This window comes from Acomys minous, assembly GCF_964271855.1.
Source record: "Acomys minous genome assembly, chromosome: 3".
Taxonomy (NCBI): domain Eukaryota; kingdom Metazoa; phylum Chordata; class Mammalia; order Rodentia; family Muridae; genus Acomys; species Acomys minous.
In genome coordinates this window covers 36813158-36885246 of record NC_140485.1, presented here as the reverse complement: position 1 = coordinate 36885246, position 72089 = coordinate 36813158, and the positions used below count along the sequence as shown (strand labels likewise).

The 72089-nt window shown below is 34.6% G+C and overlaps 7 protein-coding genes across 8 annotated transcripts; 4 read left to right on the top strand and 3 right to left on the bottom strand.

Moving 5' to 3' along the window:
• Positions 1-1557: 1557 nt before the first annotated feature.
• LOC311594692 (olfactory receptor 4F17-like) lies at positions 1558-2496 on the top strand (the record flags this gene model as incomplete). Its single annotated transcript, XM_084776592.1, has 1 exon — positions 1558-2496. One exon carries the CDS (start codon positions 1558-1560, stop codon positions 2494-2496), a length of 939 nt encoding a protein of 312 aa, XP_084632718.1.
• A 3637-nt stretch (positions 2497-6133) lies between these two features.
• LOC311593341 (olfactory receptor 4F4-like) lies at positions 6134-7139 on the top strand (the record flags this gene model as incomplete). Its single annotated transcript, XM_084774546.1, is given in 2 exon segments — positions 6134-6819; positions 6821-7139. Coding segments are annotated over 2 exon segments (1005 nt in total), but the record flags the coding sequence as incomplete, so codon positions are not given.
• Positions 7140-14021: 6882 nt separating this feature from the next.
• LOC311594696 (olfactory receptor 4K14-like) lies at positions 14022-25682 on the bottom strand. Of its 2 annotated transcripts, none has more exons than XM_084776597.1 (2): positions 25633-25682; positions 14022-15030 (listed from the first exon to the last, which is right to left on the bottom strand). In XM_084776597.1, exon 2 carries the CDS (start codon positions 15001-15003, stop codon positions 14065-14067), a length of 939 nt encoding a protein of 312 aa, XP_084632723.1. In that variant the 5' UTR covers positions 15004-15030; positions 25633-25682; the 3' UTR covers positions 14022-14064. The 2 variants fall into 2 exon arrangements, with proteins under 2 accessions (XP_084632723.1, XP_084632722.1); XM_084776596.1 differs by having other exon boundaries at positions 25627-25663.
• Positions 25683-29159: 3477 nt separating this feature from the next.
• LOC311594681 (olfactory receptor 4F4-like) lies at positions 29160-30227 on the top strand (the record flags this gene model as incomplete). Its single annotated transcript, XM_084776581.1, has 1 exon — positions 29160-30227. The coding sequence occupies exon 1, from the start codon at positions 29190-29192 to the stop codon at positions 30225-30227; it is 1038 nt and encodes a 345-aa protein (XP_084632707.1). The 5' UTR covers positions 29160-29189.
• A 10902-nt stretch (positions 30228-41129) lies between these two features.
• Positions 41130-42109, bottom strand: LOC311593339 (olfactory receptor 4K3-like; the record flags this gene model as incomplete). The annotated part of the gene is made up of 1 exon (XM_084774544.1): positions 41130-42109. Exon 1 carries the CDS (start codon positions 42066-42068, stop codon positions 41130-41132), a length of 939 nt encoding a protein of 312 aa, XP_084630670.1. The 5' UTR covers positions 42069-42109.
• A 13830-nt stretch (positions 42110-55939) lies between these two features.
• Positions 55940-56878, bottom strand: LOC311593338 (olfactory receptor 4K3-like; the record flags this gene model as incomplete). The annotated part of the gene is made up of 1 exon (XM_084774543.1): positions 55940-56878. One exon carries the CDS (start codon positions 56876-56878, stop codon positions 55940-55942), a length of 939 nt encoding a protein of 312 aa, XP_084630669.1.
• Positions 56879-68864: 11986 nt separating this feature from the next.
• LOC311594698 (olfactory receptor 4K13-like) lies at positions 68865-69803 on the top strand (the record flags this gene model as incomplete). The annotated part of the gene is made up of 1 exon (XM_084776599.1): positions 68865-69803. One exon carries the CDS (start codon positions 68865-68867, stop codon positions 69801-69803), a length of 939 nt encoding a protein of 312 aa, XP_084632725.1.
• Between the last annotated feature and the right edge of the window lie 2286 nt (positions 69804-72089).

Genomic DNA, 72089 nt, shown 5'->3' with positions numbered 1-72089 from the left:
AATCATGATCACTCTTTACTTCATCACTTATTAGCCAATCCAGGTTTTCAAACAGATTTCAGAAACCTGTCATTTTTTAAATACCTAGACTTGTTTGAGGGGGAAAAAGAGATATGAGTATATTATATGCACGGAAAGATACCTTAAGTTTAAAAATAGAAGCTCTGAAAAGTGAAAAGTATCATTATAATTGGAAATTATGGACTATACTAATCTTCCCCTGGATATTTTAAAGAGAAATCTTAGTGTTATAAATTCCATTATTATTTTATTATTTTTTATTATTACAGTCCAATATATATATATATATATATATATATATATATATATATATGAGATAAACTTATACCTGAGGGCTCTCATTTAAGTTTCCTTATAACTCTCAATAAAGTGTGATGAGTAATTGTGGCTGAAGGTATCATCTGTACAAGTACAATTCTGAAAGAAGCATTTCTCTAAAAGGTATGGAGATAAAATTCTTGACATATACTTCAGATATTTAACTTAAGGGTTAAAATATCTTCTCTTTTTTAATGTATAAATAAAATTGTTTCACTGAGCTTTGGCTCATTGCTTTGTGTGGACCAATGTATGCCACTCTGAATGATTTGGCAGTAATAATAAATGTTGCTAATTATAATTGAAAATTTTCTAATTTAACAAGAAAGTAAATATGTTATCATTTTTCTTTAATTTCTAGCACATACACACACAGAGATGTGCTGTTACATTTCTCGGTTCTGTGCCATTGTTCACTTTGCCTGCTGGCCTCTCAGTGTCAGTCCTGAATGGCTTAATCATTTCAATAATCTAAAGATTTCAGTTTTACCTTATCTAGACTTTGGAAATTCAAGTAGAAGATAAATCATGCGTTAGTGACAAGCACAATATTTGATTTCTTTCTTTTTGCTTTCTTCTTTTTTCTTTCTCTCCTTCTTTTGGTATAGAGAATCAAACCACACACTTACTAGGAAAACGCTGTATCATTTGATCATTTTTCAGCAGGCACAAGTAATAAATTAGTTGTTTAAGTGTCTTGGCTCACATTCCATTCCTATGCCTTATATTCACTTAATTTTATTATTTTAGATTACAGTTCTAAAATATTCTTTTTAACTTTTGAAAACCATGTTAATATTCTTGCAGTTTTTTTTAATTCTCTGGAATATTATTATCATTTATGTTTGATCTCAGTATTCTGTTTTATTTCACCTGAATATTTATTTTAATACATTTCATATAGCTCCACAAATTGTCTCATAATTTTATATTTTAATAATATATTTTGATGTAGTGCATCATACTGAGTGGAGCTCCTTTCAACCTACATAAATCTCTTGTATTCCATGTTCGTTATATATTGTAAATAATCTATACCAACCAAAAGATATTTATTACTAATAGAAACTGTTTGCTAAGCAACTGGACTACTGTTAACCTATATCTCTGGCAGAATGATAGATTTTAATTACTATTATTTAATCTTACTTTTGATGCCTTAAAATAATTCATCTTGTCTTTCAGGAATTTTCAGTACCTTCTCTACTTTCTGATCCAATGGACCAAGTGAATATTTCTATGGTACCTGATTTTGTTTTGCTGGACCTCGCACAGTCGTTTGGAATGAAGATTTTCTTTTGTTTCTTCTTCTCCTTATTTTATGTGGGGATCATTTTTGGAAATCTGTTCATTGTATTCATAGTGATATTTGATTCTCACTTACACTCCCCCATGTACATTCTACTGGCCAACCTTTCACTCATTGACTTGGGCCTTTCATCTACAACAGTTCCTAGGACAATATCTGACCTTTTTACTGGCTGTAAAGTCATTTCCTTCCAGAGCTGCATGATACAAATGTTCTTCATCCACATCATGGGTGGAGTTGAGATGGTGCTTCTCATAGCCATGGCATATGACAGGTATACAGCAATCTGCAAGCCTCTTCACTATCTGACAATTATGAATCCCAAAAAGTGTATAATTTTGGTAACAGCTGCTTGGGTCATAGGCATGATCCATGCCGTGTCTCAGTTTATTTTTGTCATAAATTTGCCTTTCTGCAGTCCCAACAATGTAGGAAGCTTTTATTGTGATTTTCCAAGGGTCATTAAACTTGCATGCACAGATACTTATAGACTGGAGTTTGTGGTCACAGCCAACAGCGGCTTTATATCCATGTGTACCTTCTTTTTCTTGATTGTATCTTACATTTTTATCCTGATCACTGTCCGGCAACATTCTTCAGCTGACTTATCCAAAGCATTCTTCACTTTATCAGCTCACATGACTGTAGTGGTTTTGTTTTTTACACCGTGCATGTTTCTCTATGTGTGGCCTTTCCCGACTAAGTCATTAGATAATTTCTTTGCTATTGTCGACTTTGTTGTCACTCCTGTCTTAAATCCTACTATCTATACTCTTAGGAATAAAGATATGAAGTTGGCCATCAGAAGGCTGAGTAGACAAGTTTTAAGTTCTAGGAAAATTACTTAGTGAAGTTTATTAATAAAAATTGCAGAATAATGTGATACACTATTAATATTAGCACTATAGAATAAAACAGTATGTTTTTGTTTTTGGAAACTTGGGGAGTGTCCTAACCAAAGAACTCCAATTGAGATGGAGTTACAAAACTATAGGCTGGTTACAAAATAAAAGTGTTATATATGTTTTTCCAATCAACATAATGAAATATTTTATTGTTTTATTGCATTGAAGTATTTGTATTATATTTAAGTTTTATAATCAGCAATTATTGCACAAAATTTCAAATAATTTTGTTTGTATGATAAATTCACATACAGGTATGCAATGTATCTTTATCAGCATCTTTATAAAGATAAAACAACACTTACTATTAATAGATATTTCTTATGGAAATCATGTGGATCCAATGGATAAAATATGCGTTTAAGTAAACCAACAATTCTGGTTAAAGAAAGATAAGTAGGATAATCAACAATATTAAAATGTATGTGGTTTTCCTGCTTTTCAATGATAATGTATAATATCATTTTAGATATAGAATTTAGTACTTTGAATCATATAATATCTATGTATATCCCACTTTTATAAGAGCATAACTTTGTTGCTCTGGTAGTCTTCCTCAAAGAAGTTCATGATTTACAGAAAAAGATATGTGCAATTTGAAGTATTTCAGAAGACTTATTTTTTTTAAGGCTGTCCCATCAAGATCTGAAAAGCTTATTTAATGTTCCAGCCCTCCAGCTGTAGTGCTTGGGAAGAAGAAAATGCCTGAACTTTTAGAAGAAACTAGAAACTCATGGTGGTCAAGAAGGACAACTTGAGACATAGCTTGAATGTATTTCTCAGATGCAATTTAAAAACTTAGCTGTTTATCTCAACTCTTTTATGTCTTCATGGTTTTTAAAGCTTAAAATAAAAGAACTCCTGAACTGAGATTTTTCACATTAGTCATGGAATTTTTGATATGTTCTTCCATACTAGCCATATATGTCTTAAATTATTCTCTCTTTAGGAAATTAAAATTTTATCATTCACTGCCCAATTAATCTGTATTCATTTTAATTTTGTAATTTGACTTTGTTTTACCATGGGATTTTTTTTTTTTTGCAATCATGCATAGATTGATATGGTAAAATTATCCAGCCATCCAAGGAACTGTAAGAATGGCCCTCATCTGTGGAATAGACCATGTCTTCTCCAAAGGCCAGGGGAAAACTGACAGTACGCATCAGTCTGCCAAGTAAGCCTCAGGCTGCTTCTGGATCCTCCATGGCCTCTGATTACTTCATGAATGCTTATCATTATTAGCCAATCGGTTTGCTCAGGAAGACAATTCACATAAAAGCCAATCTCCCTGAAGTGTTAATCCTTTGAAAGTATGTATAAGACAAATGCTGTAGGACTCTATCTCTTAAGATTACTGCTGTCTCTTCAAGTTATGAAAGAGGTAAGTAGAATAAAAAAGTTGACATGTGTCACTAGAAACAAATATGGGTTAGTATTCTACTGATAGGCCAGTGTTTCTAACAAAAGGTACTGAATCTGCAGAAATCAAGTATGTCTTTTTTTTTTTTCAGAAAAATAAATAGAAAATTCTGGAGGGATTATTTATTTAGCAGAGGTAACATGAGTAGTATTAAAAAAGATAAGCCTTGATATCAGTTTCCAGTGGCAATAATTATTGACTCATACACATAATTTTATTGATTTAACATATCTTATCCTCTCTGTGATGTGGTGATATACAGATCTTCTCCTTTAAAAAGAACTAGTATTTTCTTGTCCTATGTCTTTTTAAAAATTAATTCCTAATTGAGTTGTAATCTGAATAAATTAATTTAAAAAACAAAAATAAATAAATAAAATTAATTCCAGGGAAACCTGGCTTTGAACATTTCTACCATATGGAAGTTGCACACTATACTGTTACAAGTGTGGGAATTCTTAAGATTATATTATTTGAAAGCAAAAAACAAAGGTACAGGAATTTTCCTTAGTACATCCAGAATCAAGCAGTTCATCTGAGCTTAAACCCAAAGCCCTGATTTACAACCTGATGAGTACAAAAATGTTACCTAAAAAATTTTAAGGTAGAACATGATCATGAAAATTGATATTATAATGATTCAAATTAAAATTAATATGAATAAAATATTTTCTCTTTAATCATGCATGGCCCCATGGTTGTTATAATAAAGTCAATGCTCACACACTTAATATGAGGGGATGTGCCTAGTCTCGTTGCAACATGATATGCCATGTTTGGGAAACAGAGGAGGAATGGATTTGGTTGGAGAAGAGGGGCTGAGAGGAAGGAGGAATGGACTACATTCAGGATATAATATATGATAGAAGAATACATTTTTATAAGAATGTGGGAGAACTCCTAGAATTTAAATGAAAATTATGTAATAATAGAATCATTGCATTCCACAAAACCTTCCTAAGTCTTCTTTAGAGTCTCAAATGAACTTTGAACAGTTTGTGCTAGTAAAAGACCTTTAAAGAAGAACCCATCTTATGATCCTCTTTTAACAACATAGCTCTGAAGGTGTGACAAATACTGAATTACAGAATTCCTTTATATCTGAAAAATTAGATTTTTAAATTCTTATGTTCTAATATTTTCACCAGATGAGAACCCTTGGACAATCTTCATCCTTGACATATTTCTCATGGAGATATAACCTGGAATTTTTCCTTCACTATTCTCTTCTAAACTTTCAAAATGTTTTGATACTTTGAAACACTCAAAACAGTTTTAATTTCCATAAACTGATTCTAAAGAAAAGCTTTTATGCACTAGTCATACCATAATGTATCTTACAATAATAATCTTGCCCTTAGGTATTGTCCATGTTGGGGTGATTATGTTATTTTTCTGGGCTAAAAAGGGACAAACCAAAAGAAGCTTTGTGAATCATTTTACCATTAGTTCTGTCTTTATTTTGGAAAAAAAAATAGAATCAGGAAGTTTTTATAGGACTTTGCACACAGGAATTTGAAATTTAGCAGGGCAGGTATAAAGAAACAGATGTGGGATATGGAGGAGATAATTAAAATTCCTAAACACAATAAATAAATCACCAAATAACAAATATCAGCATTCCTCTAAGAAATTCATATCTATCTCGGTATTTTATGATATATATATATATATATATATATATATATATAGCATATATAGCATATATATATATGCTATGTGCTGAGGTTCTGGGAGCATCTCAAAGCGGAGCGATGGCTATATGACCTAGTCATTTTAAATCCTATATTTTCACTTGCTTTATGCATATTCATTATTCACTCTTTAATTTTGATAAATTTCTTTTTCTCCTAAGGACTTTACCATAAAATAATGTAGGGAATGCTATATATTTCATAGTTTTTTCTTTTACATTCACAGCTAAATAGAGTAAGTCTAGGATGAGAGTAATGGTAGAGTTAGGAGCAAAGACAGTAACATTGTGTTAGGATGCACTCTAGAACCATGGAGATGTAGAAGTCTTGGCTATTTGAAGAATAAGATGAGAAAGGAGGCAGGGTAGTGTAAAATGTGAGTTTTTATTTCTAGAAAGGGAGCTGTTATGCAATAGATCATAGCAAGTCCTTAATGAGTGAGCAGAGGTTAGAATTTGCATGAAACAATTCTGACTTCCTCTTCATTGTCCTCTCCAAGGCAAGTGCAGAGACTCTCTTCTGGAATGATTCAACAAGAGAAACAAATCACTCTGTGGTGACCGAATTTATTTTTATTGGATTCTCTGATTCTCGGGAACTTCAGATCTTTCTTTTTGCACTCTTTTTTGTTTTCTATGTAGGCATTGTGTTTGGGAACCTTCTTATTGTCATAACTGTGACTTCTGATTCCCACCTCCACTCCCCTATGTACTTCCTGCTGGCCAACCTTTCATTCATCGATTTGTGTCTGTCCTCTGTCACAGCTCCAAAGATGATTGCTGACTTTTTCTGCAAACACAAAGTCATCTCTGTCAAGGGCTGTTTTGCCCAGATCTTTCTCCTTCACTTCTTTGGGGGAAGTGAGATGGTGACCCTCATAGCCATGGCCTTTGACAGATATGTAGCCATTTGTAAGCCTCTACGATACATGACTATTATGTGTGGCAATGTATGCGTTGGCATTGTGGCTACTGCATGGGGAATTGGCTTCCTACATTCAGTGAGCCAATTGGCCTTTGCAGTCAACTCACCCTTTTGTGGTCCCAATAAGGTTGACAGTTTTTACTGTGACCTTCCTAGAGTGCTTAAACTTGCCTGTGCAGACACATATAAGTTAGACGTCATGGTCATTGCCAACAGTGGTATGCTCACTGTTTTCCTTTGTTCTCCTAATCATCTCCTACAGTATCATTCTAATGACCATCCAGCGCCGCCCTTCTGATAGATCATCTAAGGCTCTGTCTACACTGACTGCTCACATCACAGTAGTTCTTTTGTTCTTTGGACCTTGCATCTTCATTTATGCTTGGCCGTTCCCCATCAAGTCATTAGATAAGTTCCTTGCTGTGTTTTATTCCGTGGTCACTCCTCTCTTGAACCCTATTATATACACACTGAGGAACACAGAGATGAAAACTGCAATGAGACGTATAAGACAATGGAAGTTAAAGTTTTGGGCAAAGTCTTAGATCTTCTGTAGCCATGACAATGATATAATGAGAAACAGAAGTTATTAAATTATTTAGCAGACTTTTTATCAATTGTAAAATACCATTTTTCTCACTTAGTAATTATTAAAGAAGGCTCTAATAGTGCTCAATTTATTCTATGTGATCATAGCTTATAGTTTTGATATAATTTCAAAATTAATGTTACTAATTCAAAATACATTTTTAATAATTTTTAGAACAATTGAAGTTACTATTATCTGTACACAACTGTGACTTTCTAGAGACTTTTATTTCAGATAATAAAAGACATCAGATAGAATAATTTACATTAAAGAAATATCTATTTGATTCATTTTCTACATACTCAAAAATAAGTTTATATGTCAACTACTGAGATTCATAAATAATATTCCTATCTTGTATCCATGTATGATATATCTCCTACTTCAATAACATATAAGTGTATTGCCAGGTATGATAAGACTTAAATTTCCAACATGATTTAATTTCAAGGTGCTTTTCATCCTGTGGTACAGTAATTGGTTGTAAAACAGTAAAAAGAATTAAGAGTGTTCCAACCTCTTACCATGTTGACACAGTGTGTGACTAACATACACCAATCACTTTCCATTATCAGAATATTAAAGTTAAAATTTTTGGGTTAAATCTAATTGAACTTTACTAATTAATATATGGGTGTTCATTTTTCTTTTGTAAGGTTTGGTTCCCACACGAATAGAAATAAAATTATAGTGTGAATTACATATGGTTATTAGAGAAGTAATTAAATTGGAGAGATATGTAAGATAGCATAAACATGTGACATATTCACCACTCAATGAATATTATATAGTATTATAATAGTCATGCTAATCCTCTATTAGAACACAGTTCAAAGTTTTATCCTTTGGTATTTCACAATTTACTTCAGGGACATAACATATATCATTTGGGCCATTGTAATTACAATTTAAAATGTGTTAATTTATATGGATATTTGTATGTTTGCATGTGCACATTCTATGCCATCAGAGTAAGGAATTCTAAATGTCAAGAAAGAAATAAAGGAGTTATTCTGGTAACTTTTAATCTTTCCAATGGTTGTTTGAGAAGCAGGGTACAGTTTAATATCACAACTCTGTACAATCAACATAACTGACCAATTATAATATGAGCAAATGCGTATAAGTGAAAATTCATATAAAATTACAAGATAGAATTATGCCTGTTCAAGAGAAAAGTAGAACAAAAATAATCAAGGATAATAAAACAAATGAAAAGGCAGCATCTGTAATTAGTAGTAAAATAAAGGAGCTATTAATAAAGGAATAGAGTCAACAAGAATTTGGAAAAGAAGGGCTTTCATCTGTTTGTCATACCACAGAAAAATTGAAATGAAGATCTGAATATGTTTAAAAACTGTACAAATATTTTTTAAAGATCCTTTTAATGATCCTAATGTCCTTATAATTTATAAATGTAGGAAATGTTTTAATAAAGATTACATAAAATTAATGTTACTGTTATATTAGACTATGTAAAAAGAAGACAAAGATGAGAATCAATAACACTCAAGAGTAATACTTTAAACCTTAAATAAAAAGTTATTATAAATATGTTAATAATCTTTCATGAACTAAACAGCCTAAAAGAAAATTAGCAAGTTTTAAACTTACAGTGTGTGTGTGTGTGTGTGTGTGTGTGTATATATATATATATATATATATATATATATATATATATATATATGTTGGAATATGTTGAAATATGATGAAAATCATATTTGCAATAAATATTTTCAAACTGTCCATGGTAAAATATATGTAAGCTAAAATTGCATTTAAATGTCATCTCTAGCCTATAAAGTACTGATGTCAGTATTTAATAATACAGCAAAAGAATGAAGCTGTAAGAAAGAAACCATGCACAGCTCTAAAATTCCTTTTCATTTCACACTTAAAGATGCCTAAATAATTTATATTATGATGAAACTAAGAGAATAAAAAACACAGGAAAAAGTAGAACAGTCTGCAAATAACGAGAAATGGACCATATGAGGATCAGTGACACGGTTCAGTGATAAGGATGAATCAAGAAGTTGAAATATAAGTACATAGAAGCATCCATGAAATGATCATTAAAACAAAAATGACACGTTTTTTTCTTTGAATTAATATAGTAAGCTAAAATGGTAGGTAAGCATTTTGCCACAAAATTTACAAGAGATAGGTAAGTAGACAATTTGAAAACACAGATGATTCATATCATGTGGGGAAAATAAAGTATAAATTAAACAATAATGAGCTCAATAAAAATTATCTGCCTAATGACATTGTATGATAAGGGACAAGACAGAAATGTGCAAAAATGTCCCATAGATTTAACAAAATAAAAATCAAAGTATGGAATAGTTAATTTGACATATTATGTAGAATATTCATCAAATTCAGGGAATGAAAAAGTGCGCGTGAAGACCTGGTACAGATGGAAAGCCTGAAAAGATGTCAACAAGGGCAACAACGAGTTTTGTCCTTATCCTAACTTAAGCTCCACCATACAACAAGGACACTTGCTCAACTTTGTTCACAGCAGCTTTATTCTTAATAGCTAAAAGCTGGAAACAAACTAGATGTCCCTCAATGGAAGAATGCATAAAGAAACTGTGGTGCGTTCATAGATAAATTCTTTAATTTCTTCATTTGCATCCAGATTGTAGCCCCCTCCCTCATTGGTTCCTGGTTCTACCCTCCCTCATCTACCCTTCTCCTTCCTCTAGTCCTTGGAAACGGGGAGCCCTCATCCCCTAGCATCTGTCCTCAACCTATCAAGTCTCATCTGGACTGCCAGTATCTTCTTTCTCTGTGGCTTGGCAAGGCTGTTCCATAAGGGAGAAGTGATCAAAGAGTAGACACCAGAGCCCATATCAGAGGTAGCTCCTACTCCCCATATTATTGGACCATCAAAGAGACTGTGCTGCCCATGTAGTACATCTGAGCAGAGGGTCTAGGCCCTCGCCATGCATAGTTGTTGGTTGGTGCATCAGTCTCTGCAGCACACACACCCCCAACACAAACTACGATACACAGACATAGAGAAGCTACATAACAAGGAGGACCCTAGGGAGAACGCTTAATTCTCATTCAGACAGCAAATAGAATAGATACCAGAAGCAGCTGAAGAGAAGAAACCAGATGGGAACCTACCATAGAGATCCTCTGAAAGACTCCACCCTGCTAGGGACCAAGCAGATGCTGAGAATCACAGCCAAACTTCATGGTGGAGCACAAGGAGTCTTATGGAAGTGTTGGTGTATGGAAGGATCAGGAGGGGACAGAAGCTCTACAAGGAAACCAATGGAGCCCAGATAGATAAATTCTTAATGGAATCTAAGGCTGAAAAGCCAGGCACAGAGAAGCTCCAAAATGACAAAACTTGGCATCAGACCAACAAACTACAACCCAGAGAGTGCACAAGCAAGGACATGAGGAATAATGTATTCTAACTCAAACTTTAACTATTTCCTGAACATGATGAAATACAAAGTTGTACATTTCTATTTTTATTATATCTTCCTTACTTTTCTCAGTAAAGTTATGCAATGGTGTTGTTTTATTAAAGATGATCATGAGTTCTTGATATTATAAACAGAATTAAACATTTCATATTTATAAATCTGGTTGTTTTCCATTTTCAGTTGTATGTGTTGTATATGTATTCTGTTAACTGAATACTACTCTGTGATAACAAAAGGAAAAATAATGTGGCTATTTTATTGACATTCTGAATGCTTGTAAGTAAATACATTTCTTTATTTTTAAAAAAACCACTGATATATCCTCGTCTAATTATTTGATTATATTCTATTTCATTGCCAGACTAATTGATATTTTATCAAATCCATTCAAAATTGAATCAAAAATACTTTAGATTCAACTTTTACTTAATAATAATCATTAATTTTTATGTGTAGATATTGTTAACCCCAATAATGTGCTTTTTGCCCAATTTAGCATAGATATGAATTTTTATGTCAGCATATTTTTGAGAAAATAAATTATCATCTATAATTCAAGGTCTTTAACTTGAGATTATTAAAAGAAAACAGGACGTTCTCCACAGTTAAGTGAAAAGTGGGGTCTGACTTTCACACAAACTCTGGTGCCCCATATGTGACCATGTCCCCTGGATGGGGAGGCCTGGTGGCACTCAGAGGAAGGATAGCAGGCTACCAAGAAGAGACTTGATATCCTAGGATCATATACAGGAGGAGGAGGTCCCCCTCACTCACAGTCATAGGGGAGGGAAATAGGGAGAAAGCGGGAGGGAGGGAGGAATAGGAGGATATAAGGAATGGGATAACAATTGAGATGTAATATAAATATTATCAATAAAAAAGGAAAATAAAAAAGGAAAAACAGGTAAAATTCTACCTCTTGATATCCTTGGAACTCATTAAATTCAAATATCAACTGTGACAGTTATTCCCTGTGTACTGATCCTACATAACCTGCTAAATTTGTGATTAATAATGTTAATATATGTCCTTTGGGGCCATTTTTAAAATAAAAAATACACACAAATATTTATGTCTCTGCTCTAATACATTAGTCACCTATTGTCTATTTTTTATTTCATTGCTTTATGACCTTATTTAATTAGAATTTATTCCATTTGCTTATTTGAATTTTTATTTATTCTATCTCATTTATCACTTTATTAAAGTATAATTATCAAATTAATAAAGTAAGGAATAATCTGTTAATATATATGTTCTAAGAAAGAATCTCCATAATCAAGATAATGAACATCTATAATTTTTTCATGTTATAAATCTGGTATTTTGTGTTTACTTAGGTAGTGCAAACACCTCAGACCTCTCCTGTAAGCAATTTCAGAAGGTACAATATTGTTAAATACACTGGAAATTGATATCTTTAAAATGTAGTTATCAGTAACATAGTCTGTCAGGCCCCAACTAACATGGCCAGAGACATAGGAGACCTGGCTCTTTTGGGTTTGCAATTTTAACCCAACACACTCTAATCCAGGAACCCTGCCCCCACCCAAGACCTTGTAAGAGATCTGGCTGTACCATTTCCCAGCTCACCCCGCTCCAGAATCCTCTCTGCCAGTTCATGAGCAAAAATGACAGAATCTGGTTGAGAACTGCCTCTTCTATTATTCCATCCTTCTAGCTCCAGGAATGTCAGAAAACTAACAGTTCTTCACTGGGATGCCAGACAAATGAGCTTACAATTAAATTTTAAAAATATTAGCAACAACCTAACTGCTGAAGACAACTACCCTTCACAGAACTACAAACTTTATTAGAATACCACCTCTGAAGAAATCACCAGGTATATCACCATATCCCCAATAGAAACATATTGGAAGCACAAAGATCGTCAAAACGATCCTGAACCAAAATATAAATGCTGATTAGATTATTTCTCATCTCAAGTGATATTACATAGCCATGGTTATCAAAGGAGTACGGTACTGGCATACTTGCATACCTACATGTAAATGAATTAAATATAGTAGAAGGACTTTACTTAAATCTGCACAATTAGAATGACACTATTTCCACCAAACATGCCCAAACTGCATACTGGAGAAAGGACAGAATCTCCAAAAAGTGATGGGAAAATGAGATGCCTATATTAGGAAGAATGAACTTAAACATTTTTTGTCCAATAAATGAATAAATGAATGAATAAACAAACAAACAAACAAACAAATAAATAAATAAATAAAAACCTCTCCAAATTGGAAAAAAAAAACCCAAAACCTTTAATGAAAGATCTGAAACCGACAATACAGTATTCTGTCCTGTGCAAAAGGCATCCAATTTCTGTTCGTTTGTTACCCTATCAAAGTAATGTCATTATTACAGTGGTGATATATTTTGCTATATTGTCTTTTATTTTCCCATGCAAGATCTATAAAAGGGTAAGACCACTGAAGTCCTTTCTAATCCAGTACCCTGAGCACCTTTAAACAATACGAATGGTATCCAGTGGGAATAAGTTCCCTAGTCAATTTGAGATTGAGTTCTCTGTGTCCTGAAATAACACTGTGTTATGTTTTCATTAACAGGGTCACTCCAGATAACTATGGTAGGCAAACAAAGACAAAGTCAGTAGTCTCTATTGTTTAACGTATATCTGCAGTCCTGCAGACCAACATACCTCATGTGTTCTTACAAATATGTTGGTTAAATGTCTCAGTTGTATTAACTGCTTAATTAAGTACAATAGTTAATAATTAGTCGATTTATAGAAACAGACCTCACAGAGATTATATTTCAAGATATTATACAATACTAAATAATACTTTAAAGAACAAATTTTAGTATTGAATTAACTAGAAATCTCATAAAACTCTAGTTGTACATCTTATTATGATACTTTATTCATCCAACTGTAAAAATGCAAAGTATAATCCATCGCTGTATTGTGAAGTATTTAACTTTTGTTTGATCTTCTATTAAGTCTTTCTGCCCACTGTCTGGTGTTTTGATAGACAGCTGTGATCAGGCAAAAGTGATGATGTAGGCCATTTGGCAAAGAAATGTAAAACTTTGGGCATGGGTTGGTGTTCAGAATTAGATTTAGGTAAAATTTTACTAAGATCTTATTTACAAAGATAAACATATATGTTTTCACAATAAATTTCAGGATAAACTTTATTAAAAACATGAGGAAAAGTTTAATGACATCATTGTGTAGAAAGATCATTCAATTTAGACTGAAGCAGAAAGATTCACAGTGCTTTGAAAGTTGGTCAGTAAATATCATATTCACTTTAAAATGTTAAGTTTTATCTATATTGGTATAGGATATTGGTGTGAATTTTGAATATAAACTATATTTCCAGAATTAAAATCAATTTCAAACACTGGGTTTCACAATGTGCAGTAATTAGTACAGGTTTCTGGATATTAGAAATTTACTTTGGGATTCAGGTAGTTGTTTACAAATCTTTTCATGGCATTTTTCATCTCTTTATTTCTTAATGTATAAATAGCTGGATTTAGGAGAGGCGTAAAAACAGAGTAAAATACAGCAAGAAATTTATCCAACCAGGTGATATTGAGAGGCCACACATAAATAAAGATGCATGGTGCAAAAAAGATCATCACCACTGTGATGTGGGCAGTGCACGTGGACAGGGCTTTATTTGCACCAGCTTTAGAGCTCTGGCGAACAGTGATAAGGATGTATGTATAAGATATGAGCAACAGAATAAAGCAGGTTACAGCCACAACCCCACAGTCAGCATTCATTAGAACATCCAAATCACCGGAATCCATGCAAGCTAGCTTGATTACCAATGGCATGTCACAGAAAAAACTATCTATTTCCTTAGGTCCACAAAAGGGCAGCTGGACAATGACCACCAGGTGGCTCATGGCATGTACAAATCCCGTCGTCCATGAAGTCAACACCAACCTAGTACATCTTTTCAGGTTCATGATGGTAAAATAGTGGAGTGGTTTGCAGATGGCCACGTAGCGGTCATAAGCCATTACCACCAAAAGCACCATCTCTCCTGCAGCAATGCAATGGGCAAAGAAGACTTGAGACATGCATCCTGCAAAGGAAATGGTCTTGTTTTCCCTGAGAAAGTCTGTGATCATCTTAGGAGTGGTAACTGAGGAAAGCCACATATCAACAAAGGACAAGTTGGCCAACAAGAAGTACATGGGAGAATGGAGATTAGGATCAGTGGTTATTAAGATCAGGATGATAATATTTCCAAAAACAATGAGAAGATAAAGCATTGAAAACATCACAAAGAGTAAGACCTGAATGTTCTTTGAGTTGGTAAGTCCCCAGAGTATAAATTCTGACACCACAGACTGATTGCCTCCATCCATTTTACTTAGAATGTCTTCAAGAGTAGCCTGGAAAAAAAAGAAAGATTATATTGGAAGTATGATGTAGTCTCTCGTAGTATCATTAGACATTCACATTGAAACTTGCCTAAATAGAAAGGCATAAATTAAAGAGAAATCTAAGACAAATATGAGTGACATTGCTGCCCAAGCTGAAAGCTAATGAGTCAAGAGCAACTCCCCAAGAAAAGAAACATCAGGCATGAATGTCATTCACATGGTCTATCAGAAAATTCCTTTTACATGACATTACTGAGGAAAGCAAAAAAGCAATGTGAAAACCGAAAAATGTATGTTGTTTCTTTGGGGAAAAAAAGTCCATTTTTTTTTTACTAGCAATCATGACATTCTATGACAAAAATGGGGATTAAACTTGGAAACTGATGGCAAACTGCATCGAATTTCATTACAAATGGTATTATAAGATCTTAACATTTTGTCAGAATGTATATTGACTTCTTTTAGCATCAGTAGAATACTATCTGTGTCATCTCTGGAATGGGAGAGGCTGCCAAGAGTCTATGGTGCTGAACCTTAGACTCCTAGCAGCAAGGGGTATGGAGCCTGCAGCGGCAACCTTCTGTAGCCAGGTAGGACTCCCAGTAGAAGGAGTGGGACACCAACCCACGCACAAACCCTTTAACCCAGCCACACATTGACTCGCCCAACTCGAGTCCCACACCATGAGAAAGAGCCCACTCCTAACACTATTAATAACATTCTGCTATACATGCATACAGGAGACTAGCAAAACTGTCATCTGAGAGGCCTCACCCAGCCGCTCATGAAAACAGATAGAAACCCACAACCAAACATTATGTGGAGCTTGGGAAATACTGTGGAAGAGGGGTAGAAAGGGTTGAAAGAGCCAGAAAGGTCAATGACACAACAAGAAACTCGTAAAGGATCACAGAGACTGAAGCAACAAAGAGAGAGCATCCATGGGACTGATGTAGGCCCCTTACACATAATGTAACAGCTTGGTCCTTATGTGAGAACTCTAACAGCAGGATCAAGGGCTGTCTTTGACTCTGTTGCCTGCCTTTGGATCTCTTTCCCCTAACTGGATGGCCTTGTCTAGCCTCAGTAAAATACATGCTCAGTCCTACTACAACTTGATATGCAAGGGTGAATTGATATCTTTGGCAGGTCTCCTGTTCTCTGAGTGAAAAGGGAGGGAGCATAGGGGAAGAAGAGAGACAGGGACTGGGAAGAAGGAGAGAGGGGAGGTGATATAAAGATAATTAATTAATTAATTAAAATTTAAAATAATAAGATTAAAAATTTTAGCTTAAAGCTCTAAAGAACATTTGAACAAACCTTAGTTGGGAAGCATACAGAGGGCCCTATAAGACATACACAGGCATGAGACTGAAATGCAAAAATCAGGTCAATAATTATTCATTAATAAACATATATCATAGAATTTGTTTATTCAGCTATACTGATTAGCAAATACTGTAAAAATTAGCTGTGGAAATGGACTGACCAGAGCACAAGGCAAATCACATTAGGCCTGACCTCTGAAAGTCACATCTATTTCAATCTCAACAGTAGAAAATATTTATCTTAAATCACATAAACTAACATTGAGAGCACTGAAGATTTTGAAATACTGTAGTTTCCATGCATGAATAATATGCTACCTACCATCATCCTATCATTAGTATATTTTCTTATTATTTCACTTTTCTATTAATCATCTGTGTTATTGTAAAGAACAGAATGAATTACATAAACATGTAAACAAAGTTGTCCTTTGATTGTCAGCCTTAGATGAGTTTGGAGTTATACTTTCAGTGAGCAGAAATTATTCACCTCAAAGAACAAGCAGCATGCTTATGCTGATATAATAAACAATACAGAAACCAGATGGTGAAAAGTCATTGTCCATTTTCTTCTCTCTTCAGAATTCTCCTGGAACATCTAAATGTATGGGTCTTATTTTATTCTAGAGCAAATAAACAATAAAATCATGATGTCACCATCACAATTATTTTACATTTCTGTTTTCTGTGGTCTCAGAAGTATGGAGTAGGGATGAAAAACAAGAAACTTATGAAGACATGAGGTACCACATTTATCTGCTAGAGAAGCCTGATGGAGATGAGGAAACACATGTGCTTATGGAGATTTACCAAATGTCTAAGGAAAATACACTGCTTACACAATGAAGAGTTCATGTTCCTTGAATTTTTTCCCACATGACAAAGTTTCAGGTCAACCTGAACCTGAACCTTTTTTTGTATTAAATATTTTATTATTTATGATTATAATTACATCTTTTCTCCCTTTCAGTTCTCCCCTCCAGATTTTCCACATGCTGTTCTTTGTTTTCTTTCAAATTCAGAGGGAGAACGAGGCCCCCTAAACTAACCAGGAAAAGCTCAAATCAACTCACTAAGAAAGAAGAAGCAAGCACAGCGCCCACATGGGTCTTCACCAAGTCCTCAGCATATAATCCATTGATTTCATTTTAGTAATTTTATGAGACTCCTGAACAGCGTGGGTCTCTGATTCTTGTGCCTTCTCTTAGGGTTTTTTTCCCCTTTTTTATTAATTTATTCTTGTTACATCTCAATGGTTATCCCATCCCTTGTATCCTCCCATTCTTCCCTCCCTCCCATTTTCCCCTTATTCCCCTCCCCTATGACTGTTCCTGAGGAGGATTACCTCCCCCTGTATATGCTCATAGAGTATCAAGTCTCTTCTTGGTAACCTGCTGTCCTTCCTCTGAGTGCCACCAGGTCTCCCCCTCCAGGAGACATGGTCAAAGGTGAGGCACCAGAGTATGTGAGAAAGTCATATCCCACTCTCCACTCTACTGTGGAGAGTGTTCTGTCCATTGGCTTGATCTGGGTAGGGGTTTAAAGTTTACCTCCTGTATTGTCCTTGGCTGGTGCCTTAGTTTGAGCAGGACCCCTGGGCCCAAATCTGCCTATCATAATGTTCTACTTGTAGGCTTCTAGGACCCTCTGGATCCTTCTACTTTGCCATTCTCCCATGATTCTCTCATCTAGAGTCCCAATAGGATGTCCTCCCCTCTGTCTCAGTTTCCTGGTAAGTGAAGGCTTTCGTGGGACATGCCCCTTGGGCTAATATGCAGATATAAGTGAGTATATACCATTTGAGTCTTTCTGCTTCTGGGTTAACTCACTCATTATGATCATTTCTAGCTCAATCCATTTGGGGTTTTTGATTTTGTTTTTCAGTTGGTTTGTCTTGTCCAACTTGATATGATGGGTTCTGTTTTATTTTAGTATTTTTTTTTATTTTGTTGTGTTTTGTTTTTATCTCTTAGAACTCTGTTATTTTATAATGATAGACACAAAGGGAGTGGGTCCAAATGAAAGAAGAAGTGAGAAGGAACTCAGAGGAATAAAGGAAGGGAAACTGGATTCAGACTATATTGTATGAGAAAATAAACTGGAATAAATAGGAGAAAAAAGAAAATCACAGCCTTCTCTTTCATTAAATTTTACACATACAAATTATTCAGTATAACATTACTTGTACATGTTTTCAAGGCTAACTATGGTACTGGATATCCAATTGGTGTGCTCTTCCCTGACACATACCACTTCTAATACTCTCAAGAATCCTTAGGTGGCTGTGACTTTTTTGCATAGGGTTCAGGACTCCTGGGTTTTCCCCCTTCTACTGTGGCATGTCTATTGGTGTTAGGTTTATTGAGCTCAATTTTGGCAGTCATGATAGAACTATGCCACTACAAAAAGAAATTACTAAGAGAGTGCATTCATTTAAGAATACTGTCAAACTGTCCTTTGAGACCTCTGTTAGAAAGTAGAACCAAGTCTCAAGTAAAGCCTTTTAAATTATCTCCTCAGCTGGGTCCTGTGACACACTCCTGTAATCACAGCACTCAGGGAGGTAGAGACAGGATTTAACTTATTAGAAAATTTCCTTTAAAATGTTAGTTTTTTATAGTAATACATATAAAAATATTAATGAAGAAAAATACGTTGAACTATCTTTTTAAGAGCCTAAAGCCAAACTATACTATATATATATGAAATATACAAGTGAAGATACACATTTGATATGCAAATTGTTTTCAGGAACATAAAAACCACTACATTCTCTATTCTCTCACTCAGGAGCTATCAATACCATCCAAGATTGATTAAATACAATCAATTAAAGCATCTCTGTAATTTTTACACTTAACTCAATAAAAATCTCCTAGAATATATGATGTTTTTTTACTTTAATAAATATAAAAAACTGATTAAAGTAAACTAAATGAATTATTATTTTAAGACTCTACAAGCAAATTTTCCATTTTCTTCTATGTTTGTTGCATTTTCTGCACTGACTGCCTTTTTTATCAAAGTGCAAAATCTTTAATAGTCTCAGTAATCATATTTCTGTGTAATCATAATTACACAACTATATATATACCATGTGATAGGCACAGATAGCTGAAAGGCAGCATTCTAGTAGCTTCTAACAGCTTGTTTTGCTGGCAGATTGATTGTCATTGTGTCATGTTTTGTTTTGTTTTGTTTGTATGTATATTTTCCTTTTTACATATAGTTTTAAATGGAGTAGACTTAACATCCTTTTCCCTTTCGTTTTGTTACAATACCAATACCTTTCACTCCCCTCCGAAACATCATCCCCTCAATACTGTTCTCATGCAACTCCTCAGTGGCTTAGCCTCTTTTTCCTTGACTCTTAGTGTTACATGTATGGGTGTGGGCACGCGCTCGTATGTACAAGTGCATATAAATTCAACCTTTTGAATCCAGTTTTGAGCTGTGTATAAATTCTGGGCTGACCACTCTACATTTAACAATAATGCATGGGGCTCATGCATGGGAGATTCTAATTCTTCTGGCAGAAAATGGTCGGCGGAGCTGATTTCCACAATAACTACTTAACATGCTTTCATTTTTTACTCCCAATTTTATGTGGAAAGTTGTCTTATCTACTGTGAGGTCTTGGATTTTAATCCAAAAATATTTTGTCTGGTTAAACTGAAGTGAGTTATTTTAAAAATGTTAACTGGACACTAATTTTATGGATTACCTAATAAAAAAACAATTAACTTCTGATGTAGACATGAGTATAGGAGAGGAGGAAAAAACATATTAGTTTGACTTAAATTGATGAAAATACATTCTCAACTTCACATATAATGCTTATTGGTAATAAGAGATAGCTATAATATTTTATTAATTACCTAACAGAAAAATATTAGAGAGATGACTTACCAAAATCTCAACTTTCTCTTTGGGCAGATTTTGTTTCATGTCTGATGTGAGCTTATGAAGATATTCATGTTGTGAAGAGATAGTTCTGCCCTTAGCCTGACCTATCTTCACTTCCTGAAATTGTCCCCTGTGGGTTCTGTGTTACCTGTTCTGTGTTCTGAACAAAATGAGAATCTTGGAAATAATTATCTTGGACATCGCTTAGGGATTTCCACGTTAACAGTGATATTGAGTGCTACATGTTTGTGAAAATAGAGTGACAAGTAAAGTCCCCTCTTAGTCATCCCAGCATTAATAATATTAGCCAAGTTTTCTAAGTTACTCACTTCATCAATAAGGAAGTTTGCTGCTGTTGCCTGATCTGTTATTTTAACACCATAATCTAAGTAACTAAAATATTTTAGTTATGAGATCACATGCTAAAAGTGAGAGATATAACAAAGACAAAATCTATGCTGTGAACATAATTCCCCAATGTATATCATATCTGTGTCAAATATTGGCCGTATGACTAATGAAGTCATTTTTATAAAACAGTGTTTCTTTCACTTAGCTTATTTCTTAACCAGGCTATCACACAAATAACTGAGACTCTTTTATAATACAAGGCCTCATAACACAATCTGAGCAGTTTTAAGTCTTTTCTTAACACTTTCTGCTATTTTGTCTTACTCCCAGCAAACATCACAGCAATACTTGCACTTTTGTTGATTTCCTTGGCTCCAGTTCCACCCTCTTCTTTCTTGGATCTCTCCTCCTGGACCTGGCTTCTCTCCCTGACTCCTCCTCCCCTGGCTGGCAGGCAGTCCAGCCCTATTTTCTCCCCTGCTCATTGGTTGGCTGTAAACTGCTTTAATGACATAACAGGGGGACAACTGGGGAGCAGAGTTTACACAACATTTAGACAGGAAATCAGAATTTAAACTATACAATAACTTTATGCCTACACCTCTCCCTTTTAGTCTAATAAAAGGCTCATTTTCTAACAATAACAGACTATATGTAATATAACAATTATTAAAATTATTAGGTAAGACTTACATTTGTATAAACTATTTTACTATCTATCAATTGCTATCATCCTAAACAATTTAATTGTGAGACTATAAATATCTAGTCTTCAACCCCATCAGAGAGTCAAAAAGGAATAAATATTACCTAAATATAAAGGAAGTGCAGAAAAGCAGCTTCCAAAAGTATAGAAATGACAGCGATTTTTGGCTGCCTGGAGAATTCCTTCAAAATTTGGCCATAATGATGGAGCATCATCTTCAGGCTTCTGGCCCAGGATATTCCACAGACTTTTCTGTGAAGCAATAATTATAAAGGACTTGCCTACCTTGTCCTTGTAAAGCTCAGCAGTCAATTCTGCTACAGCTAGTTTGTCCTGGTTGGACAGTATTCTGTCTGTCAGCGACACAGAGGCATTTTTTAACTCATTGGCTAGCTTGACACATATGAAGAAGCCTTTGATACTCTCTGAAATAGAATGGAGTGCTGCCAGGAGCAGACCTGTCTCAAATCAAAAAAGCCTTAAATTACCACAGTGTTTAAATGCCATAATCTGAAGATCTCTGAGGTTTGTGAAGACCAGATACCTACCTATCTTATCTGAATTGCTTGATTCTAGCTATTTTTTTATCGGACAGTCTAGGAAACATGTTTTTTTGATTAACTAAATTAGTATCTAACATGACTATTAGTTTGATTGTCTGACTAATATACATTTCTTATTTATCCTAAACAGCTCATACTAGTAGCTTTCAGAATGGCTAGAACTTAACATTGCAGTTTGATGAATTACATAGGTACAATTACAGCATGTTGTAACAAAATATAATACAAAGACCTACACCAATGCAAGATTTTTGGCTTCCAAATGTTCTCTGGTCTAAAAGTAGATTCAATAATCTACCTTTTTACTTCTCATTCCCACAACCAACTCTTTAAACTCTTTAAACCAACAAAAAAAAATCTATTACCCATAGAATAACCAAAAACCCATACTTCATGGCATGTTGTCTCAGTTTGTTGGGGGAGGGGGAGAGGGGCAAGAAAACTGGGATATTGTCTAGTCTTAAAACTGTCTCTTAAAAAGCAAACAAACCAAAACAAAAAACAAAAAAACAAAACTAACTGAAACAGTTGCTGTCCAGTCTTTGAATACTGAGAAAGTTCAGAGCTTAACTGAAGTCCTGACTGGAACAGTCTGTGATGCTGGATGACATAGCTAGCCAGCTTGAACTTGTCCCAGATGAAGACTTTCAAGAAAACAATGTGATTGAGGCCATCTGCAAGGAAGGATCACCTGGGCTACTTGTCTTATCTTTTTTGGTGTCTGGTCCTCTTGCTCTGTAAAACATGTAATCTTTCAAAGGGTGTTATATATTTTTGTATTAGTATATATGTGGGCTGTGCACTGAGCACAGTTCAGTTAAAAATGACTCTTTGTAAAACATTTTTTTAGCTACGCCATTTCAAAGAATGGCATGATAGGTTCTGAGAAATTTATAGCCAAAGATCTGTAGGTCATTCACAGTTTAAGTCCTGGCTGAAGACATTTTCATGTCCCAGTCAGTTTCAGAGCTGTTCCCATGTGGAGGAGTCAGCAAATTATGCTTGTTCTACAGTTTGAAGTCATATAAGTATAGACTAGTATCATTTAGCAGTCTCCTTTTTACCGAGGTCTGTTTTATATTTGACCTCTCTCAAAGGGGATGAATAGTACCATTATCATGTTGAAATCAAAGCAAGGTTGAATAGATATCCTCTTGTGGGCTCCCGAGCACTTGTATTACGCCAAGCCACTACCTGCCTTCCATAAGAAGGCCTCAAGTTTAAAGAGACAAGTTGGTTGCCATGAGCAATAGAAAATGCATGTGTTTTAAATAAACCTTATATAAACTCTTTTTAATTTCAGAGTTTAAGCATACCCTAGGCATCTTGTAGATTTGTTGCCGCTATTTTTTGTCCCATCCCTTTTCTCTATATGGGATGGACGGTTCCTTCTTTTAAACACATGTGTTGGGGGATTGTCTGATGTATTCCGATGCCAATTACTGCTTGCTGTCTCTGTGACCCACCTTTTGATTAATAAAAAGCCATCCCATGGGCAGGGCAAAGGAGATAGGTGGGGTTTGGAGAGAGAGAGAGAGAAAGAGAGAGAGAGAGAGAGAGAGAGAGAGAGAGAGAGAGAGAGAGAGGAATCCTGGAGAGAAGAAAAAATAGGAAGGCCATGAGGAAGAAGGAGAGAGACCTGAAGGGAAGAGAGAAAAGCTGCCATGGGTTAGATGGAGGAGAAGCACATGGCTGGTGTGGATGGAGAACATTAGCAAGTATTTGGGATTATGGATGGGAGGTAGCTTGATAAAAGTTATTGGAAGCAGATGGCATGGGATTGAGGCTGGGATCCCATGCCTGCCACACTATGGGAGGTAATTTAGAGGCTTGATATCTGCCCTGCCCCAGGTTAACTAAGGCTATTTTAAAATATAACAAGTTTCTGTGTTTGAATTGATTGCTAGCCGGGCATACAGATAATATCGATAATTTAAAAGCAATACATAATGAATTACAGCCTTTGAGTTTTTGGGAACTAAGTAGGCTGGCATCTACTTTGCCACCTGTATAGTCCCCTGTGTCTCTTTGCATCAGGCATGAGTTCCTCCTGTCCCCTGTGAAAATGTCCCACCTTTAGAAGGATAAGCCAGCTGTCAGTCAGCATACAAATGCTTTTCGACTTGGGAGGCATGTGGTGTGTATGTTTGTCTCCCAGCCTAACTTTGGGTCCTTGCGTTCACCAACAGAACTTATCTCTCAGGCCAAAACGCCCTTTGGTACCAGTTCTCCCATGGGAGACCCATGTTCTAAGGATGTTGGCTAGCCTTTTTAGAGCAGTGTGACATCATTTCTCCTTTGATGTGTACTCGTCTTCTAGATCAGATCCACTATTAAGAAAAAGGAACTTATATAGTAACTTTAAGGACAAGAATTGTCATTTTGAACTCTAGACTGTCTCTGCAAGTGGCTTATCAGCAGGGAACTCCCACCCAGGCAAACCTAAACTGACCACTTTTTTCCTGCAGCAGGGGCTGCAAGAAGCAGCTTCCTCATATCAGCGGGGGTTCCCTCCCTGACTTTATTGTGTAAGTCAGGATGATGCAGAACTCAGAGATCTGCCTCTCAAGTGTATATCACTGTAACTCAAAACCATCAGACAAAAATCAAACAAAAGATTTGGGTCAGTTGTTCCAATTTAGGCTGCAACAAGAGAAGCCCTGTTCATTATTTTTTTTTTTTTTTGATATTTAAATGTTAAAACGTATAGTTAGACCCTTTCCAGAAATAGCTGACAAGCACTTTGTAGCTAGCGAGCCTGGAGCTCCATCTGCTATCAACTTTCCATCCTCCATTGAGAAGAACTCTGATGGGTTGTCTTGATTTGTCTCTTCCTTCTTCAAGTCTGTCCTATTCTGATTTTTCACAGAGAATATACAAAACTGCAATTGTCAATGAAAAATTATTTGTATGCTGAGATAAACTCAAATAAACACAGAAGCACTGTATTACTGTGTCTTCCATCTTTTTCAATACACACACACACACACACACACACACACATCTTTAATCTCAAAACCCTTCCTAAAAAACTTTAACTTTCTTAGACCCCGCCTCCATTCTAGCTTTTGAAGTTCAGTGGCTTGAGGCTTTCTCTCTGTCTCTAGTCCCAGCTTCCAGGAGAGGCCTGGGTTTGGCCTCATTCGCTGGATCCTGACTCCTCCCCCACTCAGGGAATTTATTCAGTCCACAAGTATTTGCTCTTCTGTTTTACAAGAGTCAGACCAGCAAGGGACGCCCTTCTCAAATGTGTTTTTCTGCCTTGCCTAGGAAAGTCTGGCTTTGAAATGCTTGCTTGTTTTAAAGAGCCACTTTTTCTTTTTCTTTGCCTCTCCGGGATTTGTATATAAGGCCCTGCTGCTCTGTTGGTGGTCGGTCTAGTCAGGAAGCTGTGAGCCCTGGGCTTAGAAACTGGTTCCCCTTTTCAACATAACTAAGAAACTGCTCTGTAAGTGGGTGGTTTTGGTGGTGGTGGTGGGGGGGGGGGTTGTTTTTGTTTTTGTTTTTGTTTTTGTTTTTACATGTGTTCTTGCTAGACTATTGATATTCTGCCCCTTGTTGGACACCAATTGTTGAAGTTATTTTTATAAAACAGTGTTTGTTTCTCTTAGCTTATTTCTTAACTTGGCTATCACACAAATAATTGAAATTCTTTTATAGTACAAGCCTTCACAGCACAATCTGAGCAGTTTTAAATCTGTTCTTAACTATGCTATTTTGTCTTACTCCCAGCAAACATTCAAAGCAATACCTGCACTTTTGTAGATTTCCATGGCTCCAGTTTCTTCCTCCCCTTTCTTGGATCTCTCCTCCTGACCACTCCTCTGGCTTCTCCCCCTGACTCCTCCTCCCTTGGCTGGAAGGAAGTCCAGCCCTATTCTCTCCCCTGCTCATTGATTGGCTGTAAACTGCTTTATTGACATAACAGGGAGACAATTGGAGAACAGAGTTTATACAACATTTAGACAAGAAATCAGAGTTTAAACTAAACAACAACCTTATGCCTACAATAATGTGTGATCTGTAACTGTATGTGATATTAGCGGGTAAGAATTGGATGCCACAACTATGAACTCTCTGGAATATGAACATTTGCTCTATTGATCTTAAAAAATTAAGGAGTGTACCTCTCGAGCAATTTGACTTGATATGGCTTTGCAATAAACACTGCTGATCATAAAATAAAAGTACTACACATGATTTTTTAATCAGCATGCTTAAAGTCTAATTATCAGAAATTTCTTCACAAAATTCTATGTTTTTGTTTATAAAAATAACACAAATGGGTGCAATGCAACTTTAGCAGCATTTATTTGCAGATGAGACAACACCAAATATTAATAGATGTCTCTTATAGAATTTATGTGGATCCAATAGATAAAACATATGTGTGTATAAAACAACATATATGTAAATTGAAGAGAAAATCTTCTTGTGTTCTTTGAGAAAGAAAACTAGTAAAAGCAACACTATTAAAACTTGAAGTGTTCTTCCCAGCTGGGTTTACAAAGTATAATGTATATTGTTATGTAAGACATAGACTAGGGGCTGGAGAGATGGTTCAGTGGTTAAGAACACTTACTGCTCTTCCAGAGGTCCTGAGTTCAACTCCCAGCAACCACATGGTGACTCATAGCGATCTATAATGTCATTTAATGTGTACTGTATACATAATAAATAAATCTTTAAAAAAAGACATAGACTGAATCATGTAATATTTTTGTATATCCCTCAACTCCATAAAAATTATTTTGTATATTATAAAAACAAATTTTTGATGGCCAGGTAGTCTTCCTCAAAGCATTTATGATTTACAGAAAAAGACATGTACAATTTAGAGTACGTCAGGAGACTCATTTTCTGAAGTTAGGTATAGTTTAGAAACATTAGTTGTTTATCCCAATTCATTTTAACGTCTTCCTGAGAGTTAATTTTGAAAAATAGAGCAAATTTTAAGCACTGAGACTTTTAATATTAGTCAAGAAATTTTGTATATATTCTCCACATCCTGGTCATGAATGGCTTAAGCTATTCTATTCCTATAAATTTTAAATGTTACATTCACTTCCATATTAACATATTTAGAATTCAATTTTTCAATGTTATCTCATTTAATTTACTTTTTGACTATCATTATTGATTGAGTGAAATGGTAAAATTACCTAGTGATCCAAGAAATTGTGGTAAGGTCCCTGATCTCAGGAATACTCCATGTTTCCTGCAAAGGCCAATGGAAAACCTAGGGCACTATATGTCAGTCTGCCAAGTAAGCCTCCGGCCATTTCTGTATCCCCCACAGGCTCTGCTTACTTCATAAATGTCTATCATTAGCTAATTGGCTTGCTTAGGAAGATGATTCACATAAAAACCAATCTCCCTGAAGCGTTAGCGCTTTGAAAGTGTATATCAGATAGACTCTGCAGGGTTACTGCTGTCTCTTCAAATTATGAAAGAGGTAAGTGGAACGGCAAAGTTGATATTCATCATTAGAAGCAACTATGGATTAGAATTCTATTGATAGGTCAACACTTTTACCAGTAGAAACTCTTTCTGCAGAACTCAAGTGCGCCTCTTTTTTTCTTCAGGAAAACAAATGGCAAATACTGTAGACCTGTCTTAAGTTCTTACAATAATTAACATGCGTAGTATTGAAAGGATAACCTTTGCTAATGGTGTTCTAGTAGCAATAAATACTGATTCTTACAGCTCATTTTCCTGAGTTGACAAACTACTTCCTTTCTATTTGATGGTTTTATATAATACTCATGTTTCCCAAAATCTAGTACTTTCTTTTGTTGTGGTTTTTTAAAAATAATAATTCCAGGGAAATCTAGTTTTTAACATTTCTTACACATAGAAGTTGTAAGACACTATTGGTAGTGTTGTAACATTTTGAATCAGGAAAATGAAGGCCCAGGAATTTTTCTTAATACATCCAGAATAAAGCAGTGGATCTGAGCTTAAACCCAAAGACCTGATTCTCTTCCCAATAAATACAAACATGTATTCTTTAAAAACAAATCAAGGCAAATGATGCTTATAAAATATCAGAAAATTTTAAGTATTTTATCCTTAGTTATGCTTGGTCCTTAGTTATTATTATATAAGCAATATGTTAGGTGCAGGAGAACTCCTTCAATGAATGCAAATCTAATAATAGAATCCTTAAATTCTTTTAAAACTTCTTGAAACTTTTTAACATTCCTAAATGATTTTTTTTTAGACTGGCTAGTAATGGACACTGGATGGAGATTGCATTTTATCAGTCTCCTCTTAGCAACATAACTTTGCAGATGAGATCCATAGTGAACTTCAGGATTCCTTTTTTTTTTTTTCTGAAAATTCCATTCCTTAACTGCTGTTTTCTACTATGGTAGATTCTTATTTTTCAGCAGTTGAAAGCCTTGAACCCTTGGTATATTTCTCATGAAGATATGACTTGGAATTTTTCCTTCTCTATTTTCTTTATTCTCAAATGTTTCAACATTTTTAAACATATTAAAACTCAAAATATAGTATACATAATATGATTTTGTTTGCATAGTATGGTTCTAAAGAAAAGTTTTAATGACAAGTCACACCATAGTATATCGCACAATAGGAATCCTATCTTTGGGTGTTGTCAGTGTTCAGATGATTACATTTTTATGGGATTAAGAAATGTTTAATTATTTTATGATTAGATATGTTCTTATATTTATAAAAAAGAGAATCACTAAATTTCATAGGATATTGTGCATAGCCCTTTGTTACTTAATTGGGTATCGATAAGGAAAAAAATTGGAATAATGGAAAGATAAACAGAACTTCTAAATGCAATTGTGAGTAAATAAATCTTCAAACAAATAACAATTAACAGCATACTTCCAGGAAATTTAATAATATATAATTCTCTGTATTACTACTAAGACTTTATTCATCATATCCATTTTGTCTTTTATTTTATAAATGTTGTCTTTCGCATGTAATTTTAATTCTATATTTTTATTTGGTTTTGTCTTTTCTATTTTCCACATTTTGTTTCATTTTGGCAAAATTATTTTTCTCCTAAGCACTTTAACATTAAAAATAATGTAAGGAAGTACTAGATCTTAGTGTCTTGACATTCATGGGTAAAGGAAGTAAGTCTTTCTGTACAAGAAAGGGCAGCACAAACAATAATGATGTTTTAGGATGGAGTCTCGAACCATGGAGATGTGGGAGGCTTGTCTATTTGAAGAAAAAAAAAAAGAACAATGAGGCAGTATAGTGTAAATTGAGAGTTTTTGTTTCTAGTTTGGGAGCTGTTATGCAATAGATCATAGCAAGTCCTTAATGAGTGAGCAGGGGTTAGAATTTGCATGTAACAATTCTGACTTCCTCTTCATTGTCCTCTCCAAGGCAAGTGCAGAGACTCTCTTCTGGAATGAATCAACAAGAGAAACAAATCGCTCTGTGGTGACCGAATTTATTTTTATTGGACTCTCTGATTCTCGGGAACTTCAGATCTTTCTGTTTGCATTCTTTTTTGTTTTCTATGTAGGCATTGTGTTTGGGAACCTTCTTATTGTCATAACAGTGACTTCTGATTCCCACCTCCACTCCCCTATGTACTTCCTGCTGGCCAACCTTTCGTTCATCGATTTGTGTCTGTCCTCTGTCACAGCTCCAAAGATGATTGCTGACTTTTTCTGCAAATACAAAGTCATCTCTGTCAAGGGCTGTTTTGCACAGATATTTCTTCTTCACTTTTTTGGCGGGAGTGAGCTAGTGATTCTCATAGCCATGGCCTTTGACAGATATGTAGCAATTTGTAAGCCTCTACGATACATGACTATTATGTGTGGCAATGTATGCGTTGGCATTGTGGCTACTGCATGGGGAATTGGCTTCCTACATTCAGTGAGCCAATTGGCCTTTGCAGTCAACTTACCCTTTTGTGGTCCCAATAAGGTTGACAGTTTTTACTGTGACCTTCCTAGAGTGCTTAAACTTGCCTGTGCAGACACATATAAGTTAGACCTCATGGTCATTGCCAACAGTGGTATGCTCACTGTGTTTTCCTTTGTTCTCCTAATCATCTCCTACAGTATCATTCTAATGACCATCCAGCGCCGCCCTTCTGATAGATCATCTAAGGCTCTGTCTACACTGACTGCTCACATCACAGTAGTTCTTTTGTTCTTTGGACCTTGCATCTTCATTTATGCTTGGCCGTTCCCCATCAAGTCATTAGATAAGTTCCTTGCTGTGTTTTATTCCGTGGTCACTCCTCTCTTGAACCCTATTATATACACACTGAGGAACACAGAGATGAAAACTGCAATGAGACGTCTAAGACAATGGAAGTTAAAGTTTTGGGCAAAGTCTTAGGTCTTCTGTAGCCATGACATTGAGATAATGAGAGAAGAAAGCTATTAAAGCTATTAAATTATTCAGTAGACCTTAGGCCAATTATAAAATTCTGTTTTTACTTGACTTAATAATTGTTAAAGAAGGTTCTAATAAAACCTCAATTTATTATATGTGATCATAGCTTATATTTTATATAGTCTTAAAATTAATGCCATTAAAATCAAAATACAATTTTACTAAATTTTAGAACAATGAAAGTTATTATTATTATTATTTGTGCACAATTGAGACTTTCTGGATACTTTTGGGTTTTAGATAACAGAAGATATAAAGTGGATTATTTTACATTAAAGAAAGTTTTATTTGGCTCATTTCCTTGAAAAAAAAAGAAGGAATTATTACTCATCCTATTAAAAATAAGAGTTTATTGCCAACTGCTAAGATTATAAAAGATAATCTTACTTACTCACTTGTCAAAGACTAACTTCAATACCACACCGTAAACTGAACCAGGCCATTTATCCACAGCTGGCTGATCATCCTGCACACTTTTCTTGAGAGTAACTTTTCAGGACAGAACTGACTGTTACCAGCAATAGCTTCCACTGATACTGGAAAGTTGAGGGGCCAGAATTAAATTGCTGCTGGTGGGTCAATGCTGCTAGCATTCCGGAAGCGGAGTCTAGAGTTATTGGCTCTTTGTAGAGGGAGGGATGTGCTTCTGCTGGTGGTAGCAAGTGTCTAAAATGGAAAGAAAAGAGGAAAATAAAAACACCACACACACTTACACTTGATGATGAAGTAAGACAGACTCCCACAGGTAAAATATAACATGCTTCATTCTCAAGCTTTTTATCTTACACACACACACACACATACTTTCAAACATACATATATACATACATACATACATACATACTGGGTGGAAGGAACAAACTCCAGAGAGTGAGTGCCAACCCAACCCACTATTATACATATATACATATATACATATATTCATTCAATGGATGGAACATACTCTGAAGAGCAAATTCCAACATTTATTATTTCCCCCACAGCCTATATATCCCAGCAAAATCTTTCAAACAGTAAAAAAAAAAAAATCACAATGTGGTTACATTTTATTTTCTTTAATTCAATGAGTACAAGGAGTATATGTAAGAAAAACATGTTTCTCAATACCCTCATAATAACAAATGTTTTCCATATTGTGGGATAAAAAACACACATGAAAAACAAATTATTCCCAAGTACCCATATGCTTTTGCAACTAAACAGTTTGTTATATATTAAAAAGGTGGGCAAACAAGGTCATTTCTCAGTCAGCTTTTCTTTACCAGCAGGCTACAATTTGTAGTTAAAAGGGAAGAATCCATTATCTTTAAAAAGTAATCTTATAAAAATCTTAAAAGAATCACAAACGTAAACATTTATGTAAAAACAATCAGTCATTTCCATGTTAAGGCCTCAACACTCTGCCTCTCCCAGTCACAGGTATTGTGGTTGTGCTAATCAGTGGGCTGCATTCCATGAGTGATAGAGCTGTTTTGCTCCTTCTATTGATCTGCCACTGACACTAACTATCTACTATTTATCTCCTACTACTATAACAAACAAAGTCTATTAGTGCATTATTGGGCATGATAGCAAGACTGAGCTTTCTAATTTTATATATCTTCGTGTCATGTGAAAACCTGTGGTACATCAATTGGTTGTAAAATAGTGAAAAGAATTAAGACTGTTCCAACCTCTTACCATGTGGACATCTATCATTTTCCATTATCAGAATTTTAAAGTTAAAAGATGATAGTTCAATTCCCTTTAATTATTAAACACAATTATGAGTATTTATCATTTGCAAGGATTGGTTCCAACATTCCTAAAAAGAAGATCATGATATGCATTACATATGGTAATTATGAGAAATAATGAAATAGTACAGATATATGATATAAACCTGAGATATGTTCATCAGACAGTGAATATTAGGTAGTATTACAATATCCATACTAATCATCTTTGTTAGCTTTGTCAAGAGTTTTAAAACTTTAGTATTTAACAACTTACTTCAGGGACATTTCATAGTCTAGTCTTAGTAGATAGTAATTTCGGGCATTGTAGTTATAATGTAAATGTGTGCATTATAGCCAAGTATGTTTATTTTTGTGTGTATATTTGTGTACCTATAAAAGATAAATGAGAGAATTAACCAGAGTAATTATTTTAATATATAAAGAACAGCCATTATTAGATATAAGTAACATTCATAAACTCAATATTCTAATAGAAAATGGGCAAAATATATAATCTTTTAAAATATATTTTATTAATTTATTCATATTACAACTCAATTGTTATCCCATCCTTTGTATCCTCCCACTCCTCCCTCCCTCCCATTTTCCCCTTCTCCCCTCCCCTATGACTGTGACTGAGTGGGACCTCCTCCCCCTGTATATGCTCATAGGGTATCAAGTCTCTTCTAGATAGCCTGTTATCCTTCCTCTGAGTGCCACCAGGCCTTCCCATCCAGGGAATGTGGTCAAATATGGGACACCAGAGTTCATGTGAAAGTCAGACCTCACTCTCCTCTCAATTGTGGAGATTGTCCTAGTCTTAAGGTCAACAATTAATAAATGGGACCTCATGAGGCTGAGAGGCTTCTGTAAGGCAAGAGACACTGTCAACAGAACAAAGCAACAGCCTACAGACTGGGAAAAGATCTTCACCAACCCTACATCTGACAAAGGTCTAATTTCCAAAATATATAAAGAACTCAAGAAATTAAACACCACAAAACCAAATAACCCAATTGAGAAATGGGGCTCAGAACTAAACAGAGAATTCTCAACAGAGGAATATTGAATGGTTGAGAAACACTTAGAGAAATGTTCAACCTCCTTAGTCATCAGGGAAATGCAAATCAAAACAACTCTGAGATTCCATCTTACACCCATCAGAATGGCTAAGATCAAAAACTCAAGTGACACCACATGCTGGCGAGGGTGTGGAGAGAGAGGAACACTCCTTCATTGCTGGTAGGAATGCAAACTAGTACAGCCACCTTGGAAATGTGTCTGGTGCTTTCTCAGAAAACTGGGAATAGGGCTTCCTCAAGACCCAGCTATTCCACTCCTTGGAACATACCCAGAAGATACTCCTGCACATAACAAGAGCATTTGCTCAACCATGTTCATAGCAGCCTTATTCATAATAGCCAGAAAATGGAAACAGCCTAAAATATATAATCTTATAGTTTATATGTGAGATGAAAAACATTTACAAGAAAATTGCTATTGTTTCATGCTAAAATGTAGGCATGCTAATAGTAATCTTCAATATGATAGCCAGCCTGTAAAATACATGATTTCAATGTTTAATAATATAACCTAAGGATGAAGCTATAGAAAAAATTTCCAAATATATTGTTAGTGATAGCCAAAATGGCACCAGTTCATGGCAATGGCAGAAAAAGAACATCTAACTAATCTTTAATATAGAAATCTGACTAGAATCCAAGATCTATCTTATCAAAAGTGCAGAAGTATCAGCCATGAGACTGAAAACATTGAACTATCATATCAAGTGATAAACTAGTAAATAACAATAATGCTGAAAAGAAGATCATAACATTCCTTGCTTAAATTAAATACATGGAGTAATAAATAACTACAAAATAAGTCATCTTCCAATTATTACAAGAAATCTACAAGCCATAGATTAAGTGATGTTAATGGTCAAAGGGTCTGCAGAGAATGCTCATTTTATGTTAAAACAGAGATATATGTGTTACATACATATGTAACTTTATAAATACTTAACAAAGCATTTTAAATGATGAAATTTTTTCTTCAGCAAGAATAAGTAAGAATGTAAGCTAGAGATTACTAAATGTATCTTATTTTATAGTTTTTTATTTGAGATTCAAAAATGCTTTACATAATTAAAAATAAAATAATTAACATTAAGGAGATGCTTTCCAATCAAAAAAAAAAAAAAACCTGAATCCAGCTCGTGTATAAGCCATGTGAAAAGACTGAACTTAATGATATATGCTTCTAATCTCAGCTCTGAGCTCAGTCAGATAGCTTAGCTAACAGAGAGTAAGAGACACTGTTTTAAAAACAAAGATGAATATATCCAGAGGTGTCCTATGATCTCCACAAACATGTGCACACATACATAGTTTCACATATATCAGTTTTTGTGCCAAGCACGCACACAGGTACACACACACACACACACACACACACACACACACACACACACACACACACACACACCACTTCTGAATTAAATCTATGGAAAAAGAAGATCCATATAGTCCAGAGATGGCTCAGGGGGTCCTGCTCAAACTATGGCACCAGCCAAGGACAATATGTGCAATAAACTTCAAACCCTTACCCAAATCTAGCCAATGGACAGGACTTTCTCCACAGTTGAGTGGAGAGTGGGGTATGACTTTCACATGAACTCTGGTGCCTTATATTTTACCATGTCCCCTGGATGGGGAGGCCTGGTGGCACTCAGAGGAAGGATAGCAGGTTACCAAGAAGAGACTTGATACCCTATGAGCATATACAGGGGGAGGAAGTCACTCTTAGTCACAGTCATAGGGAAGGGGAGTAAGGGGAAATGGGAGGGAGGGAGGCATGGGAGGATACAAGAAATGGAATAGCAATTGAGATGTAATATGAATAAATTAATAAAATTTTAAAAAGAATGCTTTTTAATTTTTCAGAAAATCTGGGTTCACTTAAGCAGAACTATGACAGGCGGTTCATGGCAGGCAACTCCAGCCCCTGTGGGCACAGGCACACATGAGCACTGAATATTACATAATCAGATACAAGTGTATATAATTTAAAATAGAAACATAAAAACAAAAACCTTAAAATTTCTTGGGTAGATTGGAAAAAGAGAGTGGATCAGGGGAAGGGCAGGGGGAAAGAGACATGTATAATTATTGCATGAAATTTTCAAAGAATTATCTTTAAAATTAAAATCCAAGCATTCTGCAGTCTATAAAAGATCGAGCTTAAGAAAAAATATATGTTTAATGATATTTTATTTAAGTAATTAAATATAAATGAAATAAAATGATTAACTAAACAGAAAATATATGCAAAGTTCAGCTGTCTATAACTTGATGTAATATTAGTTTTGCTTTTAAAAAAATCACTTATTTTTAAAAAACAAATGATCAATAATACCAATAGTAAAAATATTCAGCCCTAAATAGTCTTTTCTTTAATTTCAATTATAAATATGAGTATAAACTAATTTTTTATTTTAATAAAATACAAGTCATTCTCAACTTTTACCTCTGAGAAAATGAACTGAATGCAAATTAAAGAAAATAATATTTAATGCATTACTTGTTACTAATTCAAATAAATCTGGAATTTTTAGGTAAATACTTGATTCTAGGACTGCAGAGAAACATGCAGATTATTCTGGAACTTCTTTATTTTAACTTTTTGAGACAGAGTATTATATCGTGTTATCAATAATGGCCTGGAACTCATCACATAGCCCATACTGCCTACAAATTCATGAAAAGATACCTAGTTTACCCTGCCAAGTGCTAACTACAAGCATGTACCACTGTGCACAGATCTAAACAATTTTTTATATAACAATTAAAGGAACTCAATAAATTTCTATTATAAACTAAAATAACACAGAAAACTAGAATAATCTGTCAGTAACAAGCAATAGGAAGATCAGTGAGGCAATGAAGAGTATAATAATTTGAAGCATTAACACATAAATGTTCCACAAATGATTATTAAATTTAAAAATGACATTTTGCTTTCTTTTGATGAAACTCTTAAGCTTATTAAATCTTCTGAATCTACCTGGGTCTTTGCAATAAATGTAACAAAACCAAAATTTATGTAATGTGATTATTAAAAAGGAAGACAGAATCAAGTATGTAGTTGCTGATATTTTCAGTTTGAGATGATGTCACTACACAGTTCAGGAGTAAGTATTTTAGGAAAATTAAAGTTCATAATTCAAATTTGTAATCATGAAATTAGCAAATCTATTAATGTATATAAGGTAAACAATTATAAGCTAAAAATTACTAGGCAAGAACTTGACAACAACATTCATAAGAGATAAATAACCAGATATCTTGAACATAGAATTCATGGTTCATATCATACAGAAAGAATAAAATGTAAAGTAAGTATCAGTCAGCATCATCAATAAAGATTCTGTCTTAAATGGCATCCTACAGGAAATATTCACAAAAGAGAAATGTGCAAAAATACTAGGTAGTTTCAGGAACATAAAATTGGAGCAGGATGGAGACTCTTTCAGATGGAGACTCTTTTGGGTGTATGCCCAGGACTGGTTTGGCTGAGTCTTGAGGTAGGAATATTCATAACTTTCTGAGAAAGCTCCAGATTGATTTCTAAAGTGGTTGTACACATTTGTACTCCCATCAGCAATGGAAGAGTGTTCCCCCTTCTTCACATCCTAGCAAACATGTGCTGTCACTTAGATTTTTATCTTAGCCATCCTAATAGGTGTAAGATGAAATCTCAGAGTTATTTTGAATTGCATTTTCTTGATGGCTAAGGACGCTGAGCATTTCTGTAAGTGCTTCTTGGTAAAGTGACCAGTCGTTTTGTATATGTAAGCAAGAAAAAGACCTCAGAACCCACTCCTGTGTAAGAAATTTTGAAATGTACAATATTGTTTAAATATCTTGAAAATGTGGTATCCTGAAAGGGACTTAGATAAGTGTCTTCTGTGAGGCTTTATCTAGCAGCAGATGGAAACAGATGCAGAGAACCACAGTTAAACAGATACGCCTAGCTCAGGGACTTCTGTGGAAGAGTGGACAGAGGGATAGAGGGAGCCAAAGGGGTCAAGGACACCACAAGAAGGTGGCGTATGCCTTTAATCCCAGATCACTGTGAGTTCGAGGCCAGCCTGGTCTACAAAAGCTAGTCCAGGAAGACCTACTAAGTCAACTAACATGGCCCATGGGGGCTTCAGAAAGCCTGAATCACCAATGAAAGAGCACGAATGGACGGACCTAGACCCCGTATGCACATATAGCAGATGTGCAGTGTTGTCAACATCCGGATATCCTATGAAAGCAGAGGCTACCTCTGACTCTGTTGCCCATCACTGGATTCCTTCTGCCAGATGGGCTGCCTTGTCAGCCCCCAGAGGGAAAGGATGTGCTTAGTTCTGCCATGGCTTGTGGTGCCAGGGTAGGTTGATAACCCTTGGGGACCTCCCTTTCCCTGAGAAAAAGGGGATGGAGGAATGTGGGAAGGGAGTAAGAGGGTGAGCCTGGGTGGAGAGGAGGGTGGGGACTGGAATCAGGCTGTAAAAAGATTTCATACATACATACATACATACATACATACATACATACATACATACATACACCACTAAAAACAATAAAACAAAATAAACAAATTCTGCCAGTCCCCAGGTCTCATGGCAAGGTATGGTAAGCGATATGCTATTGCAGTTCTGCAGACTTCAGTCAAGATACTCTCTCTGGATTGCCTGACTCGTGTTGATTTTAGTAAAGGTCATTGTTCTACCACTGCCTAACACACACTGTACCAGGACATTCCAGTCAAGCCATGAGTACATAATACCAGACTGGACACAATCCTACTCTCCTATTTTTCTATTCACTTTGACCCAGAAATCTCACTAAAACTACAGCCCATTCTCTTGGAACTTTAGCCTAATGGTCTAAAAATTCATTAAAAAAAAATCTTGCCAACAACTTAACTTAACAAAACCAAAAGAAAAAGAAAAAGAAATAAAGACACACCAAGAAATCATGAATCACTAAGCAATGGTCCCTAACAAGAAACAAGCAAAAGATAGTCAAATTATTCTTGGGGAAAAGAAAAATGCTCATTGGATTACTAGATACGAGCTGAAGTTATACCTCAGAGCCAGAATAATCAAAACATCAATGATTGTCTGTCAAGATGTAAGTGAATAAAATAAAATAGATTTTAATTAACTACACAGAATTATACTTACCTGATTTTCAATAAACATGACAAGATTGTTCAGTGAGAAAAGACTGTGGAGGAATTTTAAGCGAGCAACATGGCTGCTCTGATCATATCCAAAGAACCTCTAGGTCTGTGTGATCCCACACCTTTAACCCCTCAGGCTGGAATACAGACATCTCTTTAGCACATACCTTTAATCCCAAACAATGATATCTAATTGAGGCACAGACAGAGTGATGAATTAACAGAAAGACATAACAGGATAGGGTGTGCCCAAATCTCATGAGAACTGCACGGGAAAGGGAAGCTGTTTAAGAGGAGCACAGCGAGAAAGATCATTTGGTCAGCCAGTCGAGAGTCACTGCAGTGAGTACAATGCAGTGGGGTTGACTTCCTTTGGGAATTCATGCAGTTCAGTGCAGGTCTGTAGAGGCAGTTGAGGCCATAAAATGGGGAGCCAGAAGATTAGAACAAACTGCCAAAATTAGTGTGAGGCCCACCAGAACAGTTCAGTCAAAAGTTGAGAGTAGTCAGAATGAATTAGTCAGCTTGGAAAGGAATTTGAACCCGAACAGATGATTTGAACAGGCCAAAAAGAGTTTAGAAGTATTGAGATTACTCAGCAGTAAACATCCAAGATGACAATTAAGTCAAGAGTATACGAAATACTTTTTACAAAAGACAAATAATCAACAATTATAGTATGGAAAACGGGATGCCTACGTAGAGAAAAGTGATATTAAATCCTTATTTTTCCTCCGGTACAAAAAAAAAGTCCAAATTAATTAAAACGAAACAAACAAACAAAACACTTAGTGTAAGATCTGAAATCTTAGATTGCACCTATGGCTATGGACTTTGGTCACAGCATCAGGCATAAATTCTCTCCTTTGTGAAAGACATCCAGAATACAGTTCTCACCTTCATACTACTGACATTATCTCACTACTGAACAAACCTCGCCAGGTAAGTTTGTATTTTCTTACGTGGGGTCTGGAGCTGGCTCAGAACACTGAACTCTTTTCTTTCCAAATACCCTGAGCAATTTTTAGCACCATGAATGCTATTGAATAGGAGGAACTTCCCCAGCCAATTTAAGATTGATTTTCTGTGTTTTGAAACCAAAATATGGTGCTTATTCATCAACGGGGTCTTTCCACACAGCTATGGTAGGCAACAATGGAAAAGGTAACAGTCTGCCCGTAAATGTTGTTTTTATTTTCTGAGATGAAAATATGAAATAAGAGAGAAAATACCTAAGCTGTTGGAATCCACAGCTTGGTGTGATCCCAGAGCATTTCTATTTCTGTTCTAATTATCCCTTGTCCTAAATTTGGAAGCTTCTAGCCTCCATACAATCCAATCTACTGCAAGCCTGGACCTTGAAGGCTTCATCTTCTAACCTCCATTGCTAACCTAGCCTTAGAATACTTTTAGCCTCCAAGACTTACTGCTAATAAAGCCCCCTCTCTCTCTCTCTCTCTCTCTCTCTCTCTCTCTCTCTCTCTCTCTCTCTCTCTCTCTCTCTCTCTCTCTCTCTCTCTCTCTCTCTCTCCCTGTCCCCAGCCCTCTCTGAATTCTGGTTCGCTGGTTCAACTTAGCTGTTCTGGCTCAACTGCTCTTCAAGCTGACTGATTCAACGCAGCTTCTCTCAGGTTCTGACTAACTTATTCTGCTTGGAAAAACTGCCTCTGAGCTTCACAAATTGAACTGCATTGACTGCACAAACTGAACAAACTATATGAACTCAACTGAATTCCACTGTACTCAACTGAACTGCACCAAACCCAACTAACTCCACATTCTCTCTCCCTGCACTGTGCTCTCCTTCATGTCTGTTTTCCTTGGGCACATCTTATCTCTGACTCATTATGTCAAATCTTTCTCTAATTTGACACTTTGTCTGCCCCTCAATTGGAAGTCATTGTTTGGGATTAAAGGTGTGTACTAAGGGTTTATTGCAGCCAGCCAGATTAAAGGTGTGTGCCTGTATTCCAGCCAGAGGAATTTAAAATGTGTAGCATGTCTGCATTCCATGTGGATCACACAAACCTAGACCGTCGTTAGTTGTGATTCCTTGGCAGAACAGCCATGCAACTGCATTAAAATTTCTCCACATTCTGTTTTATTTTACTTATGTCTGTAGTCATGCAGAACAAGCATATATGTGTACTTACATATATGCTTGTTAAATGTTTTATGTGTATAAACCACCAATTTAAGTACAATGTTTTAAATAATTAGTCTATTTATGAATAGAATCCTAATAGACTTTAAATTACAGGATATTATACAATATTACATAATAATTTGAAGGATAAATTTTAGTACTAGATTGAAATAATTTTCAAATGTAATTAATCTTTATTCAAATGTTTTATATGATACTTCATTTGATTAAAAAAAACCCAAAGAAAAGTTCATTGCTATTCCTTGTGAAGTTTATCACTTTGTTTCATTTTAAAAAGCTTTTCCTGTCCACTACATTAGTGTTTTGGGAGATAGCTTTGATTAGGCAAAATTGATGATATTAGGCATTTAGCAAAAGAAGTGAATGATTTGGGGCAGGCAGTGATGTACAGAATAATATTCAGGTAAATTTTTTTAAGATTTTATTTACAAAGATAAAAACATGAGCTTGGTCAATAAATGATAAGTTAAACTTTATTTAAAAACAAAGAATTTAATGACTTTCTTTAATTATATCTATGGAAATAATTCATATTTAGACTTTAAGAGAAAAGTTCACAATGATTTGCTTGTAGATCAATAAATGTCATATTCTTTTAAACATTTTATTGTTTCAGTATTAGAAAATTGGTAAAAATTTAAATACGGACTATATTTCCCAATTTTGAAATCTATTTAATAAGTCAATCTCTGTTTTAAATTATTGAGTTCATGTTTCTGGATATTAATAATTTACTTTAGGACCCAAAAATTTGTTTAAGAACCTTTTCATAGCATTTCTCATCTCTTTATTTCTCAAGGTATAAATGGCTGGATTTAAGAGAGGTGTAAAAACAGAGTAAAATATAGCAAAAAATTTGTCCAACCAGGTGATATTGAGAGGCCACACATAAATGAAGATGCAGGGCACAAAAAATATCATAACCACTGTGATGTGGGCAGTGCATGTGGACAGGGCCTTAGATGCACCAGCTCCAGAGCTCTGGCGAACAGTGACAAGGATGTATGTGTAAGAAATAAGCAACAGAATAAAGCAGGTTACAGCCACAACCCCACAGTCAGCATTCATCAGTGTATTTAAATCATGTGAATCCATGCAAGCTAGCTTGATTACCAGTGGCATGTCACAGAAGAAACTGTCTATTTCTTTGGGACCACAAAACGGCAGCTGCACAATCACTGCTATATAACTTATACCATGTATAAAGCCAATTGTCCAGGAAGTCAACACCAACCCAGTGCATCTTTTCAGGTTCATGATGGTAAAGTAGTGGAGTGGTTTGCAGATGGCCACGTAGCGATCATAAGCCATTACCACCAACAACACCATCTCTCCTGCAGCAATGCAATGGGAAAAAAAGACCTGAGACATGCAGCCTGCAAAGGAAATGGTCTTGTTTTCCCTGAGAAAGTCTGTGATCATCTTAGGAGTAGTGTTTGAGGAAAGCCACATATCAACAAAGGACAGGTTGGCCAACAAGAAGTACATGGGAGAATGGAGATGAGGGTCAGTGGTAATTAAAACCAGGATGACAATATTTCCAGAAACAATGAAAAGATAAAGCATTGAAAATGTCACAAAGAGTAAGACCTGAATATTCTTTGAGTTGGCAAGTCCCCAGAGTATAAATTCTGACACCACAGACTGATTGCCTCCATCCATTTTTCAGTATGTCCTCAGAAACAACCTGCAAAGAAAGATTATCAACCAGTCACATGGAAGAGACTAGTTACTTTGTAGAATTTAACAATCACATAGAAACTTACCTGAATAAAATGAATAAATTAAATACAAATCTAAACCAAATATGAGTAATGTTGCTGCCCAAAGAATAGAGTCATTTTAATCTAATAACATGGCTGCTCTGTCAAGGGGTAACATCCAAAGTCCTTCTAGATGTATGTGTTCTGGCTGGAATGCACTCATGCTCTGGATTATAGTATGATCTGACTGGGACACAGATACACTCTTAATATAGACCATTAATCCCTAACAATTAAGGTAAAGTTAGATTATAGAAGGAAGAAGCCATGTTTGAAGGTGACATCTAATTGAGGAGTAGACAAAGTGATGAATCAGAGAAAATTTGACAGAATGAGTCACAGATAAGATACACTCAACTCTCACAAGAACAGGAAAGGGAAGAGGCTACATAAGAGCCCTGCAGTGAGAGAGAAGATTTTTATCTAAGATTTCTTAATGAAACAGTTTTACAGAAACAGGTTACATAGAGAGCAAGATAGACACAGGTGAAGACAAAGTGAACCAAAGAATAAGGAGCCAGAAGATTAAAATACGTTGCCAGAATTGTTGTGAGGCCAGGTAGAGCAACTCCGTGAGAAGCCATAAGAAACCAGTTGGAATCAGGAAGCTTGCAGAGGAGTTTAAGTCAGAACCACTGAGTTGTACCAGCCAGTGGAAGTTCAGAAAGAGCTAGAAAGCTTGGGAACAGCTCTCATCTCATCCACTATTCTGAGGAAACAAAAACAATATTTACAACAAAGCGAAAGTTAATGAGACAAGAGCAGCTCCCAAAGAAAAGAAGCATTAGGTGTGACTGATATACAGCTGTTCTATCAGGAAATTTCTCTTAGAGGAAAGAAAAGCAGTAATGTAAAAATCTAAAAATGAGTAACATCAGTAAATTAAAATTTAGCTTACAGTTATAAAGTAGATGATGGGGAAACTTCAGTGTAGAAGAATAAAGGGTGTCATATAAGTTACACAAAGATACCAAACTCAAATGCACAAACCAGACTGAGACTTATTCATTGGTAAATGTACATTATCAAATATTTTATTCAACTAAACTTAATAGCAAGTGCTATTGCAAATACCTGAAGGAATAGATTGACCAAAGGAAAAGGCAAACCATACTCCGACCTGAGCTCTAAAAGTCACACTTATTTCAATTTTAGTATTAGAAAATATTGATATTAAATTGGATAAAGTAATTTTGAGAGCCCTTAGATTTTGAAATATTATTGTTTTTATATGAATAACATACCATCTCTCATCAGCATATTTTCTTATCTCACTTGTCTACTAATCATCTATGTTATTGTAAAGAACAGAATAAATTACACAAATAGGTAAGTGTAACTATCCCTTGTCTGTCAGCCTTGAATGAGTTTGAAGTAATGCTGTCAGTGAGCAGCAATTATAGACCTCAAAGCACATACAGGACATTTATGCAGATATAATGCCCAGCAAGCACTCAAGCCAGATGGTGGATAGCCATTGCCCACTTTCTTCTCCCTTCAGTAACTCTCCTGGTGCTTTTATACTTACGGCTATTATTTTCTTTCATCCTAAAGCAGGTAAACAATTACATTCCTGATGTCATCATCAGAATTATTTTACATTCCTATTTTCTGAGGACTCATAAAGTTGGAGTAGGGATGAAAGACATGAGAAGAACATTATGAAGACATCAGGTAACATATCCATCTGCTAGAGAGGCATCCTGGAGATAAGTGAATGTGCATGCCTCATGGAGAATATCAAATATCTGAAGAAAATACACTGGTTATATAGCAAAGAGTTCATCTCCCTTGGATTGTTGTTCCATATTTCAGAAGGTTTAGATCAACCTGAACTTTTGGGGATTTAAAAAAATTATTTCTTTTATTTTTATTTATTTTTTAGTTTATTATATAATTTATTATTTATTTTTATTATTTATTTACTTTATTTATTTTTCCTTCCTTCTTTCCCGTTTCTTCCAAATACTCTACCTTGTTTACTTGCACATTCATGGCTTCCATATATATGTTTGTTTTTACATACAAATGTACATGCATACATATATACATAGATGAATATGTACTATATGTTACATACAAAACTTATTTATACATATATATAAATATATGTATATATACACATTCCTGTGTATAATTCCTCAGTCTGTATGATGTTTCTTGTAGGTATGCTCTCAGGCTTTGCCATTTGGAATTGGGCTCTTTTCATGGTAAGTTTACTTCTCCAACTCTCAATACTCCTTAGTCAGCTGTGATTCTTCGTTGAGGACTGCTGAACTTTCTCTCTCCACTGAACCATATCTATTGGTCCTGGTTTTGTTCAGGTCAATTCTGTAATCATGGTATAACTGTGCCATTAATGAAAATAATTACTTAAGAAGAGCATTCATTTACAGAGCTGCATCCGACTATCACTTGGAACCTCTGCTGCAAAGTGGAAGCAAGCCAAATAATATCTTTTAAATTGTCTCCTCTAGTATTATAGATGTAGGACACTATTGTTATCAAACTTCTGTGACTACAAAAATCTTAAACCTGTTTTCTGATACATTGTCCTGACTATGCATTATCAGACCTATTTTAATGATGTCACTCATAATATTTGGTTTTCACATAATGATGAATAAGCTAGTAAAGATATGCCAGATATTACAAAAGCTTAAAAATATCACACACTCAATTTAATGTCATGAAAATATAGAGTAAAATATACCCACAGGAATCATTAAGCCTTTCTAATATCCAAAGTACAATGATACATAAGTTGTTTCCTTTAATCATATTTCTTAGTGTATCATGAAACAATATTGTTCATAAACAATAATTTTGATGTTCATCTGAACATTTTGTGTATGTATATATACACATACATCTGTGTATGTGTGTACATACATTAGCACATAGGTATTTATACTTGAACATATTATTTACTTGTACATACATAATTTAAATATACACATACATCCGTATAGATATTTACACACAAGCAAAAAACCTTTAGACTTTTTAAAAAAACTTTCTTTAAAGTACTTGTTACCCACACTTTTCTTAAGTTGGCATATACCAATTTGGCAATTATTAAATATATAAATACTTAACATATACATTAAACATGCAAATTGTTTTCAGAAACATAGCAATCACTCATCTTTATCTTCTCTTGCCATGAGATATCAATATTTTAAAAGATCTAATGAAAAACAATAATCTATTAGAGAATCTCTGTAATTCTTACATCTAACTTAGTAGCAATTTTTCTAAATTATCTAATGTTGGCTTACACATAATAAATATAAAAAATAAGTGAACAGATACAAACTGGGTAATCATTTTAGTAGTCTAAAAGTAAACTATATATTTTCTTCTATTTTTCGATGTTTTATTCTGTATTGCCCTTCTATTGAAAGTACTAAAATTTGTAACAGTGTCAGTATTTGTACTCTGTACACATTTATAGATGTAATTAGAATTACTCAACTTAACAGATCCCATATGATAGATACTGGTGACCAAATAGTGGTACACGAGAGTAGCTTTTAATAGCTTGGTTTGTTGGCATATTAATTGTTGTTTTGTGTTGTGTTTTGGTGTGTTAGGTGTACATGTATTTCACTCCTTAAATAGGTTTTTAATGGGAGTAGAATTTCTTTTTTCCTACCCCTTTATTTTCCCTCCTCAAACTGCTCCCTCCTGCCCCATACTCTTGACATGCTACTTCCCAAATGGCTAGCCTGTTTTTCCTTGATGCTTACTGATAGATATATATGTGTGTGTGCTGTATGTATGTAGAAATTCAAATAAATACAATCAGTTAAATCCATTTTTGTTGTTGCATTCGCTTTCAGGACTGACAATTGGGCATTGGGGAGAGATTAATTCTTCTTTTCCTAGCAGATAATAAATGCCAGAGGTTTGGTTTTTTTTTTTAATCTGATTTCTACAATTCTTGCTAAATTTGCTTCATTTTACCGTGACTTTTATGCTGAAATTTATCTACTACCCACTCTTTGATTTTAAATGTATGTTATCCAGTTAAGTGGTAGGGACTATTTGGGAAATGTTAACTTTTATCGGTTATCAGATAAAAAATAATGATCTTCTGATGCATACATGAGCCCACGCAGGAGAGGTGATGAGAAAGCATTAATTGATATATAAAATTTACAAGATAAAGAACCAAATCTCAACTCCACACATAGTGGGTACTGAATATAAGAGATAACCAGTTATTTTAAGAATTACCTTACAAAAAATACAGAGAAATAAGATGACTTACCGAACTCACAATTTGGGAGGATCAGATTTTCCTCCCATTTGATGTCCGCTTATGAAGAAAGTCATGTAGTATAGAGACAGTCTTCCCCTTCTCCAGACCTATATTCACTTCCTGAAATTGTCCCATGGGTGAAATTCACATGTTCTGTGTTCTGAACAAAGTGAGAACTGTAGAAATAATTGCCTCGGACATCTCTGTGGGATTTCCCTGTTAAGAGTGATACTAAGCATTACAATTTGTGCAAACAGGAAAAGATGAACTGCCTGTTACTCATTCCAGCCCTAAGAATGTTAAAGAACTTTTCAAAATTATTCAGCCCACTGATGAGGACTAAGGAGAGACTTGCTACTAACTGTTCTCTTCCTTGTGTGTATAATTCCAGTGGATGAGACTATGAGGTGTAAAATGTGAGATGTGACCAGAACAAATCCTATGCTGTGAAAATAATTTCTGGATGCGTGGCAAATCTGTGTTAAATGTCGGTCACATGACTGATGAAGCTCAGGGTACTACTCCATAACTATGTAATGTTGATAGTTATGAAATGGATGCCACAACTATTGATTTCATGGAATACAAATATTTCTTGTATGGTCTTTTTTTTTTTTTTTTTTTTTTTTTTTTTTTTTTAGAAAACTAAACTGAATAACTTTTAATTTATTTTACCTGAGCTGGAAGTGCAATATATTCTCCTGGTCACAAAATACATATGTTTTTCCAGTCAACAAACCTTGATTATAGTTATGAACAGTTACTTCACAAGTTATTGTGTTATTTTGCTTGTACAAACATACATACATGTGTGTAATGCACACTTATCAACATCTTTATCCACATGAGACAACGTTGACTATTCACATATTTTTATGGGAACCATGTGAATCCAAAGGATAAAGTATGCATTTCTGTAAATCAACAATTATGGAAATTGAAGAAAAATATTTTTACATGTACTTTAAGGTAGATAAGTAGGAAAATCAACACTAATAAAAATACATATGTTCTTTCTAGCCTGTTTTTCAATGATAGTGCGTAGTGTCATTTTAGACAAGACTGTAGTACCTTGAATCATGTAATACCTGTGTGCATCCCTCTTCTGTGCACATAACTTTTATATACGTAGCCTTGTTGCCTGGTAGTTCCCTCAAAAGGGCTGATGATTTATAGAAAGAGGCATGCACAACTTAAAGTATTTCAGGAGACGTGTTCTTTAAAGCTGTACCGCTAAGATCTGAAAAGTTTATTTATGCGCCAGCCCTCCAGCTGCAGTGCTTGGGAAGGAAAAAACGCGTGAGTCCTTCAGAGGAAGCAAGGAAGGCATGGTGGTCAATAAGCACAACTGGAGACACATCTCACACGTGTTTCTCAGGCAGAATTTAGAAATATGAATGATTTACTGCAGCTCATTTATTTTCCTCGTGGTAATTAAAGCGGCAAAATAAAATAAACTGATTAGTAATGAGACTTTTTAATATTAATCAAGGAGTTTTTAGTCATAATCATCTTAAACCGTTCTTTCCCTCTTTATAAAATCATTACTGCCTAGTTAATCTGCCTAGATTTTCATTTTTCATAATTATTTTGTTTATTTAATCTTATGGGTTTATTTTGTTTTGTGTTGTTGGTTTGGGATTTTTTTGGTTTGAGGGTTTTTTTTTTTGTTTGTTTGTTTTTGAAATCACACTAAGACTGACTACGATGGTAAAATTATCCCATGATCCATATTTCTTTCAATGGCCAAGTCAAAACCTGTGATGCTATAAAGGACAGTCTTCCCAAACAACCTTATTCAATCTGTTTCTTGATTCTGCAGGGGTTTATGAGTACATTTTCCAAAAAGAACAATTTATATTAAAGCCATTATAGTGGACATTTTAATGTTTTGAAAGTCTGTATAACAAGGATACTGCACTGTTCTATCTCTTACATTTACCGCTGTCTGTCCTAGTTTTTAAAAGGGTAAGTGAAATGACAAAATCCATGTCAGTGAAAGAAACTACAGGGCAGCATTCTATTGATAAATGCTTCGGCTAGTAGAAATTCACTCTGCAAGATTCAGTTGCCCTACTTACTTCAGGAAAGCCGACAGAAAATCCTGTAGGGTTACCTTAAATGCTTTAAAGAGTTAACCTAAGTAATGGTAAAATTGATAACCTTGTTATGAGTGTTCTAGTAGCAATAATTATTGGCTCCTACACATAATTTTTCTGAGTTAACAGATTCCTCCCTCTCTACTTAGTGGTCTTATGCCATTCTTCTTTTCCTCAAACCTAGCATTTTCTTGTCTCTATCCATTTTATAATATACCAGGGAAACTTAGATTGGGAAATTTCACACACAGGTTGCAAATTATCTTGTTACAACTACGGAAATTCTGAGAACAGTTGATTGTGTTATGCCAATTCAGAAGCAATGATTTGCAAATAATGTATTTTGTGTCTTGAATACTAGGTGTCATTTTTTTCTTAAATGTACATTTTAAACTAATATTTTCACTTTTCCAATAAAATATAATTTTAAACCAAAACAAAATGAAGGCAATGGATAATTCTTAGCATCTTCAGGATCAAGCAGCATACCTTTGCTTTAACCTTGATTTGCATCTCAATGAGTACAAAAATGACAGATGTTATCTACTTTATAAATTAAGTTGAATCATGTGTATGAAAAGCATAGTTTAATGATTGAATTTTAAGTCAATGTGATAAAGAAATTTGTATTTCATCATTGTTGGCCCTTTACTATTGTTGTAATAATAAGCAGTGTGTAAGGTACAAGGAAACTCAATCAGTTAAAGAAAAATTACTAATAGAATGACTATTTTCAACTAATATTTCATGAGTCTTATTAAGAGTCCTAAATGAACTTTGAGAAGATTATATAATTTTTTAAAAGCCTGGTTGAGATTCCATTTTGTCATTCTACTCTTAGAGGCAAAATTCTGAAGATGTGATCCATAATAAGCCACAAACCTCAACATATGACTATCTACTATGGTAGATTTTGTTTTCCTGAAAAAGAGAACTTTTGAGCCATCAAAATCTTTGGAATATTTCTCATGGTGATTTTTTTTTCATGGAGATATTATTCTCATGGAGCTAGATTTTTTTTGTTCTTTATCAGTATAACTAAATGGTTTCATACAAATAAATACTTAAAATAAATGAATTTGTATAGTATAATTTAAAAGTACCCTGATGAGCTAGTTACTTTTATCATGAAAGAGTGTTGGATATTGTCAAATAAGTGTTATGAATATAATGAGATGGTCTTATAGTTTGCTTCTCAATAGAAAACATGTAAACTGAATCCAAGAACACATCATAGAAATCATCCAAAATTATCCCATAGGTGCCATCCCAGAAATTCAAAGATTCTTCAATATATGGAAATCAGTAGATATGACCCACTGAAAGAAAAGAAAGCAAAATAATATCATTAGAGAAAGGCCTTATAAATGCCCTTTGGCAAAGTCCAACACAACTTCATAATAAGAGACCAGGAGAGATTATGGATATGAGTGATATACCTAAATATAATAAAAGCAGTTTATAGCAATCCCATAACCAACATCATCTTAAATCGAGAGAAACTCCAAGTAAGTGCACTAAAATCATGAGCAAAACAATGTTGTTCACTCCTTCCATAACTACTCAATATAGTACTCCATGTCTTAGAGCAATGAAATAACTGGAAGAGATCAAAGGGATACAGTTTGGGAAGGAAGAATCAAAGTATCTTTACTTGCAGAAGAAACACACACAAAAGCCATAAAAATCACTAAAACAATACTGAACAGTAAATGAGCTGCTGGGATCTCAACATTCCCAGTTTTAATTTATACTACAAAGCAATAGCAATAGAAAAAAAAGCATGAATTAGAATTAAAAACAGAAATATTAATCAATGGAATAGAACTGAAAACCTACACATGTATGGGTACCTGAGTTTCATAAAGAAGCAAGAAATATACACTGGATAACAAACAGCTCCTTCAACAAATGGTGAGAATCAAACTGTAAAAAACCATAGAAGAATACAGATAGATACATACTTATCACCCTGCAAAAAATTTAACCCACCTGGATCAAAGACCTCCATATAAAACCAGACGTACTGAGACTGGTAGAAGATAGAGCCAGGAATAACCTGAAACACATAGGCACATGAGACAACTTTCTGAAATGAGCAGATATAGATCAGGTACTAAGATCAACAGTTAATAAATGGGACTGCATGAAACTGAAAAGCTGCTGTAAGGCAAACAACACCATAATTTGAACGAAGTGCCAGCCTAGAAAAGATTTTCTCCAACCCTACATCCTATAAAAGATGAATATTACATATATTTCAAGAAACTAGATAATAGAAAAACAAAATTTAATTTTAAAATGAGATTGTGATCTAAACAGAACTCTCAATAAGATAATCCAAATGGATAAGAAACACTTAAAGAAATTTTCAACATCCTTAACCATCAGGGATTTGAAAATCAAAACTACTTTGAGATTCCATCTTACACATGTCAGAATGGCAAAAATTAATAATGTAAGAACCAGCTTTTGCTAGTGGAGATGTCAAATAAGGGGAATACTTCTCCATTGGTGGTGGGAGTAGAAACTTTTACAGCCACTATAGAAATCATTATGACAGTTCTTCAGAAAACTGAGAATCTATCTATCTCAAGATCCATCTGTAGCACTCTTAGGCATATACCCAAAGGGCAGTTCTTTCTACCACAAGGACACTTGCTCAACCATGATACTGTATTCGTAATAACCAAAAACTGGAAACAATCTAGCTGTTCCTCAACAGAAGAATGAATTTTTAAAACATGGTACACTTGCACAATGAAGTAATACTTAGTTGTCTGAAAAAATAGTATCATGAAAATGTTCACAAATGAATGAAACAAGAAAAAAATATCATCAAAATGAGGCAAACCAGACCTAGAAAGATAAATATGGTATGTACTTGTGTGTGCATGTTAGCCATTAAATAAAGGAGAACCAAGCTACCCTCTGTAGTGCCAGAGAGGTCAGGTATAGAGGAACGGGCCATCAGGGACACATGGATTTCTCTGGTAGGGGAGCATATTATAGATTTTAAGGAAGACTTGGGGTGTTGGAGGAGATTAAAAAACAAGAGGATCAGATTGGGAAAGGGAAGGGTGGTGATGTTCAAGAAAAAAATGTAGGTAGAAATAGCTAGAATTCAGGGACATTTGATGGGTGGAATCCTAGCACAATGGTTATTTCCTAAAGTATATAAAAGAATTCTTTTTTTTACCATTGATGCAATTTATTTTTATTTTTTAAATATTTTATTAATTTATTCATAGTACATCTCAATTGTTATCCCCTCCCTTCTGTCCTCTCATTCATCCCTCTCTCCCACTTTCCCCCTACTCCTCTCTCCTATGTCTGTGACTGAGGGGGACTTCTTCCCCCTGTATATGCTCATAGGGTATCAAGTCTCTTCTTGGTAACCTGCTGTCCTTCCTCTGAGTGCCACCAGGTCTCCCCCTCCAGGGGACATGATCAAAGGTGAGGCACCAGAGTATGTGAGAAGGTCATATCCCACTCTCCACTCTACTGTGGAGAATGTTCTGACCATTGGCTAGATCTGGGTAGGGGTTTGAAGTTTACTGCCTATATTGTCCTTGGCTGGTGCCATAGTTTGACCAGGACCCCTGAACTCAGATCCGCGCGTCATACTGTTTTTCTTGTAGGTTTCTAGGATCCTCTGTATCCTTCTATTTTCCCATTCTCCCATGCTTCTCTCACCTAAAGTCCAAATAGGATATCCTCCCCTCTGACTCACTTTTCTGGTAAGTGAAGACTTTCATGGGACATGCCCCTTGGGCTAGTATCTCGATATAAGTGAGTATATGCCATTTGACTCTTTTTGCATCTAGGTGAACTCACTCATTATGATAATTTGTAGTTCAATCCATTCATCCACAAATTTTGGGAATTCCTTGTTTTTAATAGCTGAGTAGTATTCCATAGTGTAAATGTACCACAGTTTCTTTATCTATTCTTCTACTGAGGGACACTTAGGCACTTATGTCTCCTAATAATGTGTGTATATGAGAGAGAGAGAGAGAAAGAGAGAGAGAGAGAGAGAGGGAGAGGGAGAGAGAGAGAGAGAGAGAGAGAGAGAGAGAGAGAGAGAGAGAGAGAGAGAGTCCCAACAGGTCATTTCTTGTCACCAAATGAAGTTCCCTCTCTGAGTTCCCGTCAGTGGAATTGGTGGCTAACAGGGTCTTATGGAAATTTCCAAACAACCCAGATCATTGCCAAGAAAAAAGGTTGTTCTCTGCAAATGGACTGTAAAGCCCCATTGCTGAAAACAATGCTCACATAACTCATTGAACATGAACAGATTAACTTGGTGTTTACGTGGAACATTCACCCATATCTCATTTCTTTGGTATATGAAGTACTTTCCATGCTACTAAAGTGTGTGTGTGTGTGCGTGCATGTGTGTGTGTGTGTGTGTGTGTGTGTGTGTGTGTGTGTGTGTGTGTGTGTGAAATAGCCCTCAGCTTACTAATTTTGGGAGACTCCTGAGTGTGTGAATGGGAGAATCTCTGATTTTAGTGCCTTCTCTTAGAACTCTTTTCCTTCTGCTGGTTTTCTGTGTCTAATTTAATGTAATGGATTTTGTTTTAACTTACTATATTGAATTTTGTTATGTTTTGTTGTTAAAAACCTGGTCATTATTAAAGAGAGACAGAAAGGGAGAGAATCCAGATAGGAGAAGAGGTGGAGGTACTTGGGAGGTGTAAAGAGAGGGTAAACTGTAACCAGGATGTATTGTATGTAAAAACTAATCTATTTTGAATAAAGGGAGGAGTAGTGTGTTACCCTATAAGATGCTTTTGCAAAAACTAAATTTTTAATATGTGGTTTAAACAAAGTTACAGACCTCTCCCAGATTCTAAGTATACTGATCTCAGCAGCAGAATGAAAACATGGTTTTAAATAATAATAACAATAAAAGTAATGATAATTATAATAATAATAGTAATAATAACAATAATAATAGAGTAAGGCTTTTCCTTTTAAATAAGAAAAAGAAATAAACAATAGGAGGTTCAATGAGTAATAGTGATTATAATAAGTTAAATCATTAGACATAAATATATGCACAAAATGAGTGTTAAAATTTTGAATAGGCCATTTAACTTCTTTGGATTAAACTAGTGAGTTTATTAAATATTCTGGAACGTCTTGTGTCTTTGCAACAAATGTAACAATAAATATAACAAAATCAAAATATTATGTAATATGATTATTAAAAAGGAAGACAATCAAGTATGTATTTTTTTATATTTTTATTTTGAGGAAGTGTAATTACATAGTCCAGGATTAAATATTTTAGGAAAATTTAGGTTCATAACTCAAGTTTCTAATCATTAAATTAGAAAAACAATTGATATATATAAGATAAACAATAGAAGCCAAAATTTTTAGGTAAGAATTTTTCAATAAAATTTACAAGAGATAAATAATCACACGACTTAAACACAGAGATCATGCATAATTCATGTAAAAATAAAGTATAAAGTAAGTATTAATGAGCTCAATTAATCCATATTCTATATCTAATGGAATTCTACAGGAAATATACACAAAGTATAAATATATAATAATTCTAGATAGATTCAATAATATAAAATTGGAGCATGGATAGTTAAGGAGACAAAGAGTCTAGAATATTAATCAAACTCAAGGAATAACAAAGCAGTTGTAAAAGAAAAATTGAACAGGCTGAAAGACTGAAAAGTTATCAACCAGTGCAATTTTGATCATTTTCATGGTCTTTATTTAAGCAAGCCAATTTAAATTAACATTTTTGAGGCAGCCAACTTGCTTGAGTAACAAGCAAGTATTTGAGTACAACAAATGTAAATATCCACAGATACCAACAGATTAATGACAAAGACAATGAGGAAATAAGGTAAAGACAAGGAGGAGAAGAGGGAGAGAAAGAAAGGAATTGGAGAAGCAAGATTTTACAGAAATGAAATAATCATTAAGATGGATTGGTCTAACAGTTTTCTTCCATGGAGGAATTCTCAATGGAATCAAACACTGAAAATATAAAACTTTTAGCTTCATAACTGTAGTCTTCATTTTATATGTAGATGTTGTTAAATGCCAATAATAGTCTAGTTTTTCAAATGCTAGCCTTGATGATGCAATGAAGTTTGTCTTACATTAAAGTAGCATTTATGTCAGCAGATTTTTGAGTGAAAATAAATTATAGTGCAAGATCTTCATTCATTTGGAGCTATTAAAACAGCAAAAGTGAAATTCTGGCTCTATATATGCCTGGAACTCATTAGCTCAAAGCATCAACTATATCAGTTCTTCCCTGGATACCCCAACATACTTGATAAGTGAGTTATTGGCAATCTCTACAAATGCCATTAATAACTGAGACAGTTCTTCAAAAATAAAACTACACACACACACACACACACAGAGTGAGGGAGGAGGGAGAGAGAGACAGAGACAGAGAGAGAGAGAGAGGGAGAGAGACAGAGAGAGAGAGGGAGAGAGAGGGGGGGGAGAGAGAAAGAGAGGAAGAGACAGAGAGACAGAGAGATTGAGAGAGAAATTTTTTCTCTCTCTAAGAACTCCAAGTATTCATTGCTTATTTTACTAATCTATCTTCTTCAATCATATTTATTTCTAATCATAAATGTTAGACTTCTTTTTTTGGTTAATTCAAATTTTCATTTCTTTCTACTCAAATTTATCTTTATTGAATTATAATTATCCAACTAATAATATGTATATTTAAGATGAAGAACATAACAGAGTTTTGATATATTTATATTCCGTGAAATATTCTTAATTATAAAAATAAAAAATAAAAAATTTAAAGTACAAGTTTTAAGACTAGATTGAGATAACTTTGAAATTGAATTAATCTTTATTCATATATTTTATTATTATACTTTATTAATCTTATTATTAAAAACCACAAAGTAAAGTTCACTGCTGTTACTTGTAAAGTTTACCACCTTGTTAATATTTATTAATTTTTTCTGCCTACTTTATTAGTAATTTGAGAGATTGCTATGATGAAATATTGATGATGTTGGCCATTAGGCAAAGGAAATAAACAATTTGGGACATATATGGTTGTGTACAGAATTATACTCAGGTAAAATTTACTAATGTGTTATTCATAAAGTTAAAATATGAGTTTGGTCAAAAATGTTAAGTAAAATTTTAATAAAATACAAAAGAATAGATGACGGTGTACCTGTGTAGAAAGATAATTCAAATTTAGATTTTTAGGTAAAGTATTCACAGTGTTCTAAAAACAGCAAATGTCATATTCTCTTTAAAATATTAAATTATATCTCTATTGTCAGGTTGGTGCATTTTTAAAGACACAATATTTGCTGGTTTTATATCTTTTTAATACAGTCATTCTCATTATGTGAAGAAATTAGTACACATTTCTAGATATTATATATTTCCTTTGGGAACCAGACATTTCCTTATGAACCTTTTCATAGCATTTTTCATCTCTTTATTTCTCAGTGTATAAATAGCTGGATTTAGGAGAGGTGTAAAAACAGAGTAAAACACAGCAAGAAATTTATCCAACCATGTGATACTGAGGGGCCACACATAGATGAAGATGCAGGGCAAAAAGAAGACCATCACCACTGTGATGTGGGCAGAGCAGGTGGACAGGGCCTTAGATGCACCAGTTTTGGAGCTCTGACGTACAGTGATAAGGATATATGTGTATGATATGAGCAGCAGCATAAAGCAAGTTACAGCAACAACTCCACATTCAGCATTCATTAAAGTATTTAAATCGTGGTAATCCATGCAGGCTAGCTTGATTACCAGTGGCATGTCACAAAAGAAACTGTCTATTTCTTTAGGACCACAAAACGGCAGCTGCACAATCACTGCCAGGTAACTTATACCATGTATAAAGCCAGTGGTCCAAGAAATCAACACCAACCCAGTGCATCTTTTCAGGTTCATGATGGTAAAGTAGTGGAGTGGCTTACAGATGGCCACGTACCGATCATAAGCCATTACCACCAACAACACCATCTCTCCTCCAGCAATACAATGAGAAAGAAAGACCTGAGACATGCAGCCTGCAAAAGAAATGGTCTTGTTTTCCCTGAGAAAGTCTGTGATCATCTTAGGAGTAGTATTTGAGGAAAGCCACATATCAACAAAGGACAGGTTGGCCAACAAAAAGTACATGGGATAATGGAGACGTGGGTCAGTGGTTATTAAGATCAGGATGACAATATTTCCAGACACGATGAACAGATAAAGGATTGAAAATATCACAAAGAGTAAGATCTGAATATTTTTTGAGTTGGTAAGTCCCCAGAGTATAAATTCCGACACCATAGACTGATTGCTTCCTTCCATTTTACTCTGTATGTCCTCAGAAGTAACCTGCAAAGAAAGAAAGATTATGTCCTTTGTAGAATTAGACAATCACATAGAAACTTGCCTGAAAAGAAATGCATGAATGTTAAGAGAAATCTCAGCCAAATATGAGTAGCATTGCTGCAAGAGGTGAAGGCTGATGAATCAAGAGCAACTCCCCAAGAAGCATCATGTGTGAATGGCATACACATGGTAAGACAGAATGATACTAGCTTTGGAACCACACATAATGATTTCGTTGAACATTAGTAAAATAATATCTATTGATGTGCCCCAGCTCGCAAGACAAATCAAATCAGGGTTCACCTGAAAGAGGGAGTGGGAATTGAAAGTAGGGTACAAAGAAATAACGAGTCGAGTCTAGAAATTTCTGATCAAGACTCACTTTAATGTCAACTAGTAAGAATACATAGAGAGCAAGGTCAATAGGATCTATTCTAATCCCACTCACCCTAGCTCCTAGACAAGAATACAATAGCCTGACTCGCTCCCTGTAGAACTTCCTAGGTCTCTGGTTAACTCCCTATAAGAACTTCGTATTTCTCTGAGTAGTTCCCTGTAAGAACTTCCTTGATCCTCTGAGTGGTTTCAAGTCGGGACTTCCCTACTTCTTTCAAAGGTAAACAGTCCAAGGATAGCCTAGAACACAAGACCTCGTGAGGCAAAGGTAAGCAACTCGAAGGTCACAGCATGCCGTCTAAGCACAGGATTTTTCTGACATGGCAGAATTTTGCATGGCTCCCCACAGTCTATGACATAAATAAGTTAATTTTTTTAGCTTAAATCTCTAATGTACATGTTGAGAAAATCTCAGTGGGGAAGAAAACAGAATGCAATATAAGATATAAACAGCTACCAGACTGAAACATTGAACTAGGTTCAAAGTTATTTCTTAATAAATGTATCATAGATTTTATTTATTCAATGAAACTAATTAACAAAATATCTGTTATGTATAACTGTATGAGTGGATTTACCATTAAAATCAAGGCAACACATATCCAAACCTGAGCCCTAAAAGTTGTAGTTAGTTCAATCTTAGAAGAATTTGGAGCACTAGAAAAGATTGATCTTAAGCTGCACCAACAATTTATGTATCGCGCAACAATAACATTTTGAAAATCCTTAGACTTTGAAGCATTTTACTTTATATATATTTAACATTTATGATCAAAGTATCATAAGTATATGTTCACATTATGTCACTTCTCTACTGATCATCTCTTATTTTTAAAGACTAGAATAAGTTACTTAAACATGTAAGTATAACTGTTCTTTGTCTGACTGATGAATGTGGAATTCTACTTTCAGTGCACAGGGTTATTCACCTCAAAGCACAAGAGGGTGCTTCTCCTGATATAATAGACAATACTCAAGCTGGATCATGAGTAATCATTATCCATTTTTCCCTCCATTTAGTAATTCTCTTGGTGATTTTAAACTTACGGGCCTTATCATCTTTTATCCTTTGAAATCTAGGGGTGACAGGAATACAGCAGGTGAACAATAAGACCCCTAAGGCTATTCTTAGAATTTTCTCCATTCTTGCTTTCTGAGGACTCAGAAGAGTAGAGTAAGAATGAAAAAAAAATCTGAACACATCAGATAACACATCCATCTGCTATAGGTTTATGGTGATAGATAAGGATGTACATGCACCTTACAGGGATTTACCAAATATCTGAGGACAATAAGATGATTTATCTAAACTCTTTCAGTGATGTCACTCAGAATGTTGTTTCCAGATGATGAATGAGACTCTAGTAACTACGATGCCCGATACTACAGTAACTTAAAAAATGTAACACACTTAATATGATAATGTATACTAAATATGTAGAAGAAAATATCCACATGAGAATCATTAAGCTTTTCTAGTGACCAGAGTACAGTAATACATGAATTGTCTCCTTCTACCATGTATTCTTTTTTTTTTTAATGAATTTGAAAGGAATTTTTTGGATTACATGTTGCTGGTTTTGTTGGATTGTTTTTCTTTTCTTTTCTTTTCTTTTCTTTTTCTCTAAAAACCTAGCACCTGGCCATACTCAGGATGGGCAGTATCTTCTAGTGGGGGAGGCGGTCAGCATCTACACACCATGGTAAATACTGGCACTTGCACTACCTCTGCGGAGGAATGATCTTGCATGCTGGCACCCACAGGCATGGATTCAGACACCTCTGGGACAGTGTCAGAGGCCCAGAGCAGGCAGCAACAAAGAGCGAAGTCTTGGCTGCTGTGGTGGGCTCATTGTTCCCAGCACAAACAGAGTTTTTGGGTTGTATTTCTGCAACAAAAATGACTGAAGACATTGTTTGAATCTTGCTTGGAGCAAATCACCTACCCACCCACATATTAAAAAAGGATTGGGAAAGTCTGATCCTGGAAAAGTTGTTAGGGGTGACAATGTACTGAACTTGCACTCTAAAGAGCTTATTGTGATGAAAGCTGTACACAGATATTTATAGATGAAGCCATTCAAAACCCATAGTTTGATTTAGAATAGTTCAGATGAGTGTATGTGTCAACAAATGTGGACAGGTTTTAAAGCTAGATGTCATTACACAGGGACTTGGGGGTCTGTTTGAAAATCTCTGTGATCAAGAGTCAAAATTAAAACACAATGGAGATACAAGTACTTTAGCCTTAAGCCCTGCAACTGTGATAGCCTGTCCCCTCAGTGGAAAATGAACACTTGAACCTGAAATGTTTGAAGGAGAACTTCAAACAACATCTTTAGATTAAGATACCCAAACAGTGATTGTAACTCATGTTCCCAGAGCTACAAAGACCTTCGTCTCAAAGAATTGCTTTCCGAGACATAGGCATACATAAGGAGAAGACTTCTACTGTTTTCAGAGGCTCCTGCTTGCTCCCTGCCATTTCCCCAAATGGCCAGTTCACAAAATCTTATTGCTGTAGGAGAAAGCAAGCCATTCAAGACACTGGCCACTTTCAAGCCATCAGCTATTGGCTGTTAGATGGAAGGACCATTTTCTTAAATGTCTGAGCATCCTTGTTACTTGCCCATCACTTATTCATAGATCCAGATGCTGTTGGCTATACAGTGGTTTGCATAAAGCTGAACTTGTGTTGAAATTTCGTTGCCCGTGTAACAGTGTGTAGTTCTACCATGTGTTCTAACGTGCCTTTAAACAATATGGTTCTTAAAGTTAAAGGCAATTATTCTGCTGTTCAAATGAGGCCTTTGAGTAAAATATTTTATGTAATAACACACATATAAACATACATATGTATAATAATATGTGTCATATATGGTAACAAATGCATTTGCTATAAATACATGTTTATATGTGTCTTTTTCAAAGATTACTACTTATACTTTTCCTAAGTCCATGCCTATCTTTTCAGTAACTACGAGAAATGCAGACATGAAAGACATATTTGACATGCAAATTATTTTTCAGGAGCATAGCAACCACTTCACACTTCTTTTCTCTTGTCCAGAAAATATCAGTATTTTAAAAAGTCCTAATGAAATATAATAAGCTATTAAAGCTCCTCTGTAATTTTGCCTTTAATTTAGTGGCAATTCTAATGTGTTGGCTTTTACATTAACAAACACTACTGAAAGGAAGCAAACTGATTAATCCCTTTAGAGTCTAGAAGCAAACCATTTTATTCCATATGTAATGTTTTACCATAGTTTGCTCTTTTATAAAATGTGCTTAACTTTGTAATGGTCTCAGTATTTATATATATGTAGGTAATAATTTATATGACTTAATAGATGCCAAGTAACAGACACTGATGACTTAAAGAGTGATATATCAGTATCTTCTAACAGCTTACTTTGCTAGCAGATTGGTTGTTGTTGGTTTTTGTCTATTTGTTTGTTTTGTTTTGGTTTGATTTTATGGGACGCAGCTTGATTTTATGTATTAAATGTACTTTTAATTGAAGAATGATATCGTCAGTTTCCCACCTCCTTTCCCTTCCTCCAATTCCTCTCACCTAGCCTCCTTAAGCCCTGTCAGAACCACCCCTAAAGTTGATAGCATCTTTTCTTTGATTATTATTATTAATAAAACACACAAACAAACACACACATAATACTATGAATTCAATTTTGTTATTGTATATGAATTCAGGTCTGACCATCCTACATTTGAAAATGAATTATGAGGCTCAGCCCTGAGAGATGCTAAGTCTCCTTCTCTCTGGAGACTAGTTTTCAGATTTTAAAAATTCGAGTTCTGCAATAACTGTATTATGTCTCTTCTCACTTGACTTGCTATCATTTTTACTGTATCTATACTGAAAGTTATCTTATATGATATTCACTCTGAATTAAAACATTTCATCCATCTATGTAGAAGAGAATATTTATACAATTTTAGATGTATACTGCTTTTATGGATTATCTGATAAAGAATGAAGATGTTCTGATGTAGACATGCACACTCATGGAATAGGAGAGGTTGAGGAAACACATTAATTGGCCTCTAAAGATGGAAAAAAAAGACAATGAAACAATACTCAACCCAACACATAGTAGGTATTGGTAAAAATGAGATAACAAGAAATACTTTGTAAATTACCTAACAGCAGAATATCAGAGAGACCACTTACCAAATCACAACTTTCTGTTGGCTCAGATATTCTTCCCATCTGATGTGAGCTTATAAAGATATTCATGTTGTGAAGAGATAGTTTTGCCCTTGGCCCAACCCATCTTCACTTCCTGAAATTGTCCCCTGTGTGTTCCATGTTACCTGTTCTATGTTCTGAACAAAATGAGAATCTTAGAAATAATTATCATGGACATCTCTTAGGGATTTCTCTGTTAACAGTGATACTGAGTGCTACATGTTTGTAAAAAAAAAAAAAAAGAATGACAAGTAAAACCTCCTGTTACCTATCCTGTTAGTCAACTTTTCAAAATTACTCACTTCATCAATAAAGAATAAATAGACCAGATAGTTTAGTTTTACAATTAAGCTTAGCTGTTTAGGGGTTAAGATGTTTTTATGTCTAGATAGATGTTTTAAGTTGATAATGATGAGATATGATAGAAATAGATTTACATTCAGAATTTTACACACCAAGATAGATACAAATAGCCCAAATACTAAGAATATAACATCTACATAATCCCTGATTGTGTCATGGTTCTTCTTACTATAGGTAGTTTATTGTATATATGTGTAATAATATAAATATATATGTAAAAATAAAAAATATTTTTAAAATAGAAATATGAAGAATACAAAAAAGGTCATTTTCTTGTGTTTCCGAGTGAAGAGTGGGATATGACTTTTTCACATACTCTGGTGCCTCACCTCTGACAATGTCCCCTGGAGGGGGAGGCCTGGTGGCACTCAGAGGAAGGACAGCAGGTTACCAAGAAGAGACTTGATACCCTAGGAGCATATACAGGGGGAGGTAATCCCCCTCAGGAACAGTCATAGGAGAGGGGAATAAGGGGAAATTGGGAGGGAGGGAAGAATGGGAGGATACAAGGGATGGGATAACCATTGAGATGTCACAAGAATAAATTAATAAAAAAAGGAAAAAAAGAATACAAAAAAGAATAAATTGAAGCTTGCTGCTGCCTAGTTTCTTACAGCACATATATATTCAAAGTGACTCAAAAAAGTATATACTTATGAGATCATTTGTTAAAGTGTAAGATATGACCAGAACAAAACCCATGCTCTGGACATAATTTTCTAATGTGTGTCAAATTTGTTTCAAGTCTTGGTCATGTAACTGATGTATTTTCATATAACTGATGTATGTAAATATGCTCTGTAATTATATGTGATGATGCCAGGTTTGAGTTGGGTATCAAGCTATTTAGAACCATTAAGATTTTTTTCTGCATTCTCTACTATTTAATCTAAGGAGGGGCTTCTCTAAGGCTGAAGCTGCCTTTGTCTGTGCATATAAACATAGGTATTTATCTTTTTAAATTATTGTTTAATTAACTTATTCAGATTACAACTCAGTTGTTATCCCATTACTTGTATCCTCCCATTCCTCCCTCCCTCCCGCTTTGACCTTATTCCCCTCTCCTAGGTCTAAGACCAAGGGGGGCATCCTCCTCCACTGTTTGGTCATAGGCTATCAAGTCTCATCCTTGTAGCCTGCTTATTCTTTCTTTGAGTGCCATCAGGCCTCCCCACCAAGGGGAGGTGGTCAAATATCAGGTTTTTAAAAATTATTTATCTAATCCTAGCATTTGGGGAGCAGAGAAAGGTGGATCTCTATATGCTATGGAACAAATTAATATAGATACATACATTATAAGCATGTGTGTGTGTTTACACACATCCTTTTTAAAAAGAAAACATAGAAGTACATTACAAACATACTTATTTTTATTTTAAATTTAAAACATCTAACAACTACAGCTTTAAAAAGCCTGTGTAGAGAGCAAGGGAAGTGACACAACTTTAATTCCAAGATCCCAACATCACCTAATGTAATTTTTGCATGAGAATATCTCCCACAGACTCATGTATTTGAACACTGCCTTCTCAGTTGGTGGCACTTCTTAAAAAGGTTATAGGGATCTATGGACTTGCTGGAGGAAGTGTTTCACTGAGAGTGGGTTTTATTATATCTTTTTAATTTTTTATTTTTTATTAAATATTTTACATATACATTTATATTATTATACACATGTATACAATAAACTACCTACAGAAAGAAAAACCACAAAACAATCAGGAATTATATACTATGTATATACATACATATATATACACATGTATATACATATATACATACATATATACATATATAGGTTACATTCATTGTGTTTTGGCTATTTGTATTTGGCAGCATTGAAGAAAACATCTTTCCTATCTTGGTGAGTCAAAAATTATGAATGTAAATCAATATCTATCCTATCTCATCATTATTAACTTATAACATCTACCTAGACCTAAAAACATCTTAACCCCAAAACAACAAAACTTAATTGTAAAACTAAACTATCTTGTCTTCAACCACATCAGAGACTTGAGAAGGAATAAAATTAATTACCAAGTATACAGGGAATGCAGGTTAGAAGCTTCCAAAATGGAAAAAATGAGAGAGACCATTTGCTGTATGAACAGTCACCCAAAATTCTCTGCAAAGTTGGAGCATCATCTTTGGCCTTCTAGCCCAATATACCTGTTTGTGAGGCAGGAACTATTCAGGACTTGTTTATCCTATCTTGGCAGAGTTTGGTCATCAATTCTGCCTGTATCCAAGCTTGCCCATTTTTAGGCAGAATTCTGTGCTAGAAATGAGAACATTTTGCCCAGTGGCTTTTTTTTTTAAACCACATTTGAAGCCATCTCCATAAGGATGTTCTTTGATACTCATCTCCTTTGAGGTAGGCTGGATGTTGTCAGGAGTTAACCTGTCTCATTGTAAATGTATCTTGGAAATAATAAAAACAAACAAACAAAAAAATAATAAAAACAATTTTAAATGCCATATTCTGTATGTCTCTCAGGTTTTTGAAGACCTTATCTAACTATTTTACCTTATCTGTCCATAGAATGATATCTGTCTGTTACATGTATTTTGTATATAAATGCAAAATAAGTTTAGTTTTAGATAAGTTGGTATAGAACTCAAATTTAAGATTGTTCCTCATATACATTATATATATATATATATATATATATATATATATATATATATATATATATACTCTATTATGCAGTATTGTAGCCATAAAACTCAGTTATAATACCAGGTTTTCTTTCAATACTTTGAAGTGCCATTGCAGGATGTTTAGAATTAGTAAGTTATACAACTTAATTGTTAGTTGATCAAATTATGGTCATATTAATTACTAGTATATTTTTATCACGAGAATATACATCCTAGGGAGTGAGTTTTAAAAGTTAAAACCTGGAGCTACTTCAGATTCATTCACTTGACTTCATGCTCATGTTCTAAGAAGTGAGCTCTCAACTTCCTTCTCCTGCTACATAGCACGCCACTTGTAGCTATGCATCCTGACATTTAAGATAGCTTTCTTTCTGGAACAATGAGCCCAAATAGGTTCTTCCTTCTTTAAATAGATAGATAGATAGATAGATAGATAGATAGATGATAGATAGATAGATAGATAGATAGATAGATAGATAGATAGATAAAATACAACTGAAATTTAAAATTCAGAATTTAAGAAGTGTTGATACATGCATTCAGTCCTGAAGAAATCATTACAGCATGAAAAATGAGCTGGCTCCTTCACCCATGGTAGTCCCTATTTTGTATTTTTTGAGGCACATACATGAGTGTGCACATGTTATAGGGATGTGTGTCTGTAGTGTAAATGGAGGGCAGTGTAGTGTATCTCCCTCTATTATTCTATGCTTAACATTACAGTGATTATAAGTTTATGGAATTTATGTAATTTTAATTGCTTTTTAGAACTTTTAACAGATTTCCTTCCCCTCAACTCCTCTCTTTCCCATCCTTTTACACCCAACTTTGACGTTGCTTTCATTTCTTCTCTCCACTGAGTCCAGTTTGCACTTCCCAGTTATTCTTGGTAATAAGAACTGCCCTCGTGTTTTGGACCAACGGAATCAAAAACACCAGGCTGGGTTTGAGGCCAGGGCTGTGCTATAAAGACTGATGTACCAACCAAGGACCATGCATGGTGAGGCTCTAGGCCCCTGCTCAGATGCAGTCAATAGGCAGTACTACAGTCTCCTTGTGGGTCCCACAATATGGGTAGAAGGGACTACATCTGAAATGGACTCTTGTGCCCACATGTTGATCACTTCCCCCTTTTAAACTTCTGGGGTCTTAATGATTTGAAAACCAAGTTCATGCATTCCAACATAGCAAATTATCAGAGAACATACTGAAGTTCAATTTCTATATGGTCAGAATTGCCTGCCTGTTTGAGAAACTTCACTGTGTATTAGAGACCCATTCTGTATGGTCATATGGTACACGTAACACATGAGTCTCTTAGAACTGTGAACATAATTTTTATGTCTCTATGTAGAGTAGCATATCAAATATTAATAAGGTATCACCGTGCATTTACTGACCAAGGGAAGGTTCATATTCTTTCACTAATTTTAAATTTTGGATTTATTTATAGCTATGCCTTATATCTCTGTTATATTTAATAAATATGCAGCATTTGGGATCACTCTTAACAAAGAAATACCCAAGAGATGCCCGAGATAATTATTTACAGGGTTCTCTTTTGTTCAGAATGTGGGTTCAAAATGTTTTACCCAATGGGGAAGATTCATGGAGTGAATAAAAGCCAGACCAAAGAACAGCGGTTTCAAGATCCTGTCTTTACACAGCATGGAACTCTTCACAGCAGTATATCACGAAGGACTACAGTCTGGTAAGCTATCATATCTCCCTGGTTTCCTTAAAATAGCTCTTAAATATATCCTTGTTTCTGTTTTACCAACATCTACTATGATTGAGGTTAAGAACTATTTCTTTGCTTTGTTATATATTAGAAAAATAATACATGAGCTTCTTAACCTATCTTATTTTATCTAAAACTGTGTGGTTTATCATCAGTTCACACACCACAAAGAATCGCGCCCTCAGAGTGTGTTTATATCTGCATCAGATCATTGTTATTTGCCTGCTAAACCATAGGAGCAGCATCCAGCTATTCTTCTTCACAGACACCCCCATTTCACAAGATAGAGCACTTTCACATGGGATATTCTTGGTATGTATAATAAATTCCAGCGTAGAGAAAGCCATTTAAAGAGGCCAACAATCTGGTGAGACGTTATGTGACACTTGTATGTTCAGAAATACAATGAAAAGGAATATGTGCAGTAATAAAGGCATCATTGAGCATCTGGAATATGCTTGTTATAACATCACTGTACACTACTCACAATCTGATACGTTGCCTAAATTTTAATATATGCCCTATTGGTTGCAAAAGTACAAATGCTGAGGATGTTATAGAGTTTTATAGCATGCAAACTTTCAGAGAGAAAGAGAGAGAGAGAGAGAGAGAGAGAGAGAGAGAGAGAGAGAGAGAGAGAGAGAGAGAGAGGAAATTAAATTTTAGGATGTTTTGAGTATTATAAAATGTTTTCTGCAACATTTTTTCTTTTATATCTTCATAACACATGATGTATGTTTGAGATAAGAGGTGACAGAGATTTGACCAGGTCTTATTAATTTTTAAAATTTATGCTGAGTCTATTAAATAGATACAGATTTGTGTTAATAGAGTGATGTAATAATTTCACAATAATTTTAATGAATATTATTTTTAAAGTGTTATGCTTTTATTGCTCAAATGCTTCATAAGAATTCACATACTCATCCTTTAAGAAGTTCCTTTCACATCTCACCCTTGATTGTGATTATTATAAATTATTCTGGAAGGTGTAAATTGTATTTTAAGAAATTGTACTGTAATTTTTCAAACTAATGAGACACTAAGTTTGGGGGAATTCAGATTATTCAGCATTTGCAAGGGCCACAAAAATGTTTAGTGTAATATCAAAATACTTTCCTTAGAAAACTGGTAAATATGTGTTATAGAAAATAGGTTAATTTTCAGGGTTATAAAGATTACTATCTAGTATATACCTTTTCCATTAAAAATGACATTCCTGGTTGCTTTTTTTTTTAAACCTTACTTAAGATTTTGAGCCCTTGGATACTGGGGAGATAAAACAATACATAATATTGGGAGGGATTTCTAAGGCTAACTTAACTTCCTCCCACTAGGGATTTCAAAGGATACAGTAGGTAAGACACAGAATTTGAAAAGAATACCCAGAGGAATTGCTGAGGAAAGAGAAAATTTGCAAATATTATCGCCATGTAGTTTGAATATTGTCAATATTACCTGTCAATATGGACTTATATTTTGATAAAAGTAATTAGTTTTCACTAGATTTTGTCCACATTAATTGCCAGACTAGCAATTAAATACCCACTTTTTTTTACACATGTATGTAATACATTATAATCTTTCATGTAATGTCAATGATCAATAAATAAATGAAACAAGTTGAACAGACATAAATAAATAAATGATACATAGATGACAGATGATTTATAGATAGATGATATATAGATATGGTTATACCTCTAGTACATGAATACATAGTTTATGATAAAAGAGACTAATATTGTACAGTCTAGTGATTAATTTATCATTTAATGATATTGTTAAAAATACTTTCTAATTGTAGACTTAAATTGTATATAATGTTCAAGTCTAAATCCGAATTGTCCTCCTGTTTGACTACTCCATTTTTAACATTAATCTGCATTGACATTTTAGATAATGAACTTAGTTGTCCACATAAGCTCCATGTTACATATTATTTCATAGTAAGTATGAACATAATGTTCACATCCCAATCATTATGTTCTTCAGTAACCTATAAAGTATTCTATAAGTTCTCTCCTAATAATTATCACATTTCCTTCGGAGAAGTAAGATAAAAAAATTTAAATTATAAAATATTTAAAATTGCATTGTGCTTTATACTCTGTAGTAATAAAAATCGTAAGACTGTAACACATGTAGTGCATTAAAATTCAGTGTAATCATAATGTCTACAAGGTTATGAATTGATTTTTGTAATGCAGAATACTGTTGGCTCCACATTCAGATTTTGTTTAAACTGAACTAGTGGGTAAAATTTCCCTCACAGAGGAAACATAATTATTTATAACCTATTAGCTTGCTGTCATATGTTCCTCTCTGCCCTCACACAGAGCAAGCTTCTGAAATATTATTCATGTGGATTTAATGTCATGCCCTGCTTCCATAAAAGTTAATTACAGTTCATAAATTTTACATTGGATGGTAATGCCATTGATATTTGGTGAAGACTTCTCTTTACATATCTGTGATATATAGATGTTAAGTTTCAATGCGAATGTAAAATTCTACATGGCTAATTTGTTTTCCACATCCCTCTCATCATCATTATTTTTCGGCAGGCTATTTCTGAGGACAAAATGTATGGAGGCAATAGGTCCGTGGAGTCAGAATTTGTGCTTTTGGGACTTGCCCACTCACAGAATCTTCAAGTCTTGCTCTTTGCGGTATTTTTGATGCTTTATTTGCTCATTGTGTTGGGAAATATCGTCATCATGATATTAATAACCATTGATCACCATCTCCATTCTCCCATGTACTTCCTATTGGCCAACCTGTCATTTGTGGATATATGGCTTTCCTCAGTCACCACTCCAAAAATGATCACAGACTTTCTCAGTGAACACAAAACCATTTCCTTTGCAGGCTGCATGTCCCAGGTCTTCTTCGCCCACTGCATTGCTGCAGGAGAGATGGTGTTATTGCTGGTGATGGCTTATGACCGCTATGTGGCCATCTGCAAACCACTCCACTACTTCACCATTATGAACCTGAAAAGATGCACTGGTTTAGTGTTGACTTCCTGGGCCATTGGTTTCGTTCATGCCTTGAGTCAGCTTGTGCCAGTTCTGCAGCTGACTTTCTGTGGCCAATTGGAAATAGACAGTTTCTTCTGTGATTTGCCATTAGTAATCAAGCTAGCCTGCATGGATTCACATTACTTAAATACATTAATGAATGCTGACTGTGGGATTGTAGTTGTAACCTGCTTTATTTTGTTGCTCATATCCTACACATATATACTTTTTACTGTTCGTCAGAGTGCGAAAGCTGGTGCATCTAAGGCCCTGTCCACATGCACTGCCCACATCACAGTGGTGATGCTCCTTTTTTTGCCCTGCATCTTTATCTATGTGTGGCCCCTCAATATCACCTGGTTTGACAAATTTCTTGCTGTGTTTTATTCTGTTGTTACACCTCTCCTAAATCCAGCCATTTATACACTGAGAAACAAAGAAATTAAAAATGCTCTAAAGAGATTAAAAACCTATTTTATGAATCACAAGGTAAATACTTAATGGTTATGAAATCTGCTATCAATATTTAAACCAACATTTCAATAAAATGAAGAGAGGTTGAGAATTTGAGCATTTAATTTGTGTGTACAATTAGTTACAGTATTTTAATATGTAATAAGCTTACTATAATTCCAGATCTTGAACATTTTAATCTTCTAAAATACTAAACTATTTTGAAAATTTTCAAAACCTGTTACTTGCTAATGAGAAAATTACTGAGTTGGCTTTTAAAGATCTTCAGTAATTTGGCAATAAACCTAAATGTATTTTTGTGAAGCTCATACCAAACATATTTGTAAAATTCATTTAAATATTGCTCTAACATGAAATTTTTATTCTCTACCCTATAATATCTCACAAATATTTTACTCATCCTTTTGTAGAAAAGTAACATTTTAATCTTTATCTTACTTTAGCTTTCTTCAACTCTCACTAAAGGGAGATTATGAAAATTGCAGAAGAATAAAATAAAAGTTCTGAACTTCACATGAAATAGCAGTGGACACTATTTGGTCTTGATTTTATTAACTTAATAAAAATGAAATTGTAGAAAATATAATGTCTTTCTCAATGATATGAATTTTAAGAACTAAAACTGTCCTTTAAATTATTATTATTATATCAATAAATTTATGTACTACTGTTTATCCATAGGTGCATAAGTCCTATTGTGTTCATTAGGCCTTATTTCCTTAGTGTCTCCTGTCCCCATAGCTCTTATAATATTTATGCCTCCTCCTCCCCATAGCTCCCTATGTCATAAGGGGAAAGATTAGATAAAGTTATATTTAGAAATGAGTGTTTCAATGTTTTTAAAAATTCATTTATTTATTTGTTTTTGCATTTTTATTATATTTCCTTTTATATGTGCATTTATATTATTACACATAAATAAAATGAACTACATACAGCAAGAAGAACCACAAAATATCAGGAATTATATAAAGGTTGCACTTGTAGTGTTTTGGCTATTTGTATTTGGTAACCTTGAAAAAATATCTTCCCTACTTGGTGAGTCTAAAATTTTGAATGAAAATCAATATCATATCTCATCTCTATCAACTTAAAACATCTATCTAGACATAAAAATATCTTAACACCTAAACAACTAAGGTTAATTGTAAGACTAAACTATCTGGTCTTCAACCCCATCAGAGACTTGAGAAGGAATAAAATTAATAACTTGACTAACCAGGAAGTGCAGGTTAGCAGCTTCCAAAATGAAAAACTGACAGAGATAGTTCTCTGACTAGACAGTCGTCTGAAACTCTCTATAATGTTGCAACATCATTTTCAGCCTTCTGACCCAATATTTCTGATAGACATATTTATGGGACATGTTAAGGACTTGCTGGCAGAGTCTGACTGTTGACTCTGCTTGCAACCAGGCTTGCCCATTGTTAGGCAGAATTCTGTCTGCGGTAGAAACTAGGACATTTTACCCAGTGGCTTGTTCACCACATTAGAATCGATCTCCATGAAGGGGATATTTGATGCTCATCATCTTCTTTGAGGTAGGCTGAGTGTTGCCAAGAGTTAACCTGTCTTGTTCTCAAAGAATTTTTAAAATAATAAAAACAACTTTAAATTCCATACTCTGTAGGTCTCTGAGGTCTTGGAAGACCTCATTTAACTATTTTACCTTATCTAGCTATAGAATCATATCCATCTGTTAAACCTAGGATTTATTTTCTTGTGGTAGAAATAGACTAGTAATTGACAAGACCTTGATTTGGTCAACTACCAGTTAGCTTGTATTACTTAATACAGCCTGCAATACCACTTTCAATGTGTTGGAAGTAAACCATGTGTAATAATTGAGTTATATGGGTACAATGCCTCATATTAGAGTAGAACTATATAATGAGTGTAAAAAATAATGTCAAATTTGAATTTTATACTGATATATCAACATTAACAAATTTTGCATCAAAATGCTATACCAATGTATTAAAAATAACTTTATTTGTAAGTAACAATTAAGGCCTTAAGTTGAGTAGATTCAATAATCTACTTTTTGTTCTATCATCCCTATATATTTCTATATTTCCCCTTCTTTCTTTTCAACCCCTATCGCCATACCTACAAAAGTAAGATAGCGGAAAATAAAGACATCCCTGAGTCCAACCTCATTTTCTCTCTGTATCAGACCAATAATAGCTTATAACCAACTCCCAATGAAAATAAGCATTGCCCAAGAGAGCAAACAAAACCTACCTACACACCTCCATTAGGGGAAATTGGGCATCATCCTCTTAAGGTTTCTTCCAGTTAATTTAGGCTCAA

Coding starts and splice junctions, on each gene's coding strand:
- LOC311594696 (XM_084776597.1), bottom strand. CDS start 15,003: ATGGATGGAGGCAATCAGTCTGTGGTGTCAGAATTTATACTCTGGGGA.